General features: G+C 39.3%; 1 pseudogene; it reads left to right on the plus strand.

Annotated features, from left to right (window-relative positions):
* The first annotated feature begins 9,904 nt into the window (after positions 1 to 9,904).
* LOC117705158 (metallothionein-1G pseudogene) lies at positions 9,905 to 28,261 on the plus strand (annotated as a pseudogene).
* Positions 28,262 to 72,089: the final 43,828 nt, after the last annotated feature.

Raw genomic sequence — 72,089 nt, forward strand, 5'->3', positions numbered from 1 at the left:
CTAATCCTTCTTCTTTGTTCCTGAGTTTCTTCATACAAGTGAAAAACCATATGGAAAAACCTACTACTATAGAAGCTTCTGAATATATGGAGAAGTTAAAATTTACCCTTCAACAAGTAAAAGTTGCCCTATAACAAGGTCACAACACCTCTCCCAGACATTGCAGGCTAACAAATACAAAGCCTACTGCTAGGAGCAGGTTACCTCTTTTGCAGTCGTTGGCCAGGAAGGTCATATAGACCCCCCAAACATTACAAACTATTGAAAATGATAATGATTACAATCCAACACTTGACAATAATACCTTATTGCTGAAGTTGTCGCATAATTGAGTTATAGGACATGAAGAAACCAAGCTGATGCTCACCTGTGAGCTTCATCCCATGATACAGAACATGCTACATACACTAAGGGAGGAGAAAAATAATGAGTATCACCAAGCTGTGATTCCTACAAGATACCATGAATGTCCTGGCAAGACACTACAACAAAATAAACACAAACATTGTGAGAGTGGTCAATAACGTTCTGATTGAATTTAAGACCAGCTCCTCAAGATGAAAGCCATAACTGGCATTATTATCAGGACAAGAAATCTGTAGCTAGATAAGTCCTATGTGAGACCTTACTATTATTATTTTGCTAATAAAAATGGTATTAAACTGACTCTTCCCAAGTTATTGTTATACCCATAGATTAATGCACCCCTTGAACTTCATCAGAGAACCTTCAATTTTCAAGAGACAGTGATTAACACAGAGACACACAACTGATCAAGGTATAAAGAATTAGAGACTATAAGTTCTCAGTCCTGAATGGAACATCTGTACCACACCCCCTCTTCCCAAAACTCATGGATGATTGTGGAAGAAGGAACAATGGATGACTAAGGAAGCAGCATCTTCTGAACACAGCATGGCAGCTGCACATATGAACTCAGAGTTTATAACGTTATCCCCAAGACTGCTCAATCCAGGCAAAACCCAGGTATGGAGAGGAAAGGTGGGCATAAAGTCCCACACCTAGCTCGAAACCTGGTGGCCACTACTGGGAGAAAGAGAGTCGGTTTTCCTTAATCATGAAGCCACTAGTGAAAGAAGCACATTCCAGTGAACACCCACACATACAAGAATATAAGAGCTGGACTAATAGGAACTGATCCGTTTAAATGAAAGAAAAAGAACATTTGGTGGATAGCAAGTGGGGCATTAATCTTGGAGGAGTTGAGGGAGGTGGATATAATCAAAATACAGTGTATGAAATTCTGAAAGAACTAATAAAAATGAGAACAAAACAATTGAAAGAGACAACAAATCAAGACAAAGACAAAGGGGAAATCAGCCTTCTAAGCACTGTCTTTACTTTCATACTCTGATGCTTCTTCTTCTTCAAAAAAAATTTACTACCTCTACCAAAAAACAACAAAACAAAAACAAAGAAGATCCTGAATTAGAACTGTAAATAAGTAGAACTTCAAAGGCCCTAAAACATCAGATTTAAGAACTGTCATTAAATTTTAACCCCTTTCATTTCTTTATGTTTTTCTTTTTTGAGATTTTATTTATTTCAAGTGATCTCAGAATCCCAGAAAAAATGTCTACCAGACAACACACACTCATCACACTCTCCTAAGAACCAGAGGAGGCAACAATAACCAAGGAGGAAAACAAAACAAAACAAAACAAAAAACATTCACCTAACAAAGAAAAGAGCAGATATCAGTACCTGGAATTACAATCTCCCCACATGCTGAGGCACTTAGATGGCAGCATTAAAACACAATCAATAACAGCCAGGAAAATATGTCTCCATTAGAGCCCAGCAAGCCTAGCACAACAGGTCTGAGGACTGGAACAAAACTGGGCTCAGAACAATGGTTTTAGCCTTGGATATGATAGAGGCACTTAGAGGGGAGATTAATTCATCCTTTAAACAAATCTATGAAAACACAACTAAATAGAGAAATGAACAAATAAAACAATCAAAGACTTGTAGGTAGTAACAGCATCAGTAAAGGAAGCCCAAACTGAGGGGAAATGTAGGAAGTAGAACAGGAACATCAAAGGCAATACTCACTAAAAATACAAGAGATGGAAGAGAAATTCTTAAATGTTGAAGTCACTATAGAAGAAAGAGATACATCAGTCAAAGAAAATGTAAAATCTAAAATACTCCTCCCCCCCCCCAAAAAAAAGCTGGGAAATTTGGAATACTATAAATAAACCAAATCTAAGAATAATAAGAATAGGGAAAGAGAAAAAACTTGGTCCAAAGGCAAAGAAAATATTTTTAACAAAATCATAGAAGAAATTTCCTCTGATCTAAAGAAGATATCTATCATGGTGCAAGAAGCATACAGAACAGCACATAGACTGGACCAGAAAAGAAAAAGAAAAAAGAAAAAAAATAGCCCTGTCTAAACATAATAATAAAAGTGCCAAATGAACAAAAACACAGAAAGAATATTAAAGACTGCAAGGGAAAAAGACCAAGTAACACATAGAGGCAGACCTATTAAAATAACACCCAACTTCTCAAGCGAGGTTTTTAAAAGCCAGAAGAGCATACACAGATGTTCTACAGACATAAGAGACCATAGATATCAACCAATACTACTATACCAAGCAAAACCTTCAATCACAATAAATGTGGAAAATAAGGCACTTGTTGAGAAAACCAAATTAAAAAAATATCCCTCTGTAAATCTAGGCATACAGCGTGCACAGTGTAGACGACTACAATGTCAAGAGGTTAACCACGCCCAAGGAAACACAGGGAATGTACAATCCCAGACCAGAAAATGAAAGAGGATACACACACACACACACACACACACACACACACACACACACGTGCAAACAAAAACAGTCATTAAAAACACTATTTAATGACATTCTTCAATAACAGTGGTCTCAGTTCCCCAATAAAAAGACAGACTAACAGAATAGATGTGAAAAGAGGATTTGTCCTTCTGCCAGACTGGAAAAACACACTTTCATAAATGATAGTCCTCACCTTGGGGTAAAGGATGGAAAAAGAAACTCCAAGAAAACAGACCTAAGAATCAAGCTAGGGTAGTCATTTTATTATCTGACAAAAAAAAAAGAAAAAAGAAAAAAGAAAAAAGGAAAAAAGAAGAAAAAGACTTCATGCCAAAAGTAATCAGGAGAGAGGACACTACATACTCAACAAAGGAAAATTCTAGCAAGATGGCATTGTATTCTTAACATTTATGATATCAACACAAGAGCACTCACATTTGTAAAAGAAACACCACTACAGCTTAAATCTGACCCTCACACACTGGCAGTAGGAGATGTCAACACCACACTCTCATCAACAGACAGGTCATCCAGACAAAACCTAAATAGAGAAAGGCGGAAGACAATTGACACTGTCAACTAATGGGCCTAATGGATATTCTCACGATATTTTACTCAAACACCAAATAATATACCTTCTTCTCTGCACTTGATATAATTTTATTCCAAATTGACCACACTCTTGGACACAAAGGAAGTCTCAATGGACAGGAGAAAATTGAAATAACAGCTTGCAATCTATTTGAACAACATTTATAAAAGATTGATATCATCAACAACAGAAAGCTTGCAAACTCATGGAAACTGAACAACTGAATGAAAAATGAATCAAGAAAGAATCCACCTCCAGTAGATAGACAGAGCCTCAAGCAGAAAGGCAGGGTTACTAACCCACAGACAGAATTGTCCCTGTCTTAAAGAAATGCAGGGGCAACAATGGAGAAGAGACTGAGGGAAAGGAGGTTCAAAGAACAGCCCAATTTGAGATCCATCTCATACGGGAGCTCCAAGGCTTGACACTATTACTGATGCTGTCTATGCTGTGCTTACAGACAGAAGCAGATTACAGTGTCAGGGATTAGCGCTTGCCCATGAGATGGGTCTCTAGTTGGACACCTGATTTTTGATAAAGAAGCCAGAAATGCCCACTGGGGAAAAAAAGACATCTTCCATAAATGATGCAGGGAAACTGGATGATTGCATGTAGACCCATACTTAGCACCCTCCACAAAACTCAACTCCAAAATGGATCAAAGACCTCAACATAAAACAAGATCCGCTGACCCTGATAGAAGAGAAAGTAGGAAATAGCCTGGAACTCACCATCACATAAAAAGACTTTCTAAATAGAATGCCAGTAGCACAGGCACAAAAAAAATCAACAATTTATAAATGGAACCTCATGAAACTGAAAAGCATGGCTAAAACCACCATCACTTGGCCTACAAAATGGAAAAAGATTTTTGCCAACTCCATATCTGATAGAAGGCTTATATCCAAAATATAGAAAGAGCTAAAAACAAAGAAACGAAAAAAACGAGACATCAAGAAAACAAATAGACTAATTTTAAAATGGGGTAGTAATCTAAACAGTGATTTCTCAAAAGAGGAAACTCAAACACACATAGAGAAAATTCAAAAACACTTAGAGAAATGCTAAACATCCTTAGTTATTAGAGAAATATAAATTAAAACTACTTTGGGATTTCATCTTACACCCGTCAGAAATAGCCAAGGTCAAAAAACAAATGACAATTCACGCTGACAAGGCTGTGGAGTGAGTAGGACCATTATCCATTGCTGCTGAGAGGACAGACGTGTACAGCCACTATGCAAATAGGTGTGGTGATTTCTCAGGCAGATGGGAATTGATCTACCTCAAGATCAAGTTATCCCATTCCTGGGCATATACACAAAGGAGCTTTAAGCAATGGACAAGATTTGAATTAATTAAATTCATTAAAATGGATGATAAATGGATAGATTGATAGATAGATATGTTAGAGATGACAAATAAATGTCAAATATATATTGATAAGTAGTAGATGATAGCTTGATTAAGTAGAAAGAGACAGGTTGTAGGGATAGTAGATGATTGATAGATATAAAAGATTTAGATATATAGATTAAAGTGACAGATGATAAATAAATAGATAACAGCTATATGTAAACGGGGGATGATAGCTATGTGATAGATGCTGGATTCAATCATAAATAATGTATTGATATATGGTAAATGAATTAAATGGCAGACAAATAAATTTATTGAATGTTTTACTTATAGGTTGTATAAAGATAATAGATAAATGTGTTTATAGGAAAATAGAATGTATCTCATTGTAGCTCTGGGATGGCGGGTAGAATAAAGAGAGCAAGAAATGCAAAACCCTAGTAATACTCTCATGGTACCCCAGGCAAGAGATGCTCATGGCTTTGATGAGGTAAAGAGCGAGAAAATGTTATTTTGGAATAACATCTGTTTCTTAGCAATATGGACTGGGTACTTATATTGCACCCATGACTTGAGAAACATTCAAAGAGAAATGAAAAGAGAGGTCTAGTCCATCTTTACCATGATGGTTCGACCCGGAAGACTTCACTTAACCTTTCTAACCCTTAAGCATAGAACTAAACTGAAAGATTAATAATCTTCTGGTGCTATTCATATAATAAAATCCCTGTGTCATAACTCACTGTAATACCTCAAGGCGGGGGGAGGACTAATACCTATTGTATTTTTAATTGAAAAGTTCAAGAAGGCAGAGACATGAAACTGTATTGTTAGCAGCTGTGATTAATCATGGCAAGTCTGTCTGTTATACCACCTTGTAAAGATGCCATTGTCAGATACATCTTGTTCCTGTCTCTTTCATGAACTGTCACCACTGTTTCTATTAGTGACCCTCCATTTCACCTCCTCCGAGGAAATTACCTCCTGCCTATAAGGACATTTACAACCTCAAGAACTGCTACATCACTATGTGACCCCTAGAAAGCCAGTCCACTTTGTTCAGAGGATTGAACTTTAAACTAGTTCAATTAGTTAGTTTTTTTTTTTTAAATTTACAATAAAATGTCTTGTCTCTAGTTATTCTCCAAATAAACCTCGATGTGTAATAAAATTAATACTCTGAGTTATATACAAACATGCTATTGAAACAGAAAGTCGTCTACATAAAAATGATATAGACTGGAAAATTAACTTTAAACATAAGTTGATATTGTTTAATCATGTTTAAACTATAATGAAAAAAAACAATGGTGACATATTAGGTTCTAAAACACTATTCTACAGGTTTACTGAACCTCGAGAGATGGAGTCTGCTCTTTAATTGAAGAGTTAACCAGTTTTTTAATGTCCTAAAATTCTACCTTATATTATTTCATAAAATATATTCCAGGTAAATAGAAAAATATAAAAATGTAACAGAAAAAGTACAGAATAAAAGTAATAACTTGAGATCTGATAAGACTGTATAATTAAAATATCAATAAAAATTTACAAAAAAAAATGGTAAAATTTGCCACATTATAATCTTTTTATGTATCAAGACAACATAAAAGGTTACTTTAGAAAAAGAAAGAATAAATGGAGAAAATCGAGTCCATAACTTCCAGGTTCTTATAATTCAGTGAGATATAATTAACCTGCCTCAGTAGCAAAACATGTGGGCTAGAAAACGTGATGTAGAGGAAATACAAATGCCAATAAACCCTCAAAGAATATTAACTAGGAGTGAAAGACACAGAAATAAAATACATCTTTTTTATGCATTTGACTAAAAGTTCTTTTTAAATGGAAATAACTTTTCAATGAAAATATATATTCAGGCCATAAGATGGTAGACATTTTAGCACACACTGTCAGCACTCACACTTGGACCAGAGGAAGCCTTTGCCATGCCTCTGAGCCTCCTCAAGGGAAGGCTTTGTCACTCCCGTGGGTCTGAGGCACCGGGGTCCTTGACACAACTCTGCCCATTTTAACCACTACACAATTACTCAGGACTCCACTCACTCTCTACATGCATTTCAAATTAAACAAACATATATACTCAAAATCAAATGTAAATTATTAAAATATCACAATTTATAGAATTGGTCAAACTTCAAACCTTAGCCTCAGAAAAGAACCATCTATGAAAGGTTTTGATCTTTATTTTTATTGGTATTTTTAACTCTGGTAACATCAAATTATATTCATTATAAAATGTATGCCAAAATATTCATGTCATGGAATCTAGTATTCCCCATGGAAGAGACAATGATTAGTTATTTTAGTGTTGGGAATGGTACCTGACATGGTCACAAGTGCTATGGCAGCTTGCAAAGGAGTCACCCTGCTGTGGAGGATAATAATTCTTTCATTTGATTCAGGAGCAAACAGGGACTCTTCTGAGTTGAATGTGGGGGTGTATCATTTAGGGTGTCTTCCAAATGACAAACTGAGGATTCAGAGTTTAATAGTAAACTAAAGTTTCCATCACATGCAAAAAGCTAAAACCTTAGAGATACCAACGAAGACAAAGAGTTAAAGCAGTGAAAAGACCACGTGCATTTTTAAGAGCTCACTTATTTACACACACATCCTACAAGTATCCCATGAGACTAAAAGAAAAGGAATTTTCCAAGAATGCACTATTACCAGGAGATGTTTTGTTCCTAGTAAATAGTAGGAGAAAAACACCTGAGTATGTCTAGTCATCCAAAATATTAATATTATAATAAATAATTTATTAGAGCTGCTGCTTTATTGAGCTAAGTGCTATGTACAGACTTGAAAGAGCCTGGGAAGTGAGCCACATACATTATGAAGTATTATCCAAGCAAGGCACAGGGCATACACAAACTAACGAAGAAAAGATTACCTCGGACATACTTGTTAGGAGCTTAGATGTTTAAAAGAAGGTAAGCTTAAAGCAGCTACTGCAAGAATAATTGATCAGTGGACTATCTTGTACTGAGAGAACGGGTAGCCACACTTATTCGAAGCTGTAGAACGTGAAAATGAAGTCAGCAAGGGACCCCAAATAAAACTATATATCCCTAGTCTCCTTCCTCTCCGCTCCTGACATCCTCACCCACTTCCCCAGAAATTCTCACTTGTACCTTTATGGCACACACTTTCACACACACACACACACACACACACACACACACACACACACACACAATTTTTATCTATATAAAAATGTAAAATTCACAAGTGAAATCGTGACATTTGTTTTGAAGGAATTATTAAATCTGCTTATTAAGTTGTCGGTTCTCATATAGAATTTTTCTGCATATTTCATTTTGGTTGATTCCTGCCTGCTGGTCTCCCTTGTCTTGCTCCCCCCTCTGCCTGTAGGAAACTTCCCTTTTACCGCCACCCCGCCCCCCATCCTTTCTATTTTCTCTATTGTGTTCCCACTTATTGGTTAAAATTCTTTTTTCCTTCTTGTCTCCTGGCTTTTAGTCATGTTTACTCCCACCTGGACACAAATATTTGGCAATTGAAGGCTAGCATCTACATATGAAAGCAATTCTGAGCATTTGTATTTGTGGACCTAAGCTGCCTCAGTTAAAGTGATGTTTCCCAGCAAAATTCTTTTTTTCCTCTGTGTTTTGAGCACTCCACACATATACACATGTATTGTGATTACATTAGATCCCTACCGTCCTCTGCAATCTCCCTGCCTTTCAGTCTAAAAATGTTCTTCTTATCTAGTCTCCCAGTGGCTACACATACCATTAGAGAGGTGACTTCCCCTCCCCCAGCAACCATTGTCACCATTTGCTCCTCAGGTAGGGATGATGTTTCATTGGCACCTCCTCTCATCTTGCTGGAAAGTTAGAAGACACAATCTTGTGTGGTCCTAAAGGTACTGTGTAGTTACAGTCACCACAGTAATATATCCAGATGGCAGTGTTTCGTGACACTCTCCTTCATCTTCCAGCACTTTTATCCTCCCTCTCCTTTCTTATGCCATGTTTCCTGGGCCATATGGGGCAAGGAGGTGAAATTGTTGTCCTACAAACTGAGCACTTGTCAGTAATTTGTCATCGGCACTTTGACGAGACACGAGTCTCTGCGTTAACCATAACCAGGGCCAAAAAGAAGCTTCTCCACCCTGGGTGAGAGCGCGGTGTTAGTCTATAGTATCAGCAGAAATCTGTAGAAGGCAGGTGGACAGCACATTCATTTAGGAAAACAAAAGTAGTGTGCCTCCTCTTAGACTCAGGTCCTCCATAAACACAGGCTTTTAATAGGTTGGCATTCAGTCTGGCTTATTTTGCTATGATTCTCTCCATTTGCACCAAGCTTTCTGCAAATGCCATCAATTCATTCATCTTTACAGCTGAATAAAACTCCATCGTGATCATTCATATACCGCAGGGAATACTCCTTAAAGGAGGAAAAACATTTGTGGAGGTCCTAAGATAGATGGGACCAAATATTTGAAGATGAACTTATGATATAGCTTAAAGGTGCTATACAATATGAGATTATCGAGGTAGACAGGTCCAGGCCTATATAGCACCTTATAAGCCACATCGATTATTTGTTTTAATTTATACTTTTTATTTGTCAGGGGTGGGATTATGCCACAGTGCATGCATAATGTGGGTGTTGAGAATAATTAACAGTTGACTCCTTCCATCAGGCACTGGGGATGAAACTCAGGTCATCAGGCTTGGCAACAGGAGTCTTTATCCACTGAGACATCTCACAGGCTCAAGATTCTGTACTTGCAAAAATCAATCAGGAATCACTGAACAGGTTTATAATGCACCAGTGCTCTTACGTGAAGAGAGGTGCCCCATTAGTAGTGGGTAGGAAGAAAGCAGACAAATGGTTTTCCCCAACACCCACATTAGAGAAGCTAGGCCAGTAGTGCTCAGAATGATGGAAAAATTCACGTGCTTATCAAGAAAGTATAGCAAAAAATTTTGTATGTGGACATACGGGGGAGCAAATATCTTGTCCAGAGACTAGGAAGAGAGCGCCTGTCCGCTATGCATCTCCATGACTTCCAGCAGCCTGAGCGCCTTCTCTTCTCGGCCCTTACTCTGCAGCTCCAGCTTCACCAGACCGCAGAATGGCCCCCAACTGCTCCTGCTCCTGCTCCACCGGTGGCTCCTGCACCTGCTCCAGCTCCTGCGGCTGCAAGAACTGCAAGTGCACCTCCTACATGAAGAGCTACTGCTCCTGCTGCTCCGCGGTCTGCTGCTCCAAGAGTGCCCAGGACTGCAGCTGCAAAGGTGCCTCGGACAAGTGCACGGCCCCATGTAAATAGTAGTAATGAACCAACCCAGAGTCTTCCCATACAGTTCCACCCTGTTTACTAAAAGCCTGTTTGATTCTAATATTCTAATATTAGAATATAGATATAGATATAGATATATATTCCAGAATGTCTCACAGATATGGGGCAGGAACAGACGTCTCTAAGAATTCTTCCCAAGTTTCAAACACACCTAGGTCTGAATACTTCCAGTTTTGATGGCTATAAAGACATCAGAGGAGATATAAGAATTTAATAGAAGTGTACTTCATTAATATAATGATTATTTCTAAAACATACCCTAAAGGATTGTTTGGATTACTCTATAGTTGCCAGAGAAATGTATCCTGTAGGTAGTCTCTAAGAATTATGAGAAACTTTACAACAGAATTCATCCTTGAAGGGATCTTGTGATCTTTCCTCAAAGCCGTGGACATGAACATTAGCTCCCTGCGAGAATGCCAAAACACATCATCAAACCTGAGAGTACAGGTGCTTACCTGCAATCTCAGCTCTTAGTACACTGAGGGTAGGGAATCCAGAATTAGATGACAGACAACTAGGGACCCCTGCCAGGGCAGTAAGTATGTCAAAACCCACCAACAAAGAAGCAGCCATAAGCCAAAGGTAGATGGGAAATCACTGTCTGAGAAGACCACAGATATGACTAGAAACTCAGGCAGAGAACATTGGCTTCACAACACTTTTCTAATTATTTATAGGGAAGACCACAGATATGACTAGAAACTCAGGCGGAGAACAGCTACACTTTTCTAATTATTTATAGGGAATACATTTTCTATAAAAGATCCAAAAGGGGACAGTCAAATACCTACCTATAGATTTAAAATTCTAGAAATCTGAATATGAATACAAAGTTTGGAGCAGTCACAATTTAACTGAGCTTCCTAACTGTTAGTGACAGAAACACCCTACATAAAAAGTAAAAGTGGAATATGGCACATGAATCTACCTGATTTGGTCAGTGTGGAAACACTATCACTAATTGTTACCACTAACTCAGGGATGTAGCTCAGTAGTAAGAGTGCCTGCCTAGCACAGGTGAAGCCATGGGCTCCCTCACAAACAACAGCCTCAGCCCTACAAAAAACATATTAAATTGCAAATGTCAAATGAACGTGTGAATGTGTGTGTGTGTGTGTGTGTGTGTGTGTGTGTGTGTGTGTAATATGAGAAAAAAATGTATGTGTCACTGAAACAGAGAAACAGAAACAGAGATACAGAGAAAGAAATGTTTACTTTTGTGTACATCTGTATAGCACATTGGGCTCCTTTACCACCTTATATCCTTTCTCTGTGCTACGCCCCACCCCCCAGACAGCCCAAATATCTTGTTAGTTGGATGATACTGCCTCCCCCCCCAACACTCCTTAGGGATACATTTTAAAAGAGAGTTCTTATGCCTCTAGGAGTTATCCTTTGTCCTGCAGTTAATCTCTTAATAAGACCAATTTAGCTGTAATATAAATGGTAATTCATAGTGTTCTATTTATTTATTACACAGTTCTCAACTTGCTCAGAGATTGCCTCCGAACAGCCTGGCCTTACCCATGGGCAAAGTCAGTTAAAAGATACGTGGTTGGCTTTTGGAACCACAAGGAAGTCTCTAATGTTTCACCCTGCTAAATATTCTGGGGAAAGGTATTCTAAGACTTTATATGTCCTTAAAGTGTCTAATATACATATAAGAGCTGCACTAGACAGAGTCTACTCCTAAAATCTCAGTGTCACAGGACTTAAGTATGTGTAAAACACAAAGCAGGAACGGGGCTGCATTTTCAAACAAGCAAGTCAACATGGAAAAAGACAGTTTGATAATAATTAGTCACATATGAGTGAGATGTGTCGTAGGAGTGTACACATAATTATGATATTTCATTGTACCTTTGGGGCTGTATGGCTATTACATTAATATTACTGGAACAATTTCATTTGTAACTGCTGAGGGCCCTGCCCTTTGGAATGGTCTTCCCTCTTTCTGCCACAGATGCAGAATTCCCAGTGCCATTCTTCTACATTCTCTTAGAAACTTAGTGTGTCAGTAGTTTTTAACTTACTCTAGTCAAGGGTTATTTGCCACGATCCTACCCGATGCCAACTTTTGTTCACTCTCCATGAATGTTTATTAATACAATGGTGCACAAAACTCCTGTATGGATTGAATATGCCACAGGAGATATTTGTTTTTGAGCTTCTCTGTGCCCATATTTAAACATACTATGTAAATATGTCCACACCTAAATCTGCCCCATCTTGTTGATCCATTTTTAAAATTCACACCCTGTCTTGTATAAACGCAACCCAACCGTGACTATAACTTGTTCATGAGTCATAACCTTACAAACATTGAAGTAATCATAAAAAGCATTTCTTGTTAGTTTACAATTAGAGTATTAAGTTCAATATCGTGCTGTATTATAGTTTTGGGAGGAAAGTCATAAAGGGTTTTATTTCTTAATGCTCAATAACATTTCATTGTTAACATTCACAAATATAAAGCTGAGTCTATATCCATGTTAACACCTACGAAAATAATTAATTTTCCTAGGTATATCTTGGCAGATATTTCTGTTCTGTTTTGTTTTCATTTTAAAGGATACTTATAGTATATGCAACCTGGACAGGCACTTTTTAGATATTTTTTTAGATATTTTTTAGAATATACGGTAAAAATCATCTGCTTGCTTAAAATAATGGTTTTAAATGAAGTCCTCATGTCCCATAAAGAAAAAAATTATCTGATGATTATGATTTTTATTCCAGTGGGCTTTGGAGTACATCAGTACTATATAAGTACTATATATCTATTTTAAAGAAGTAGAACACTGAAAAGAATTCATTATACATATATATATATATATATATATATATATATGACTACATGTTAAAGCCTATTGATCTATGCTGTAATTGAACTGAGAATATTTTTGCTGAGCTTTAGCTTGGAAGGCCTATCAAAGGATAAAAGTGGGATATTAACATTTTCCACTACTATTGTAGCTCACCTTTTATCACTTTTGGTGTTTATGTTATGAAATGAATTAGGGACATAACTTAGTGCAGAATATTTGCAATTATGTCTTGTTGGTGAATTGTTCCCTTATTAAAATGCTGCAACCTTGCTGTAGCCGGGAAAGCAGGCAAGCTAACTGCAGATCTTCTCTTCTCCTTCCTCTCCTCCAAACCCAGGCCCACAGTTTCATCCCCAGCTCGGTACCAGACTACCAGACTAGCCTTTCCTCACTCTCTGTCACCATATTAAGGGGACTACACAGATCCCATAGGACACCCTGCTTTCTTCTTTTCTGTGGACCTAAGCCTTCCTTTCCAAGCTCATCTCATTCCTACACATCAGCTCCTAACACCTAGGAACCTGTGCACCCAGAACCCTCAGGGGCCACACCTGTCAAGATGGACACTTAAGAAAATGGTAAATCCTTTTAAAAAAAAAATCCTGAAAACAGGAAACCTGGGATACTATGAAAAGATCAATTCTAAGAATAATAGAAATATAGAAATGAGAAGTCAAAAGTACATAAAATATTTTCAAAAAATCATAGGAAATAAAACTAAAGAAGAAAATGCTATAGTTGAACTCTGAATATTTTGCTGAGTTTTAGCATGGCCTATCAAAGGATGAACATACAAGAACAGGAAGCATACAGCACAGAAAGACTGGACCAAAAAAGAAGTGACCCTCTACATATAATATAATCAAAACACTAAATGTATAGAACGAAGGAATACTATTAGAACCTGCAAGGGAAAAAGATAAAGCAACATGCAAAGACAGATCTTTTATGATAGGACCTGCATCTTGATGGGTACTCTAAAAGCACAAAGGGAGCAACAGATATTCTACTGAGTCCTTAAGAGACTCCAGATACCACACAAAATTACTATATCCAGTGTGCGGAATAGTTTTATGTCAACTTGACACAAGTTAAAGTGATCTGAGAGAACGGTACCTCAGTTAAGAAAAATCTTCCATAACACCAACCTGTAGGTAACCCTATAGGGCATTTTCTTAATTAGTGACTGATGGACCAGAGCCCAGGCCAGTGTGGCTTCTATAAGAAAGCAGACTGAGCAAGCCACAAGGATCAGTCCAGTAAGCAGCAGCCCTTGATGGCCTCTGCATCACTTCCTACCTCCAGGTGCTGGCCCTGTTTAAGTTTCTGTTCTGAATTTCTTCAATAGCAGGCTAAGATGTGGAAATGCATGCCAAATAAACCCTTTCCTTCCCAAGATGCTTTGGCCATGGTGAGTCATCACAACAATGGTAACACTAACTTAAGACACCCAGTAAAACTTCCAGTGACAATAAATGGAGAGAAATAAGACATTTAAGACATTTCGTGATAAAATTAAATTTAAGCAACATCTATCTGCAAATCCAGGCATACAGAATGAGCTATTTTGAAAACTCCAATCTAAAGAAACAATTTAAAAATTAAAAAAATATATATACACACAAGGAGTAAATAATCTCAGACCAGTAAATAAAAAGCAAAGAAACACACATACACACGTGCATGCACACATGCACATATACACACATACACATCAACGACAACAGCAACAAACTCTTCTTTTCTGTTGTTTTTGGTTATCATCTTTTGAAACAGGGTCTCACTACTTAGCCCTGACAGGCCCAGATTTGCTATATAAACCAGGCAGACTAGCCTCAAGCTCACAAAGATCAGCTGGCCTCACAACTCCAAAGAATGGCCTGAAGGCATGCATCATAGTATCTGGGTGTTATGACCTTCTTTATCTCTTGACAAAAGCATGGTCAGGGAAGAACGGTTTATTCAGGCTCACAGTTCTGAAAGACAAACGGCAGCAGGAGTATGAGGCAGCTGGTCATATTGCATCTGCCGTGAGGAAGCAGAGAGGTGGAATTCATGCTTGTACTCAGCTTTCTTTCTGCCTCACTTTTGCACATGACAGGATCTCAGCCCATGGGATGATGCTCCCAACATTCAGAGAGGCCTTTCCTGCTCTGCTACATCTTTCTGAAAACACCTTCAGTAGCAACTGTACACCCAACCAAACTGACAAGGAAGATTAACTATTGCATCTTTCCTGACTGGTTTTGGTTTAAGTTTTGATAACGTCTATTTTATCAGCTATGAAAATGCCTATGCCCGCTTATTTGGGGTGTCTACTTGCTTGGTAGGTTGAATGATGTCATTTGTACTCTCAAGCAGAGAGTATCTTTGCTAGTGAGATGCTTTCCTTCATGTCTAGAAAGATTAGCAATGTCACAAAGACTGTAATCCAGATGAAAGATTACAGAGGGAAATACATCATTATTTAATAAGCACTGAAGATAACTAACACCTAGAAATTTCTAGAACTCTGTATACTAGTTTAGGACTTTCCAAGGTCCACATTATCTTTCAAGACTGTCCTAATCTCGCTAGACTACACATGACAATTAGAGACTTTCTTTGATACATGTGTATGCATGTTAATATGTGTGTGCACATGTGCGTGAGTGTGTGGGCAAATGAACATCAAATTTTACCTCAGGTATTTTCCTTTATTTCTCCCCACCCGACATTTTGAGACAGGGTTTCCCCTATATCTATAACGCGCCAATTCTGCTAGACTGGCTGGCCAGTGAGCTTTCTGTATGTGCATGTCTCTGCCCTTGACCCCCTCCCACCACCAGGGATAGGGTCACTTTGCTAGGGTATTGCACTCAGCTGTTTACAAGGCCTTGCATTTACCCAGCAGTGACGCTAGTGACTGGGCCATCTCCCCAGGCCCCACCTAGAGAATCTCTTAATGAGGAAACTCCACCTTCTGTGTTTATCAGCTCATTTAATGCTTGCCATCTCTTATTTCTCCTTCCCTGAGCATTCAGAATATATATCATCTCCTATGTCAGGATCACATCCTTAATTGAACTTAACAGTGTGATCATTTATTAAAAGATTTCCTAGCTTGCTAGTAGCCTCGAGTTTATTTCCAATTCATTTGCCACACGTTCAAACACAAATCTAATCATGCCAGTATTACTTAAAAGTCTTCATTACCTCCTCAATAATTCCGTGACTCTTTTTTTTAGCAAAGGAACTTCAAATTTCACTGCTGTCAAAGCTCGCTTTTTCTTACGATATTTTGTGCCTACACTGAGATGCATGCTCTTCCAATGTCTCAGTATTCTCATTTTTAGTTTCCTCTGGAGGTTTCTCATAAGGCATGAACTAAAGGAATCTGGGATGTGTTAAAATGCTTGTTCTGGAAAGCAGCTGGTATTTGTAAGCTCTGGAAACTATTTTCAGTTCTTTTGCTAATTGTTTGTTCCAGCAAAGGGTGGTTGATCCCTATGCATTTACAGTCCACCATACCTGTTGTTCCTAAACTGATCCCAAGGCAAAGAAGCAGAAGCCCTGATCTATGCACATGAGACTCCTAATACTTAGGTCATGAGACTCTACAAGCCCACTAACTGACAGCGACTTTTATGTCAACTTGACACAAGTTAGTGGAAACTCTGTGGCACCTCCTCTTAATTAGTGGTTAATGTGGGAAAGCCCAGCCCATTGTGAATGGTGCCAGCCCTGGGCTGGTGGTACTGGCTGGCACTATTTGCAGATGAAATGAGTCTGCATTAAAAATGAACACAATTTCTTTCTTGACAGTTCATAAGTAATATAGTGTAATTGCTAACTATAATCTATAGCTTCTTATGTATGATACATATTTTAAAATGTATGACATTTTAAAATATGTATGATATATATTTTAAAATGGTCTAAAGTACGTAAGAGGCTATCTATAGGTAATATGCTCATAATACCTATTTGTTTTTAATACTGAATCTGTACACTTTAACCCCAATAAGAACCCTATGACAAAGACACCTATGGATGCAGATGAACCAGTACATAGCTATAGACATACTTTTGTTATAAAAACACCCTGTATATCCACAGCAGTGCTTTGTCTACACTAATTTGATGAGACTGTATTGTTCTACCTTTTCCTGAACTGCTTTTGTGTTCTGCTCCTTCACCTTAGAACAAATCACCTACTCCTTCTGAGCTCCATACATACAACACTTACTCACCTCTTATGGTATACATAGTGTATACCAGGAGGGATACAAGGCATGTAGTCTACAGTGCTGGTTTGTTTTTTACATAATTCCAGGAGGAGCTGCCGCTGAAGCACTTTAAAGCTCAGGATGTGTCAGCAGAAAAGTCAAGTTCTTGGCACATCAACACTCCTAAGCACAATATTGTTGTGTGCTCATGTATAACAAGACAAAGTCAGAAGAAAAGACAGGAAAACAAAAATGTATGTGTGCTTGAATCTTTGGGAGAGGGTTAAACAGGGAAGACAGATAACAAACTGGGGAGCAAGATTCAGAGAGCTTTAGAGACCAGTCACCGTACAGTGGGCATACGATATGACCTTTCATGACATGAGAGAGACTCCACCCTCCCAGCCATAACTTCCCACCATATCTTGAGACTATGACCTCAAGTTTGAAAGGCCTACTAGGTTCTCACAGCAGCCTTTCCTTTGTCCAAACAATCAGAACTATATGTTGCATCAAGGGGAGGCCAGGACTCTCAGTCCTCCATGACAGAGAACAAAGATGTCAGAGTCTTGGGAAGACAGAGGATAGTATCAACACCTGGTGACAGGTGTTAGCTGCTTTACTCAAAGAGTTACAGAACAACATATATTTTAGGGAAGAAAATTTTAAAGACCTTCTATATTAATGTAAACAGTACTCTGAAAAAAGAATCTAAAAAATAATAATAAAACTGTTAAGAAGCTGGAGAGATGGCTCAGTGGGTAAAGGCTCTTGCTGTGCAAATGTGAAGACCCAAGTTCTAATTCCAACACTTACACAGAAGTCTGGGAGTGGCTATATATACCTGTAACTCTATGCCATGTCAGGTAGGACACTGGGACTTGCTGGCCACCACCTTAGCACCAGGTCCAGTGAGAGACCTCATCTCAAGGGAATGAGGGTGGGCCAAAAATGGTAGAACAAGGCATTCTACAATATTCTACTCTGGCATTTGTGGGGTGGGCAATGAGCAGAGAGAGAGAAAGAAGGAGAGAGGGGGAGGGGGACTTGGAGAAGCTGAGAGAGGAGTGAATTGCATACAGGGAAGCCCTATCAAATATTGGGAAGGAACAGGTGGAGGAATAAAATTAAGGTCTGCTTTAAGGTTAGAGCCTTGAGCTCCATTTTTCTTTCAAGCAATCTCAAAGAATTCTACGTTACAGAGAAACTGTTTTTCTCTTCAAGCTTACCCACTTGTCTTTATAGCTTTACAGAAACACTTGTGTAAACCAATCTATTCAAGGAATTCTAGCCCAAGCAAGTCAATTACTGCCTGCCCAAACCAGCCTGACGACATGGGCGAAGGTACTCCAGAAAATGGAGGAATGTGTCTTACTGCTAACAAGCCCATGCCATCCTGTCACCTTCTTCCAGGACACAAATGGCTTTGAAATCTTATTCCTGAGAGTCTCTTAACAATATTTCTATGACATTAGAAGATGACATTGTGAAACTACCTACACCATAGTTTTCTGCAGCATTTGTAATTCTCTATTTTGCTATGGCCTTCCTCTAAATCTTTACTTTCATTCTGTAAAATGCAACTCGGGAAGTTTCTTAGTTTGATGATGGATGAAATACATCATAACACTTAAGAGCCAAAGAATATGTGACTACTGTATGGAACTAAATTGGGTCTGCTGGAGTTCAAATACAAGAAAGAAAGAAAGAAAGAAAGAAAGAAAGAAAGAAAGAAGGGAGGGAGGGAGGGAGGGGGAAGGGAGGGAGGGAGGGGGAGGAAGATGGAATGAGAAAGAAAAAAGAAAGAAAGAAAGAAAGAAAGAAAGAAAGAAAGAAAGAAAGAAAAAGAAAGAAGGAAGGAAGGAAGGAAGGAAGGAAGGAAGGAAGGAAGGAGAAAAGAAATGAAATGAAATGAAATGAAATGAAATGAAATGGAAAGAAGAAAAGACTGCTCTGCGAGTAGAGGGAAGCTTTCAGATTTTCTTCGGCTCAGATGATTATAAGGGTGAACAAACACTTTGGGAAAGAGTAAGTTTCCATCAAGCAGGAAGGATGATTTCAAGTTGCTGAAGTGTCTACATGCTGCTAACATCAAGCTGTGGTCATCAATCGACTTAAAAGATGCTTGTAGGTCATGCACATTCCTTGTCTGCTTTGGGGAAACTTCCAAGTCAAACAGGCCTGGCTGAGTGTATGTAGCCATGATCGCTAAACTCAGGTAAATATCATATGGAAAATTATATTTAAAATGGAAAGGCCATAAATAAAAATGTTAATACCTCACTAAATATGAGGTTGGCAGTTACAGCTATAAATTTATATAATGGTAAATTAAGGCTTAAAACATTGTACACCATCCTTTCATGAAAAAAATCTTCAATACAAATGAACCAAATTTGAACCGGAGAATTGGACCTGAATACCCACCTCTGGACCTGACTCTGTCGTTTGTGATAGGATCCTTGGGTTTATTTATATATATAAAACTTAAAAATAAGCATTAATTTATACTTAAGCTGCATGCCATGATGGTTGTATAAAAATTATAGAAAGAACTGAAGTAAAAAAAAATGATAATACTAGCAAAATACTAAGTATTGGCAGGTGAATCAGAAAAAAAAAAATGAAGGCACTGTGCAATAGGCATAAAGAGGAAACAGACCCAGGAAACTAGAAAGGAACCATTGCAAGGGAAGGGGAAGAAAGACCTTAAGAGAGGGGACAAGTAAGGTAACAGAGAAGAATGTTGGGAGAAAAATAAGTAACACTTGGGATGTTTTTTAAAGCCGCATGGAAACCCACTTTTTAAACAAGCTTTGTATGTGTGTTTTATATATATTATATATGTGTGTTTATATATGTGTGTATGTGCATTGTGTGCTTTATATACGTATATATTACTTTTATTATTTTTAACCAAAGTTATCCTACATGGAGGATTGTGTTCATCCTTTACCACATGTTGCCAGTAAAAAGTGCAGTGGCAAGTGTGGATTACCTCCCCTCTAGCTGTTGGTCAGAAGTGCCCCTAGACACCAAGACAGCACATGCTAGGACCATTGCTCTTGGTTTCCCAATAGAACTTGATTGTCAGATCTTATTACTGAAGACAGCATACACATTGCTCACGGGTCAAGAAGAAATTTTATACTGACCAGGAAGCTTCCTCCTTGATGACGAATTTTCATGGTATCAGAAGGTGCTGTGCAGGCGGCTGGGAGGGAAAACAGTCATCATCAGTGCTACCTAGGTATGAACCTTATGAACTACAATAACGACCAGCATAGAAAGTCATATTCAATGGCACAATAGTTGTACAAATATTATGGTAGTAACCAATGACTTTCTGCTTGGATCTAAGGCCTATTTACTTCACAGGAAAAAAAAATGCATAGACAGTACTGTACTGTCCAAGAACCCTTGGGCTTTGGGTGGGTAGCTCATAGGCCCAGAAGGGAACTGCTGCTATTATTTTGCCAAACGGACATAGTATCACACTCCTTTTTTTTTTTTTTTTTTTTTTTTTTTTTTTGGTTTTTTGAGACAGGGTTTCTCTGTATAGCCCTGGCTGTCCTGGAACTCACTCTGTAGACCAGGCTGGCCTTGAACTCAGAAATCTGCCTGCCTCTGCCTCCCAAGTGCTGGGATTAAAGGAGTGCGCCACCACCGCCGCCGCCCGGCCACACTCCCTTTTAACTTCATATTTCTGTACCTATAAATTGGTGTCACTATTAACCCTCACCAGAGAAGTTTCTTACTGAAGTAAATGTTGACTAATGCACAAATTCACAATTGGTCAAAGTGTAGAGAATATGCAACTGTAGAGTGTTCAACAACAAATGGAACATATATATCAGATCCCCTTCCCAAGGCTCAGAAACAGCGACAGAGGGGGCACATATAGATTTTAAGAGACAGAGCTCTGGAAGGACTGAGGTAAAACAGTGTCTTCTGCATATAACCAAACTTGTTCTCATGGACTCACAGCAGCTATGGATGCCTGTAAGAGATTCACTAAGGGTCAAGCCAATCAGCACTCTAGTATGGATTTGGAAAGGGTTTCTGAATCACTCCTAATTAAATTATGGTTGATGGCTTTTGGAGGAGGAGAAGTCAACCTTCTTGAAGAATCTGGCTCCTGATGAGTTGACCATTCTCCAGTGGATGGCCCCATACCCATAAGTTCATGAACACCACAAACTGGTGTTGGATTAAATTAGAAAAAAAGAAAAAGAAAAGAAAGCAAGGTGCTTGAGTTTGAGTGAAGAAGGGGCATTGAGTGTAAAATGAGAGAAATAAAAAAAAAAGAATTTGTGTTGAACATGATCAAAATATGTTGGATGATAGTCTCAAAGAATCAATAAAAATATTTTAAGAAGAAAAATAGAGCAAAAAGAAAACAGGAATAAAATATGCAAAATCAGGATGTATGGATCTGAAACTAGTAGAAAATCTGGAACCAAAAAAATCAATGCTTAGAGAGGAGGAAAGTATAATAATAAAACAGATGAAGAGTGGAAGCTTCCTTCAACCGCTAACTGGTACCTATTAACTTTCCAAGAGACCCTAAATAGAAAGAAAAGTATCCTCACAGAGTCAAAAATGACAGTACTCTATACTTGAGCATGTTGATGGAGATTCACTCATTTCCCACATTTGATATGATGAAATGGAACACAAAAGCCTTAAAAAATGTAGAGTTACAAACAGGAAGAGATATAAAAAAGTGAGTGATTGCTCATATAGGAGTTATGAAATTTTGACCAAATACACATGGAAAGATTTCCAAGACACATTTTTGCAGTGCTTCAAATGTCAGGGTCATATGATGTAAGCTTTGGAAACAGTACACTGATTTATTTGGGGAAAAGAATCAGAAATGCAAGCTGTAATTTATAATACCATTCTTAATGGAAGCCAAAAATAAATACTGTTTACATATTATATTGGGAATAAAGCATCTGCTGCAGACAACAGCTTTTTGTGTTCAAAAAATACTGCAGTGTTAGAAGCCACTAAATAACCTAATGAACTCATCTGAAGTTAGCACAAAACAACACCCAAAACTCAGGGAAAACTGAATCATAGGGTGGCTAAAATAAGCCAGCAGTGCAGATACATTCTTGATCCTTTGACCACATAAATCTCTCAAGAAAACCGAGTCAGGGAGAGGAAGAGCAGTTTGCAAGACAGTGGAATAAACAGCTGCTCCACTGAGTCCTTTTCCAGGTGGCTCTCTTTGTTGTGTAGATTTATGTCCTCAAAATCAAAAGACATGATAGGGACTTGGAAGTAAGAGATTCTTTTGGGATATATGGTAGTTTCTAGCAGCACTGTAATCTTTACATTAGTCAGAAATTATTTAAGGCTTCCACAGTATTGGGGGAAAGAATAATAATTGCAAAATACTCTAGTGAGAGTTTGATGGTCATATTACAAAATGGGAAGTAGTATCACACTTGAGAGCTGTAATTTTGATAAAGATACTGCAAATGGCGAAGGAAAAAAAAAAACGTAGCAATGATTCATTTTAAATGTTCTAATATCCCCGTATGTTAGTGACACAAAAATCAGGAGAAGCCATATGGAAAACTTAGAAGAAAGAACGAGTGGTCCAAAAGCAGATGAATTACCTCAAGTTTTTACTGTCTCAAAGAATGCATACAATGCTATGTTGACCATTAACAAAATTCCTCAAGGACTGTCTTAGTTAGGGTTTTACTGCTGTGAATAGATACCATGACAAAGGCAACTCTGGTAAGGAAAAACATTTAATTGGGGCTGGCTTCCAGGTTCAGAGGTTCAGTCCATTGTCATCAAGGTGGGAAGATGACAGTACCTAGGCAGGCATGGTGCATGGAGAACTGAGAGTTCTACATCTTGTTCAGAAGACAAACAGAAGACCGTCTTCTAGGAAGCTAGGAAGACAGTCTCAAAGCCCACTCCCACAATGGCAAACTTTCTCCAACGAGGCCACACCTACTCCAACAAGGCTGTTCCTCCTAAAAGTAGTACTCCCTGGGCCAGGCATATTCAAACTACCGCAAGGACACTTTAGGTGAAAGTTGAATATGAAACTCAGCTGGACAATCTTTGAGCTTTATGATAGCTTAAAGATACCCATTGGATGCTCTAAGCTTCAATTCCCACATTAGGAAATGGGGATAACACAATCTTGTAGTGATTCAAGGATTAAATGTCATATTTTTTTTTCCTGTGACAGTATGACTGTTTGTGTGGGTCTCTTGTTTCTATCAACAGCTGTGTCTTTAGATCTTCTCACAAGCTAATATAGTTCTACTTTTGTCACTTACCTGTCACATAGCCTTGAGCATGCTATTTACAGGCACTGTCAATTTCATCACTTATAAATGTGGCATTTAAATAAGACACATCTCAAAGGGAAAAGTGTTAAAAGGATTCAGGCATCAATATGAATAACACATTGAAGGAGAGGAATATTTGATAGGAATTTAAAAAACAGTAAATGTCAACTCAATTGTTAGCTATTTTTCTCCTATGTTCTTCCATCTCCTTTACCTTCTTCATCTTCTTGTCACTATGATAATGACCATATGTCAGGCACTCTGTTAGGGAATACCTTGTTAGGGCATGGAAACCTTTTGGTAATTGTATGGCAATATCAAGTATACACACATTTGGGCTGGAGAGATGGCTCAGTGGTTAAGAGCACTGACTGTTCTTCCTGGGGTCCTCAATTCAATTCCTAGCAACCACATGGTGGCTCACAACCATCTGTAATGGGATCTGATGCCCTCTTCTGGTGTGTCTGAAGACAGCTACAGTGTACTCATATAAGTGAAATAAATAAATCTTTTTTTTTTTTTAAGTATACACACATTTATCAACTGCTAGTTCCCATTAATGGAATCCTTGGTTTGTAAAGGAAAAGAACTCAACCTCTGATAGTTTATATATGCTCAACCCAGGGAACAGTACTATTAGAAGGTGTGGCCTTGTTGGAGTAGGTGTATCACTATGGGTGTGAGCTTTAAGACCACCATCCTAGCTGCCTGGAAGACAGTATCTGCTAGCAGCCTTCAGATGAAGACGTAGAATTCTCAGGTTCTCTTGCACTATGTCTGTCTGGAAGCTGCCATGCTCCTGCCTTGGTGATACTGAACCAAAACTCTGAGCCTGTAAGTCAGCCCCAATTAAATATTGTCCTTTTTAAGACTTGACTTGGTCATGGTGTCTGTTCACAGCAGTAAAACCCAAACTATCTTTAGTCAAGAGGAGATTCTTTTGGCAAGGCAAGTGATCAGGCTGGTTTCAAATCTGTGTGGGCACACCTCAAGTTGACCAGGACATTTGTCTTCCCAAGTTCCTACCCATGCTTCATCGAGAGCACAGGCGTCATCCCCTCCTTTAGCAAACAGCTTCCTCTGTGAGGCACTGATCCTCTACTTGGAAATTTTTTACTTGTTTTTTCACTTGTTTGGCCTTTTGTGTTTCTTTTGTCTTCCACTGTCCTTGCTGCAAGAGGATGCTGGTGGGTAAGAGATGTATGGCAGCCTAGTGACTCTCACTCCACATGAGAGCTGGTGATGTAAACGAGCCAAGAATAAGAAAATGAACCGCTCAGTCGAGCCAAGACTAAAGCATTGAACTATAGTCTTATAAGCTAAATAAATATTATTTTATGCTATTTTATTACAATCATAAAATTTTAATAGTTTCATTTAGGCATTACTTAAGTCATACCTGTATCAATGTTATGTCCTCATGGTTGATCACCCTATACTCTGCCAAGCTTGTATCATTGTTTTTCATAGATAACTCACAATGCTGCTTAAAATACCTGCCAAGTTGCTTGTGTTCTCCATCTGGTCCTTCTGGTCCATTTGAGAATATGATGCTAAATATTGAAACAAACACTCTGCCATAAGCAGTCTTGTATGCTTAGTGACTTGGCAGGCTGCTACAAGCAATAAGCCTGGAATGTCGAAGAATTCTTAGAAACTTGTCAGCTTGACCAAACATGGGCAAAATCGAACTTACAACAACCAGGGACTAACAAAATAAGACTGTGAATAATTCTTTAATAGTTGCATAAACCGTCACAGACCTTGAATAAAAGATGTATTTTCTAATTATAATAATTGAAATTCTTATTCTTTAACATCTTATTGGCCATTTTGTTTCCAGATAGCATTGATGTTGCAAAAATAGACATCCCAAACATCTTTGTGCCTATGCATGCAAGCTTGTATACAAGTGTAGGGTGTGTGTGTGGGGGGGGTATATATATACATATGAGAAGGGCATGTATTCACACAGTTCAGAGGAGGATGCTGAGGGTCTGACTCCATTACTCTCTTATTCCCCTGAGAGCTAGGCTGGAGCAGCAAGCAAGCCCAGATAATCCTCCTGTCTCCATCCTTCACAGAGCTAGGGTCACAAGCACATAGCTGTGACTTTTCAGATGGATTCTGAGATCCAACCTCAGGTCCTCGTGTTTACCCAGAAGGCACTCTTACCCATTAAGCCATGTCTACAACTCCCAAAATACCTTTAATCAGGAAGTTTTAGAAATTAGCATCATGCTTTTCCTGACTGGACATTTTACATCCAAGGAAACCACATTTGAAACAAATTCACAGGTTCTTGTTTTGTTTTGTTTTGTTTTGTTTTTTCAGTAAAAATCAAAATAAAATTTCAGGGTTTGAGGCTAAAGTTAGCATGGATAACAAAGACCTCAAGAGACTTTACCAGGAAAGCACCTTTCAAACTCAGACTAGGAGGAATATGCTGCAGCCTTCCCCACATAAAGGTAACTTAAATAAAAAATAAAAATCTGGCAATCCAGTGACAACACATCTTTGTCTTTCTGGCAGTTCTTCAAGATCTCCATTTTGAGGAGCCTGAACTGATTAGTATAGCATTGGAATTATTTAGCTGCTTATTTTGGGCTGGCTTTACTAAAGCTAAAGCTGTCAGCCAAGGAAGTTTGAAGAAAGCATAATACTTGGCTGGCTCCAGAAAGGGATGTACTTGGTCCTGTAGAGGTAGAAACATTGTCTTTCATACTGTATTCCACAACATTAACATTCCTTCTCATCCCTGTCCTCCTTTGAATCAGAAGATTGACCCAGCACTAATAAACTATAGATAAGCCTTCTTTCTGACTTCTGCCTTTTCCATATCATCTAATCGTAAGCTTTGGTGTGGGGGGGCAGGGCTTAGAAAAGTCCTCACACTAAGGTATAAATGGCAGAAATAGCTGAAATGAACACCCTTAATGCATGCATTTGTATTACTGTTCTAAGTGAGAAGAACTGATTTTGGCATTTCAGATATCCATGAATCATAAGCATAGTTCATATTTTATGAATTACCAATTCATACATTATGTTTTCTTCTGCATATAACTGGCACACTAGTTGTGATTAAGGTCTATTAATTCATGAATTAATTCACATCATCTGTTATGAAGCTGGCAAATTGTTATCTTTATGATCTAATCTTTTTGGTGTTCTTTCATGTTTTCCATTTCTTCCAAACCTGATCCTTCCATTCAAGATTTCGTTCTCATAATTTAATCTGAAAATTCAGTCTTTCGACTCTGGCCATAACAACTCCCCAACTCCCTAATCTTGTTGTGAGCTAATTTAGCTGACTCTTTTGATGACACCCCTGTCAAACTGGTTTATCTGTTGCCTGAGTCTTAGTTACCACCAGAACATTTTTCTAATGTTTACCTAGAATATTACATAAATATATGTCTTTAGATGGGAATCATTTTTATCTTTCCAAATAGCTTGTTTTACCCCTTATCTTTCAAAATAGCTCATATTTTACCCCCTCTTAATCTCTACTAGCTGAAATTAGAGTGCTGTGATGTCTAACTGCTCATTTTATATTTACAGTTAACATTTGTAATTTTAAAAACCTTTATTTCTAAACTACACATATTTTTAGACAACCTGTTTTAAAATTCAGTCTATAAGCAGTTACCCATTTTAAATTTTTAGCCCCAAAAAGCAGAGAGGCAGATTCTAAAGTGTGGTGGTTTGTGTAAGAATGGCCCAATTGGCTCACACTGTTAGAATACTTAGTATCTAGTTGGTGAGTGGAACTGTTTGGGAAGGATTAGACATATGACTTTGTTGAAAAAGGTGTGTTACTAGATTTTCAGATTTCAAAAGCCCACACCATTCCCAGTTAGTGTCTCTCTGTCTCTGTCTCTCTCTCTGTCTCTCTCTGTGTCTCTTTCTCTCTCTCTCTCTCTGTCTCCTTCCAACTTGTGGATTAGATGTAAGCTCTCGACTATTTCTCCAATACAGTGCCTGTTTGCTGCCCACCTGCCTGCCTGCCTGCCTGCATGCATGCTGTCATGCCCCTTGCCATGGTAGTCATGAATTCTAACTCTCTGAAACCATAAGCTCCCAAATTAAAAGCTTTCCTTTGTAAGTTGTATTGGTCATGGATTTTACCGCAGTAATAGAAAAAGTAACTAAGATACAATCCAAAGCTTATGTTTCCCAGAAAAAAATTAATGTGATTCCAAGCCAAGCCTCTCTACTAATGGTTTTCAACCTGTGGGTCATGACCCCTTTGGGGGTTGAGTTACCTTTTTACGAGAGTCACCTAAGACCATTGAGAAACACAAATACTTACATCATTATTCATAACAGTGGCAAAATTATAGTTATAAGGTAGCAAGAAAAAGAACGTTATGGTTGAAGGTTACCGTAACTTGAGGAAGTGTGTTAAAGGGTCACAGCATTAGGAAGGTTAAAAACCACTGCTCTAAACAGTAATCTTCCCTGTCCCTAAGTTCCTGTTGCCAATTATGATATAAAGATTTAACTGGACTCACAGGGACACAAACTTTTGATGTTTTTCTGCTCTTCTCAAACTATCAAAAACTATTTCGCTTGTGTCTTTACACCTCATTTACTCATGAAGTTCCTGATATACGATCATTCTACCACAAAAATGACATCATCTTTGTGTCCGTTTTCAATAACTTCGATCGAATCCTTCACAACAAGCAACTCATGGGAAGAAGACTTAGTTTGGCTCACATGGAGGTCACCATTCATTATGGTGGAAAGGGAGCATGAGGTTACTTGCTCATGTCTGTGCTGTCTGTGCAGATCCGGAAGTAGAGACAGGAAAAGTGGGACAGGCTACAAAACCAGAAGACCCACCGCCAAGTAACCACTCTGTCCGGGAGGCTTCACCTCACAAAGGTTCTGTAACTTCCCCAATAGCACCAGCAGCTGGGACTCAACTGTTACACAAGTGAGGCCACGAGAGACACCTCCCACTCATACCATGACAACGCAATGGGTGACAAGGTGATTCATAAATATTGACTTGTCTCATTATGCTCTCTCCTTACATAACGAGTACAACCCTGAGAAGCGTAAGAGCCTCAGCGGTAAAAAAGCAAATACTGCTTTTGCAGAAAACCTGAACTTAGTTCCCAACACCCACTTCAGGGGTCTCACAACCACCTGTAATGTTACTTCCAAGAGATTTAATGCCCTCTTTTGGCTTCCATTGGCACCTGTATCATATGCACATACAACTTTTTAAAATTTATTACTTTTGTCTTTTTAAACTGATTTTTGATAAGCCCCTAGTTAAAAAAAAAAAAAAAAAAACCTTATATTTGCTATATACCCAAGGCTGACCTTGAACTCCTAACCTTCCTGCTTCCATTACCTGAGTGCATGTGTTAGTTACTACACTGGAGCCTAACTATTTTTATTTTAATGTCACTTCTATGGTAATATTTATTTTTAGTTTGTGTGAAATGATTATTTCTGAAATTTAATCTCTTTGAGCTCAGCGGTTAACTAAGTGCAAGAGTGAATAAGAAAACGGGATTCAATGATTCCCACCACTAAATAGCTTACAGCGTCTACACAACTTGGAATGGAAGAAATAGTACTTCCTTAAAAATTGGAAGAAATATGTTATTTCAAACCTTATCAGTAATCAGAGACAGTCCCTGCCTTAGTTAGGGTTTCCATTGCTGTGAAGAGACACCATGACCAAAGCAACTCTTATAAAGGACAATATTTAATTGGGCTGGCTTACAGGTTCAGAGGTTCAGTCCATTATCATCAAGGAGGGAAGCATGGCAGCACCCAGGCAGACATAGTGGTAGAAAAGGAGCTGAGAGTTCTATCTCTTTATCCAAAGGCAGCCAGAAGACTCTTCCAGGCAGCTAGGAGGAGGGTCTCAAAGCCCATCCCTACAGTGACAGACTTCCTCCAACAAGGCCACACCTCCTAACAGTGCCACTCCCTGGGCCAAGCAAATTCAAACCAACACAGTCCCTTTGAATGTATGTGGGTGGGGTTTTTTTTTTTTTCACTTTTTAATTTTAACTGTAAAAGCTAAGGAAAAAGACTATCATTAACAACATGACTTTATATTCAATAAAAATATCAAATTAATCGAAATAAAAATAATTTACATATAAAGAAATAAAAATGTAGCCATTTGAGTTCAAGCCCATATAAAACAATTTACAACCTGGGAAGTGGTGGCACACACTTTTAGTCCCAGTACTCAGTGGGCAGAGGCAAGCTGTGAGTTCTAGGTCAGCCTGATCTACAGAGAGCTAGTTCTAGGATGGCCGGAGCTACACAAAGAAACTTTGTCTAGAAAAAAATAAAAATTTCCCAGTGACTAATAGATATCATAATGTATTATCTCCTAACTTAGATCACTTCTACTTTCTGATTAGTATCCTATTGTTATTAGCATTTTCAATACTGTGGTGACTTTGAATTGCTTATAGAAAATAAGAAACAGGCTAGTGAAATGGCTCCAAAGAGATACCGGCCACCAGTTCTGACTACCTGAGCTCTCTCCCCAGGACTCACATGACAGAGTAAGAGAACTGACTTTCAAAATTTGTCATGGACCACCACATGACACTCATGAGGAAGTCAGAGGACAGCTTGTTAGAATGGGTCCTCTTATTCCACCACATCAGTCTTAGGGCATGAACTCAGCTCACCAGGCTTGGTGGAAGATGCCTTTTCTGACTATGCCATTTTAATTGTCCAGATACAATACATCTTTTAGTAATCAAAATGAATTCTATTTTTTTTTTAATCTGTTGAAGTTGTGAGGAAAGGGGAGTTAAGTGTGGATAGGCCTAGCTCCATATAAGAATCTTTAAAGAATGATCATTTTCCTCTAGTTTCTTACATCATAATCTAAGCTATGGAATAAATTTCAATTTCACCACTAACATGTTATTTTATATAAAATAGAAGGTAAAATATAATAAACAAAAGCATGTCTGTAATCGGTTACCAGGATATAGCTGCTATTTATGGTTTAATTCCTCTCTTGTTCTTTGACATCAGTCAATTCTGTCCAAAAGTTTTAAACTGATAGGAAAGCTCGTTCTTTTTTCTTCTTACTCTTTTGATGTGCTCAGTATGAAACCCAAAGCCTTTCACATGATGAGTAAACTATTCTATCATTAAGCTACACCCCCACCTCTTGGGTTTTGGGTTGGCCTGAAAGTCATACCTCTGCCTCCCATGAACGACAATGCCTACCTTTCAAGTTCTATTAAATAGGAAGTTTTAATCCTCTGTGACTCTCACAGCATCCAAGCATCATGCACTGGAAATACTATGCCTGGGGGTCCATGATTGTGCAATCAGCACAGAGCCTACACTCCCCTGGGCAACTGCAGCCCTGTGTCTTTGTGACTCAGTGTACACGGTCCTAGCCAAGATGATTAGCTCCTTTGTTCGTCCGTGTGTTTTATAGTATGGAGAACTCAAAACGGAAAGGGGTTAATTCCAACAGCAGAGCTACTGCCAGCGTCCTTCGTATCCTACTGAAGCATTCCTCCTTTGGCACTAAACTGTTTAAACCAACAAATTGAAAGATCAAGGGATTCAAAGTAGGCAATTAAATCCAAATGTTAAGAGCACTGGCTCTACTTATGATCCCTGGTTTCCGGGTCTCTATTTTATTTTTTAACATCACAAAGAAACATCACTACATAGAAAATATTTCAGAGGAACCTAGTTGATCATGCAAGTGTTCCGGCCCTTAGAAGTAGTACAGCAAACTACTTCTAAAAGATGGAACACATAATCACACAGGAAATGCTTTGATAGTTGGCCTATTGCTTTCACTCAATATAAAAGTCTTTAGTCAGAAGAAATGTGCTTGAGATAATAGTGCAGAAAACATTCAGCAAGGCCACCAAAATGGTCCTGGAAGTACAAAGCCTGAAGACAGCAAATGTCCACCCCAAAAGTTTGTCCATCTATTATGGAAATGCCTCAGAATCAGTTTCCAAAGATATTTTAGCCTTTCCAGGAAATAGGATAACAGGAGTCACAGTTTCATTTCTTCCTGACTTTTAACAAATGAGGTTTCAGCTTTAGTATGGGAAACTTGATACTGGTAAGGCCAGAGTGATCGCGTTAACTGTTGGGACATCTTTATTCATAACTCTGCTAAACAAGAACTGGATTAGGTAAGGAATTGCATGGCTGATATCCACAGAGATAATTTCTTCTGAACTGTCTCTGTGTAAACACTCTCCTGTAGAACGGTCCTCCAAGCAAGTCCTCTCTCAGAGCATGACACTGTCATACTCCGCACTGGCTTCAAGAGACCGAGCCACCCTTCTCCCTACATTAAAACTGTTATTCGCATATGTGTTGGTCAGGAGCCTGTATGTATGCAGGATGTATGCAACCAAATGTTGGACTGAGTGCGGAGACCCCAATGGAAAAGTTAGGGCAAGAACTGGAGGAGCTGAAGGGATTTGCAAGCCTATAGGAAGAATAACAACATCAACCAACCCCCAAAGCTCCTAAACCACCAACCAAAAGATTACACATGAGGAAACCCATGGCCCTAGCTGGATATGTAGCAGAGGATTACCTTAGCAGCCATCACTGGGAGGAGAGCCCCTTGGTCCTGTAAAGGCTCGATGACCCAGGGTAGGGGAATGCTAGGGCACTGAGGCAGAAGTGGGTGAGTGGGTGGGGAAGTACTCTCATAGAGGCAGGGGGAAGGGGATGGAATAGAGGGTTTGTGAAGTGGAAACTGGGAAGTGAGATAACATTTGAAATGTAAATAAATAAAATAACCAATAAAAATGGGGGAAAACCTGTGATTCGTCTTGCTGACTTATTCTGTGTATCTAATACAGTTATCTGCATTGCCTGTGAATGATTACAAATTAGTATGTCCTCTTAAGAAGAGAACTTTTCATCCCTCCAATACATCTCTCAGATTCATTTTTAGTAAAATGGTCCTCGGTCATCTGCTTTATTCTGAAAATAAAGCAAAATACCCCGACACACTCCGAGTCATCTCTTTACATGAATGTTCTCTTAAGGTCATTCTATAGGTGACGATGCATACCTTAGGAGTAGGTGAATTGAGTCTACTGCCTCTTCATAATTCCCTTGTGCTTTTGGAATCTAATAAGTTTGCATTCTCATTGGCCAATTTAATTTGCTGATGCTGAACTGCTCAACATAGCTGACTATCTGCTAGAAAACAGCCATGCATGCTCCGGTTACAGTCACCTGCTTGTGTTTTACTCATGACAAGTAATAAACTGAAGATGACATGAGCTTGCAGTAACATCTGGTGTCCACTATTGCTCTCTTAGCTTGACTTCACTCTGCTCTGTACAACTTGCCAGTCTGCCAAAGATATCAAACTCCACTGGCTCTGTGGATTCACAAGGACCAAATTAAGGACTGTGGTTGTATAGCTGGAATGATTTTCTTCTTTGAGTTTCATTATTGTAAAAAGTTACATAAGTGCTTCACCTTATAAGCATGATAGATCACATGCATTCTATTAAGAGAAACCTATTAGAAGGATTTCATTGTGAAGCACAAGCTCGTGAGCATTACGTGGAGAAATTTTAGAGAAATGCTGTATTTCTGCGTTTATGTTTTCTGAGTAGTATGTTTTCCATTCTCTAACACATTAGGTATTAATGGGTATTTATTTTACTATTACTGTTGTGTTGACTTATATGACCCTAGAAGCATGATTGAGGTAAATCTTGTAACACAGGGGAGACTAAGACAGTTGTAATCTTTCGCAGATGAATTACAGCGAAAAATGTCAGGCATTAACGATATTTTTTTTGTTAAAGTACTGATTCCTTTAACTTTAATTTTTTTTAAATTTTTTTTAACTTGACACAAACCTAACAATGATCTGAGAAGAGAGAATGTCATTTGAAAAAAATTGTGTGCTGTCAGACTGCCCTTCAGGAAAGACTCTGGGACGTTTTCTTGATTGATGATTAATGTGGGAGAGCCCAACCCTTTGATGGCAGCACCATCCCTGGGAGGTGGACCTGGGATCTGTAAGAAAGGTAGCTGAGCCAGGTGGTGGTGTTGCATACCTTTAATCCTGGCACTCGGGAGGCAGAGGCAGAGGCAGAGGCAGAGGCAGAGGCAGGTGGGTCTCTGCAAGATCAAGGCCAACCTGGTCTATAGAATGAGTTCCAGCACAGTCAAGGCTACACTGTGAAATTTTGTCTGGAAAGAAGAAAGGAAGGAAGGAAGGGAGGGAGGGAGGGAGGGAGGGAGGAAGGAAGGAAGGAAGGAAGGAAGGAAGGAAGGAAGGAAGGAAGGAAGGAGAATGTGAACTTAGAGAACAAGTCAGTGAGCAGCATTCCTCCTGACCTCTGCTTCAGTTCCATCCTCCAGGTCTCTGCTCTGCTTGAGTTCCAGTGTTGGCTTCCCTCGATGACGTACTATGATAGGAACATGCTAGCCGACTAAACCCTTTCCTGCCCAAGTTCTTTTGCTCAATGTTTTATCATATCAATAGAAAGCAACATAAGATACCCATTCTATACTGATTGCCATGCAGCAAATCAATTTCAAGGTATAAACGAGATTTGTCCCATTCCAGAGATGTTCGTGAAACAGCAGCTTGTCCCAGAGTCATGAAGCTCGTATAACGACTACCATCCAATGAGCCCTACCTATCTGCCTTCTGAACAGATGAAGAGGGTAATTTAAATGAGACTCTCCTAGGAATCATCACTGTTGCACCTGCTACCTTCTTGCTGGCAGCTGTAATTTCTGAAAGCATCCCGTTTGCTGTGGTTTAATCTTTGACTTCCCATTTTGTTAGCAGGGTTGTGCTCCAGAGGCTTCCAAATCCCCCTTTTGCTTTTCCTTAGTCGTAACTGCATGTGTCAGTCAAAGATCTGAAAATCTCTCATTTTCTGAATATATTATCTGTATGAATATATGAATCCAATTATCTACAGCACAACTGTGCTGTCTAGATGTATGTCAGCTTGACACAAAATATAGTCATCTAAGAGGAGAAAACCTCAGCTGAAAAATGCCTCCATATGACGGGGCTGGAGGCAAGCCCGTAGAGCACTGGTTCTCAGCCTTCCTGATGCTGCCACGCTTCAGTACATGTTGTAGTGAGAGCTACGTATAAAATTATTTTTGTTGCTACTTCATAACTGTAATTTTGCCGCTGTTATAAAACGTAGTGTAAATATTTTCAGAGACAGAGGTTTGCCAAAGAGATTGCAACCTACAGGTTGAAAACCGCAGCTGTGGAACGTTTTCTTAATTACTGATCGATTGGAGCAGGGGAGGGGGGAGAGCAAAGCCCTCTGTGAGTAGTTCCAACCCTAGCCTGGTAGTCTTAGGTTCTGTAAGAAAGAAGGCTGAGGAATCCATGAGGAGCAAGCCAGTAAGCAGCACCCTTCCATGGCTTCTGCATCAGCTCCTGCCCTTGGGATCCCTGCCCTGTTTGAGTTCCTGTCCTGACTTCCTTTGATAATGGCAGTGACGTGGACATATAAGCCAAACAAACCCTTTTCTCACCAAGTTACTTAGGTCATGGCATCTCATTGTAACAATAGAAAACCTAAGACAGCAACTAAGGGGGAAATTGTAATAGAGGTCTAGGGACAAATTAAATTGAACTTGAAATAGTCTTGAAACAAAATTTATTAAATCCTCTTCTGGCATCTACCTGACCAGTGGATCAGAATGGCTTCTAGTTCCTAAGGACTAATCACAGGCTCAATTTTATATCCAGTAATTCTCATCCAGATATTTACCTTTGTTTCTTGGTAAGCAATATCCATCAACCTTTTTATGAACAGCTAGAGGAAAGATTTAAGCAAGTGTGAGGCAACACTCACAAGCTTTGCACTGTTTCAAGCCAGATGGGGTAACAGCACTGTGAAGGAGGAAGTGGGCATGGGGTCCCATCCCTAACCAAGAAGCTATTTGGAACTGATGCACACTAGAAAAGGGAAAGTACGTTTTTGCTATTCACCTGTTATTGGTTGTTTCCCCCATACTCCAGAGAAGGCTTTGTGCCCAGGAGTAGTTGGCCAACACAAAATAAACTGAATGGGAGTGTGTGTGTGTGTGTGTGTGTGTGTGTGTGTATTTACTATTTGTTTCATATAGGCATTTTGGTTTTGTCTAATTGGTCTTTCTCTTGTTCTGAATTTGGTTTTTATGGGGTTTTATATTTGGTTTTGTTTTTGCAAGAAAAAGAAAGAATGGACATAAAGTTGGTTAAGTAGGGAGGTGTGGAGGGGAGGGATTGGAAGAAGTTGGGGAAAGGAAGGAAAATGATAAAATATATAGTATAAAATTTTAAGATTTATTTTATTTATATGACTACACTGTAGCTGTTTTCAGACACACCAGAAGAGGGCATCAGATCCCATTACAGATGGTTGTGAGCCACCAGATGGTTTCTGGGAATTGAAATTAAGACCTCTGAAAGAGCAGTAAGTGCTCTTAACTGCTGAACCATCTCTCCAGTCCTGGTATGAAAACTTTAATTAAAAATAGAAATTAGGATCCATTCCCTAATGTTTTCATGAAATAGAAACACTTTACATAATTGCTGTTAAAATAATAGAATAAATAAGCATGATATTTACACAAGCTATATTTTGCAAGAGTGTCCATCTTAGGCAAGCATGATGACGCACAGCTTTAATTCCAGCACCCGAGGGATAGAGGCAGGTGAATCTGCATCTGAGGCCAGCCTGGTTCACAAAGCAAGTTCCAGGACAGCCAGGACTACACAGAGAAACTGTTTATCAGGGGGACAAAGGCGTGCCCATCTTATTCAGGGAGGTCTGGCTCTGTGAGATGACTCAAGGTTGAATGTCAAGCTTCTCTCCAGCAAACCTAGAATGTACATGGTTCCAACAGACATTAAAGGGATTTCAGGAACCCTGTTAGGTAGTTTTAATCTCAAGACCTCATGACCACCAAGTTGTCATCGAAGGTAATAGTGGGCCTGGCTACTTCATAGCGTAACTAAGTACATTCACGATGACTGGCTTATGTGTGATGCTGGTAGCTTTGCCCCTACAGTGTCTCAACATCTCTACTAAAATCAGGTAGTCTGTCCAATGATTGGATCAGAATGCACCTCCCCAGATAATATCATGCTTTTCAGAGATTCCTGTGCTTGTATAGCATTCTGTGTCTAAAAACTGAATGAAAACCGTGTTGTCTGGTCTTCAGATAACTGAGCAGTTACTTATAAAATATTCTGACATTCTTATCTTCCTTTAATTTTTATTTTCATTTCATATCAAAGAGTTTCTGACATCTCTATATTTTTAGTATAGATTAGCTCTAAATTCACTTCCTAACAGGAAACCATTTGCAATGTAAAATTCTTTATCCTACAAAAATTCCACCTATCTTAGGATTAAACACAAAACCTAGCAGATGCACAAGTATCAACAAAGTTAGATCTATGAACTTGTGTTCAGAAAATTGCTGTAAAATAACTATCATGAAAATAAAACTAAAATGTATGTTTTGCCAAAAAATAAAAGATCAACATATATTTTAAAGAATATATGTATTCTATATATGTACAGCTAGATATGAGGCACAGAGGGTCACTCACCCCAATTACAGTAGGTCAGAATGCTTTAAAAGAATTCTGGGAGCTGGAGAGATGGCTTACTGGTTAAGAGCACTGACTGCTCTTCCAGAGGTCCTGAGTTCAATTCCCAGCAACCACATGGTGGCTCACAACCATTTGTAATGGGATCTGATGCCCTCTTCTGATGTGTCTAGAGAGTGGACAGTGTACTCACATACATAAAATAAATAAACAAATTTTTTAAAAGAATATTTTTGCAAGAATATAATGTGAAAATGCCTTTGGATATATGATAGTCATCTGGGTTTCCTATTAGTAATAAGTATATAGAAAATTATGTCAAAATGAGTAACTGAGATCGTTGATAACTCCAAAGAAAGTAACAATTCACTATTGGAAAGAAAAGGCATTATAGAATATTTTGAGTCTCACCTCTGTGGTTTGTGTTTACACAGTTGGAGTAATGTAAATCCTAAATATTTATCTAACAAAGACTACCCTGTAGCTTTGAGAATCGAGCAGGAGAGGAGAGATTGTGGGTAACAAGACAAGCTTTATTCTCATCTTCCATATCAACTTAAAGCCGTGATATTGACCAACTGTAAAAGAAGGGTTGGTTGTTTTTTGGTTTGGTTTGGTTTGGTTTTGGTGATGGAAGATTTCTTAATACTTGAAAAGTTCAAAGTGGTCACCCACAGCGGGAGGGTTAGCAAAAATGATATATATAAAAAAAATGTGAGCCACCAGCAAAACTCACATGCATAAAATGTGGATACTTTAACCACGGACAGGAAGGATCTTGATATGAATCAGTTTCCTTTTGCTTAAGGGAAAAAATGATTATAAACAGGCAGAATATGGCTATCTAAAATGTGGATACTGGACAAATTTAACCTCTTCTAATCTGCCAAGAACTGTGAAATGGACATAATTTCATGTGGCACATGTGAAGGTGGGCATTCAGCAAGTTTAGTAATTGCCCAGTGACCCTCATCTCGTTTGGAGTGGATCCACAAATGAATCATCTAGTTCGAAAATACTTGTTCTATCTATTTCACTTCTATGACCCACGGTAAAGTGTCTTTATGATTATTAAAGAAGTTCTGGGTTGGCATACAATAAATGGCCTTGAAATGTTTGCAAAAACAAAGCATAAAATGCGGCAGGATGTGCAGCAAAAGGAAGAAGGCAGCTGTGCACAGTGGTGCTGATGGGAGCTGGCCTGTCTGCTGTGAGACTGAGCCATGGAACAGGAACAATTGATGTTTGCCTTTGATGTTGAACTGGATAATGGATTTTCCCATTCATATCAGGATGTAGAAGGGAATAAGGAACATTTTGGCTACTATAATACTTCTTTTATGAATTAGATTATTTTCACAAACAAGAAACATGCATCTATCTGGAAAATCCTTGTGTTTTAAAAACAGCTGTCTGAATGATACACACACAGACAGACACACATAGACACACACACACACACACACACACACACACTTCTAAAACAGAAGCATTGCTTTCTGCTGCCATAACCAGGAACAGTTTGCTTCATGGGCATACCCACCGACACAAACCTCAGATAGCAAAGACTGCTCAGCTCCATGCATTAAACATGACTTTGACGGAACAGAAGAGAAAAACAGAAACGCAAATGAAAACAAACACGCTTATCAAATCCTCCCGAAGTTCTAACAGCAATGTAAGCAACTGAGTTTTTAACAAAGCATCCTTATAAAATTTATTTTCGGGTTTGTGAAAAAATAAAACTTGGGTTCTTTACAATAGACATTGATAGTCTAAGAATTATTTAAAATACTACTTTTCCCAAGTCTTATTGGCCTCTTTTGGACTCTTTGATGTCATCATATTTGTTACTGTGAACATAACCTATATTGTTTGAGATAATACTCCTTGTAAGTACACTTTATAAAAGCCATATTTCTTTTTCATATTTCAGATAATTGTAATTTTAAAAGTATAATGATGCATTTTTGTGAAAATGTCATGATTAAACTCATTGCTAAAAACCATATTTAAATTTCTTCAGATAACTATACTATAAAGGGTAATGATTCATTTGTACAAAAATCTCATAATGAAGCTCATTAATTCGTATGCTAAGTTAAAACTTAATAAATAAAAAATACTAAAAATGTACTGTTGCTGACAGAGCACTGTCAAAGCAAATTGCATTGAAAAGAAAAAAAGTAAATGGGCCATTAATTATTCTAAGGATTGTTATAATAAATATCTAATTTCTTAGGTAGTTAGGTTACTAATATACTGAAAGAACACATATGGTTTTTATGTTTTTATAAATTGCTAGTTTAAATTCTTGTAGTGTGGTGACAGTTTGCATGCCAAATCAGGATATATTATTCAAAAATTTTGCCTGTGGCTAAGTTTTAGAGAGAGTGGTTATGATTCCATGCATTTGAGCAGGTGAGAAGTCCAAGTGTTTACACATGAGATGCTCTAAGTAAGGTGTCACCTAGAAGCTCAAATTGAATGGAAATTATCTATGTTAGCTAAAACCAAATTATAATTCTATAGCAATGTATATGACATCATAACTCAGCCTAAATAACTATCCAGGAAAGGTATATTTGTACATTTTGTTTCTAGTAGAAGCAGCTTAAGTGTGAACTTGTGTCTCCCTGGCAGTTCCACAACTGCTCAAATGTGCTCTGAAGAACTGAACACAATGCCAGAGTCACCCAAGAACCAAAGGTTAAAGTACCCTAGGAGAACTTTTGCAGCCTTGTGGCAGAACTGGGCCAGGAACTCTTCCTTCTTACCATTCCAGGCATCATACACAAACATTAGAAGATGATGGGCAGGGTCACATTCCAGTCTTGCAAAGTAGTCTCTGACTCACAAGGAGGTTCGAGGCTAAGTTTTAATTCTCCACACCCATACATGCACAACTCATTGGCTTCTCCTGACCTTATGTTAATCAGGCTCTTGGAGATGACAAGAAACAGAGATATGACAGGTGTTCCCAGAGTTGTGGGAGTTTGTAAAAGAAGACGAGCAAAAGTAGGTCAAAACAACAACAAAAACTTCCGAGCAATCAGTTGGAATTCTACTGCTACTAATCTCCTCGGGTTTCTAAGAAATCCACTATGTGATTAACATAGCACATAATTCTTTTAAAGAAAATGCCAGATTTGGTCAGTTAGGCAGAACTCATTGATGTACATTCAATACATGAAACTATCGGGATCTAGGCCACCTTCCAAGTCACCAACTCTTCAGGTACTCTGTGGTAACCAATAAGAAAAGAATTACCTAGAATATTGAGGGTCATGATCCCCAAATACTGTGAAATAAAGCCTAAGTCACTTTAAAGGTGGGCCCTATTTTCAGGTGGTCTGAGTTAAATCATGAATTTACTACATCTAGGGTCAAAGTTATTTGATCTCCCTGAGGCTCTAACAGAGAGGTGCAGTGTATTATGTATGTCTATCTGGTGGTATAGATTAAATTATATAACCTACCAGAGCACATAGCCCTGAGAGGAGATGGTATCACTGCTTTAAACAAGTCATGAGATCGTACATGACTATTAGTCATCTGAATAACTATTTGCATACTATTAAAAATCTCAGTAGTACACAAAACTAAACAGGTATTTACTGTATGATCTAGCAGTGAACTCCTTAATGCTTAGTCAAGTGGGTTAAAAATTTATATGCACGCAAAAACCTAACATAGATATTCATAGCAGCTTCGTTCATAATTGCAAAAATTAGAAGTATATAAGATATATGGAAAATTGAACTGTGGTATAGCTCACCAACAGAATATTATTCAGAAGTAAAAAGAAATAAGCTAAGAAACCGTAAAAAGATGTAGAGAAAAAGTTAAATTACTGTTTCTACAAAGGACTGGAAAGCTACAGCATGACTTTAATTATATAACGTACTGGGTGAGAAAGAACATTATCAATTAAATAATTATAAGTTGGAGAGAAACAAAAGGGTGAACAGTGTACTTGTTATGGATCAGGAGAGGAAGGGTGAGTAAGCAGAGGACCGAGGATGTGGTGGAATGGTGGTGACAAATCTTTGGAGAATTCGATAACAGTCTTGGCATGTCATTATACATATGTGCAAACCATTGAATTTGTTCATCAAGAATAAACATTAATGTAAACTTTACATTCATGATGGGTCATGCATGGTCACCGTAGTTATAAACACACCACTCTGATGGAAGACAACAAGGAGGTTATACATGAGTGACATGGCAGAACATAGAGCCACTCTCTGTACCGGAGCCAGGAAAAAGTCTCTATAAATAAAATAAAATGAAATAAAATAAACAGCTGACTTTAAAGAATTGGGTTTTAAAAATGAACTTTAACAGAATATCCATATGAAATGGTTAATGCTACTCCCAGAAGTCATGGATTTTAAAAAACAAAATACTACTGCCAGCTTCAGGATTCTTCCTTATGAATTGCTATCCAGATAGACCTGAGAGGTTTCCAAAACAAGTCATTGCCACTGCCATTAGTGACCTCTTCATTAGGGTTTCTAATGTTGTGATGAAGCACCATGACCCAAAGCAACTTAATGAAGAAAGGGTTTATTTGGCTTACAGTTTCATATCCCTATTCATCTGCAAAGGAAGTTAGGACAGGAACTCAAGTAGGGCTGGAACCTAGAGGCAGGAACTGATGCAGAGGTCATGAAGGAATGCTGCTTACTAGATTGCCACCCATGCTTTCTTACAGAACCCAGGACCAGCCCAGTTGTAATTTTTGGTAATTATTTTCCCCAACAGACTGTTCAACAACTTTCAGCAGGAGGGAAGCTTCCAGTGTAGTTTCAGTTAGGGGTGTGTGTGTATGTGTGTGTGTGTTCAGCCCAGAGGTGGCACCACGCACATTGGACAGAGTCCTCCCACATCACTCAGTAAGAAAATGTTCTACAGGCTTGCCTACAGCTGGATCTTATGGAGAGATTTTTCTCAATTGAGAGGTCCTCCCCAATGACTCTAGCTTGTGTCTAGTTAACATAAATGAGCCATCACAATTGCCAACAAGAACTAGATACAAAGACCCTATTATCAAAGACACAAAACCACAGGGGGCACACACACACCTAACTGAAACTACACTGGAAGCTTCCCTCCTGCCGAAAGTTGTTGAACAGACTGTTGGGGAAAATAATTACCAAAAATTACAACTGGTTCTGACTGTTCCAATATTAAATTACCTGGGAAGATCTGCCCAATGTTGCCATGTTAACATGAGTATTCTGTGGTTAACTAACTGCTTCCTGATTGGATTTTGAGGTTTGCTGCAAGCAGATGCATGTCAGTCAGCATGGAACTGGTCAAAAGACTCTAGTTATGGAAGTCACAGGCCCTCACAGGAGAAACTCACTGTGGATGCTTTCCTAAGTAGACATATAGTTAAACTTCCTTCTAAATACTTACTTTTACACTTGTAGAATAGCTCAGGTTTCAGCCTTGATTAGAGAACTTTTTTTAGTAATGAGTGATGGCCAAAAGTGGGTCCTTGAACTAGTCAGAGTGCTGAAAAAAAATAATTTCTAAGTGCTTTGTTCAAAATGGGACTTTACAGGAGACATGGGGACATGGTGAAAAACTGTGAGAGATGGAGTATAAAAAGGAATCCAGTTGGGTTGGGTTTACTGGGTGGAACATAGTCTTTAAAGGAACGACACAGAGCAACCGCGACTGCTCTCATGGGGATGCAGGGAGGAACAAACGAAGGAAGGGGAAGGAGGGAGGGATGAGCAAAAGGAAGGAAAGAAGGAAGGGAGGGAGAGAGGGAGGGAGGAAGGAAGAATAGAAGGGAGCCTATTAGAAGGGAGTTTGTAGGGGTTAGAAGGGAGTTAGAAAAGGATGAGACAGAGTAATGGCAGGATAATATAATCATAGTACACTGTATATATCATCCAAAATTAAAACCAAAAACACCACGGGCCACTAGTTATCCCCTTGTCTTTTCACTATCTCAGTAAAAAATACTACAAATAATGACCTTGAAACCCCTATGAACCCTTTTGCTAAATGAAAACATTGCTTCACTTGAGGTTGAAGTTTTTTTTTTTTTGGGGGGGGGGGGTTGTTTGTTTTTTGTTTGTTTGTTTGTTTGTTTTTCAAGACAGGGTTTCTCTGTGTAGCCCTGGCTGTTCTGGAACTCACTCTGTAGACCAGGCTGGCCTTAAACTCAGAAATGGGCCTGCCTCTGCCTCCCAAGTGCTGGGATTAAAGGCGTGCACCACCACTGCCCAGCAAGGTTGAGGGCTTTTTTAAAAAGTAATATGAAACACACATGGTCGTTCACACCTGTTCATCATATATGACGTCCCATCTACCAGTGTTGTTTGTTGTGCTCAGAGACTCTTGTCTCTGTGGCATCACAACAGGAGTCGCTTTATGTGAGTCTACGAGTCTAAGGGAGAAGCTACTTAGTCCCTGCTCCAATGCAGCAGAAGGGATCCATAGGCAAAATGGACCAGCATGGGCCTTGCTGTCACCCTGAATGAGTTTCCATCCCTACCTGTGATTATGTAGCATTAAAGAAATTAGTCAATGTTTAAAAGTCTCAAGAAGTGGGAAAGGGAAATAAATGAGGCCAGGGGCATCACTAAGGAGGGAAGGAAATTAAATAATGCTAAGGGTGTTTCTGGAAGCCATAGGGAAGCTTATTCATTTATAAGCTTGGGGTGTGTGTGTGTGTGTGTGTGTGTGTGTGTGTGTGTGTGTGTGTATTTTAATGGATTGAAGTTATCTCACATGGGGTGATAATGTACCCCCAGGAACCATGAACTATTCAACAAAACTAAAAATAAAAGCCAACACCAGGCAAGGGTTAGTCCCTTTCAAGTTATTAATCAGGACTTAAAAGAGCTGGATAGGATACTGCCCTTGGTTGACTCACAGGGTTTGCAGATGGTCCCTATTATTGAAGACACCATATACTTGGGACCTGAGACTTGGAGAGGAGTTGAATTGGAACTGGCCTAGAAGCCTCCTCCTCTCTGAGGACTGGCCTGTCACGGCATCAGAAGGTACCAAGGGAGCTGCCAAGGGAGAAAGTTATCATAGTCCTACCTGGCTGAAAAGGTTGCAAGCCCCAGCAGTGACCAACTTGGCAAAAAAAAAAAAAAAAAAAAAAAAAAAAAAAAAAAAGTCCTTGTGTACAATAGTAGTAGCGCTTATAACTTGGAGGTAACTAAGAGCTGAATAATTGGACTTCTGGCCCACTCAGTGAGGTGATGTAATGCCAACTTGGCTAACTAGCCACGAACCCATGGTTAGAAAGGTGAGAGACCCTAAAGGAAAACCTATTTCCTACCATTTTGCTAAATCAAAGCAGTTTCCAACTGTCTTCTTTTTTCTTTTTTTTTTTTCTTTTTTTTTTTTTTTCTTTTTTGTTCCAACTGTCTTCTAAATGTCTATCCATATACCTATAAATAAGTGAAGCTCTCAATTTTGGGGGGGTGGGGAAGGGGGAACAGTTTTGCAGCACAGACTATTACAGGGATCGACAACCAGTCAAAATGCAGAGAATAAGCCACCATGGGGTGACCAGACCCAACTGGGACATCTGAAATACAACCCTTACACCTAAGAGTTACAGAACATTGTAGAGGAAGGGGCAGTAAGAATCAGAGAACTGGGAAGACATCCACCTAGGAACTCTTGATCATGCAGATGCTTCACAAGACCACACAAATTTTATGGGAGAAAACATTACAGGTCCCTACTTCTAGGTAAAGAGCTACTGGTAAGTGATAGCTGCCGAAGAAAGAGAAAAATGTTTTCTATAAAAGTAACTTTTATTCACCTGACATAATTGTCATGTCAGAGACTTTCTATTGAATAAGCTCACCCTTTCTAGCTCTTTCTGAACCCTGGCTAGCTGGTTCAACTCAGCTGTTTTTGCTCAAACTCCTCTTCAAGCTAACTGATTCAATCTGGCTTCCTCAAAGGAACTCTGACAATTTGTTCTAATCTTCTGGCTCCTTTTTATTCTCTGGTTTCAAATGCCTCTGCTGCACTAACTAAATGGAACTTAGCTCAACTCCACTGCACTGCCTCCTGCACTGACTAACTGAAGGGAACTCAACTGACTGAGCAGAACTGACTGCCTGCACTCCCTCTCTCTGCACTCTCTCTTTAACCACCTCTCCTTACTGTCTCTTCTTGTCAGAGTTGGGCATGTCCTATCTCTGACTCATTCTGCCAAATCTTTCTCTGATTCATCACTGTGTCTGCCCCTCAATTAGATGTCAGTTCAAACATGGCTGCTTCCTTCGATAAATTAACCTTACCTACATTGTTTGGGATTAAAGGTGTGTGCTAAGGGTGTGTCTGTATTCCAGCCAGAGTACCCATGGATGAAAATTCCTCTTCGGTTTTCTCTATGAGCTCCTGCTTCACAGCCTGCAGAATTAGATTTTCCAATCCTAAGGAAGGAGGGAAGGGAGATATAGAAATGATGTCAGCGTATGATGATACAAATGATGGCAATGGTATGCTGTACTCATGTGAAATTCTATCAAAAGTAAAATTCAAAGCAAACAAATAAAAGCATCTGAACTTCTGCTGACTTATTAACACATGTCTTCTTGGATGGAACCCAAATAAGACATTTTACACTCCCAAGTGAGTCCAATGTGAAGACAAGCTTTGAAGCTCGAGCTTCCCAGTCTTCAGAATGTGTCAGAGTTGTTTACTTGGAGACTCTGGTAAACCCAGCCTCTGCACCAACCTGAGCTCCAGATCCAGGGTGTCTACAGTGAGCTGCAGGCTTAGCATTCTGATATCTAGTTCTATGTGGTTCCCAGGAACTGCACTTAGAGAATTGTAGCTGTGGTTTCATAAATGGCTTGCCCTCTGATGTGACATCTGTGCATCTATGAGCACACTCTGCCTCAATTTGTCACCAAAAATCCATGCTCTCTTCACCTTCCACCTCAGTCTCAATCACCGTCAAAGTTTACTGCATTAACATTCCCTATCATCATCAGATCCTATCAGAGTACTTATTTCCATTACACCACCCAAGCCCGTGCCACGTAGTATTTATTTATAACTCCTGTAACATCCAGCCTCTAAATTCCCCAAAGTCAAAAATTACATTTTATTCTTGTTTTGTCTCCCTAAGCTTTGAGCATTAAACCTGGTATGTAAGGAGAGAACAAGTGTTTTATTAAATGAAATAGTTTTCAGACCAAAAGGAAGTATGATACCATGGCAGGGTCATTTTTCTGAAAAAGACCAGCTTGAAACACCGATGGCACCCTGTTATCACTCTCTTGCCACCATACACCAAGACCTTCCTGTTCGTTAAAGAAATGTATACAGTGTTTTGCTTTGTTCCAAGAGACATTTGTTTTTAGCCTTAATCTTGTGAACTTTTTTATGCCTCTATACCTCTGTCTGACCACAGTCCTCTTCCACCCGCCTACACACACTAGCCCTGATAACCACAAACTTCTAACTCCTATTGCATGGCAACTAAAAATATTTAATTTTCCACCTGAAGGTTTCTCGCTTTTTACACAGTGCAAAAATAGAAAACAGGAAAGTAAAAAGGTTCACCCTATACAGCATGGCAATCTGAGAAGCACACGGACTGGAAAGCACCCGGAGAAGGTCTGAGCAAACCTCAGAGGTGTTACTGATGTCACTGGCCCATATCTCTAGAGCGTTCTCAGTGCAGTGGGGGCCAGTGGCACTGTTTGCTGCCTTTGAGTCTCAGGTTCTGCTTGTAATTTCTTTCCCATTAATCTATGAACTCTTTACTGGAAGTGATATTACCTCTACTGTAGCATGGTTTTCAAAGCTCTTATCTGCTATGTTGCCCTTCCTTTGAGCAGACATCGTGACCAAGGAATTAAAGGAATAAAAGCATGATAAAAAGAATTCAATAAACTGGACAGTAGGAAAATAAATAATCCAATTTTAAAATGGGCTACAGACTTGAACAGAGAATTCTCAAACGAGGAAATGCTTGTGAAGCACTTAAAGAACTGTTCAAAATTCTTAGTCACTAGAGAAATGCAAATCAAATGCAAACCAAATGGCTAAGATCACTAAGACAGTGACAATTCATGCTGGCGAGGACACGAAATAAGGGGAAATACTCATCTGTTACTGATGAGAGGGAAACTTGTACTGAAGCCCTGGAAATCAGTGTGATGGTTCCTCGGGAAGATGGGAATCAGTCTACACCATGATCCAGCCACCCCACTCTTGGATGTATACCCAAAGGATTCTTCATCCTGCCACAGTGACACTTGCTCAGTCATGTTCATTGCTGTTGCATTGATAATAGCCAGAAATTGGAAACAACATAGATGTCCCTCAACAGAAGAATGGATAAAGAAAATATGTTATGTTTATACAATGGAATATTACTCAGCTATTTAAAAAAAAATCATGACTTTCACAGGTAAATGGATGAAACTGGGGGTGGGGGGGTGGGAAATCACCCTGGATGAAGTAACCCAGACTCAGAAAGACAAATAGGGTATGTATTTACTTATGTACGCATGTTACCTATTAAGTCAATGCTAACCAAGCTACAATACATATAACCACAAAGGTTAGATACAGAGTAAGGAATCAGTGGGGAAGTGATGCATCTCTCTAGAAAGGCTAAAGAGCATAGATAGTTATGGGTGGATGAGATTGGGGAATAGAAAGGATGGACCAAAAAAAAAAAGTTCTTTGTTCCTCAAACAAGAAATTTTAAATAATTCTTGATAGATTTTTCTTTTGTGAGAATTTTATTATCTGGATATATTGTACTTTTAAACGATTTCTATTAAAATATGTCTTTATTGCAAAAAAAAAAAAAAAAGAAAGAAAGAAAAAAGAAAGGATGGACCAAATGTGGGGGGGGGGTAGAAGGAGATAAGAGAAGGAATAAGGGGAGGGACAGCAGAAACTAAGGTCCATTTGAGGGGTCATATGGAAGAATAATACAGGGAACCTTCTTGAAATGTATACATATATGAAAGAAAAAAATTGGGGTGACCAAACAACAGGGGAGAAAAACCCCCAACTAGACATCTCTCACCACCAAATGAAACCTCCAGTTCCAGGAATAGGTCACATCTAATTGAGTTGTTGACCAAAAGGGGCCTCATGGAAACCCCCAAATAATACAGGCCACTGCCAAAGCTATTGGTTGTTCTCTTCGAATTGACAGTAATGCCCTACCGCTGAAGACAACACCTGTACAACTCAATGGACATGGAGACATCAAGCTGGTTTCAACATAAATCTTCACCCTTAGGGCCTAATATCCATGGTACTAGAAAGAACTCTGCAAACAACCAAAGAAGAAAAGTAAATGCCCACCCAACTACAAACTCTGATCTACAAAGGTGGCCTGCCCGAATCAACTAACTTGGGCCCGGGGACTCACAGAGTCTGAACCACCAACCAAAAGGCATGCAGGGGCTGAACCTAGGCACCTTACACATTTTTAGCAAACATGCAGCTTGGTCTTCATGTGGGACTCCCTAAGAAGTGGAGTGGGGGCTTTTCTGACTCTGTTTCCTGTCACTGGATCCCCTTCCCCTACCTGGACTACCTGCTTGGACCTCAGCAGGAGAGGATGTGCCTAGTTCTGCTAGGATGTCCCAGAGTGGAGTGGTACCCAAGGGGTCTCCCCTTCTCTGAGGAAAAAGAGTAGATAATAGGGGAGGGATTTGTAAGGGCTGGACTGGGAGGAGAGGAGGGAGGGGCTGTGATTGGAATATAAAGTGAACAATAAATAAATTATTGAAAAAAATATGCTGGTGCAATATAATACCACAAACTTTGCAGTATAGTCAACCAGTATCTGGTTGGATTTAAGACCTGTACCGTGAGATGGACCCCATAGTTAGCACTTCTCAGATAGTCACAAACCTAAGACTAGGTAGGTAAGGGGCCTAGGGGGAAACCTAGGTCTGTGCTGCTAAAGGAATGTAGCTATAAAATGACTGCCCTGCACATCATCATCATAGAAGCTTCCTCCTGCAGTACATGGAAACAAACACAGAGACCCAAACTAGACAATGTGCAAGAGATTGAAAGACCTCAGAATATACTCAGTCCTAAGTGAGAGGTCTTCATCAAATTCCCCCCGGCAGGACCAGGGAGCCATGCAGAAAAGGAGGCAGAAAGATTGTAACAACCAAAGGGGATGGAGGTCACCAAGGAAACAAGGCCTTCTAAATACAGCAGGACATACACACGTGAACTCACAGACTGCCAGCACGCAGAGTCTCTGCATGGATCAGATGATGTCCCACACTGAGAGAAGTAGACACAAGTTCCCATCTCGAAGCCAGAAGCTAGCTCCAATTGATAACTACACAAAGGAAAAGTTAGTTTCCAACAAAGCCTCACTGGGGACACAAACTACTCTTAAGGAGAGACATCATGCCCATAAGTAGGTGACTAACATAAAACTAGCTCCCTCTCCCACCTCCCACCTCCCACCTCCCACCTCCCACCTCCCACCTCCCACCTCCCACCTCCCACCTCCCACCTCCCACCTCTCTCTCTCTCTCTCTCTCTCTCTCTCTCTCTCTCTCTCTCTCTCTCTCTCTCTCTCACACACACACACACACACACACACACACACACACACACACACACACACTGGGAGAATAGTGGAGACCCAGAAAGATGGGTACTGTCAATAGGTGCCATTTCTCAAAGGTGCATCAAGGATGTGTCATCACTCCATGTCATCTCCTTCAAAGGAGATTTCCAGAAGCACCAGTAGAGCTAGTAAGAACAGGAATTCAAATTACTATGTTAGAGTCACTTGAGGTGAAATTTTTCAGGAAATCTTTCTACAGGTGTTCTTTATTTTCTTTTTAATTTAATTTTTAACTTTTTTGTGTGTGAGAATTTTGGCTGCATGTGCACCACCTGTATGTCTGTTGCCAAAGGAGGCCAGAGGAGGCATTGGATTCTCTAGAAATGGAGTTGCTCGTGAGCTCACCACTGGTATTGATTCCAGGTCTATGGAGAAGCAACCAGTGCCCTTAACCACTGAACCATCTCTCCAGACTTGCTCTTTATTGTCTTGATACAAGTCAGGATAAAATATTAGAGAATTAATTGCTGGGTATTTTTGCAGAATATACTACTTATATTTTGTTGCTGTGCAGGAAACAGAAATAAATTTTTCTCCCCTCTCTGGAAGCAGAGACGAGCCTTTTTAAAGAGTAAGTTTCTTAACCACAAATTGCAGTGACGCCAACGTGTTTAAATCACATCGTACACACAAGTGCTGCTGGAAATACGACACTCTGCTCCCTGAAGACCACCTGAAGGCTCACTCATCTTCCTCAACTCAACATGTGCTTGGATACTCCTGTTTTTAGTGTTAGAGCATGTGTGCTTAGCCCTGATTCTTGTGTCCTACATGTTTAGACTAGCAATTTTTTAGGTGTAACCAAAACTTAATCTACTGTACTCCAACACTCTGCATATCGAAATACATCATCCTATGCATAGCAAGTAGTCAAGGGTGCTTTTTATCAAACACAGCAAAATATGTCTAAATGTTATTTTGGGGTATCTCAAAAACATGCCTCTAAGCTCTAGCGTGGGGATTGATTAATGTGTGATTTCCTCCTTAAAATTGGAAGCAGGATCAAGAGTACAGCTCAGTATTTTTCATTGGCTCTTCTTTTATAAGCATCAAAATTAAATCTTGCTCCTAGGACTTAAGTAACTCCTACATCTGACAGCAGTTTGCAGTTGTTCCTGCAAGGCAGGGACTTCAGCTTGTTTTGCCTGAATGGGAGCAATCTGGAAGCAACAGGAAGGTGAAGTGTGTGAAAGAGTTCCTTGGTTTGGGTCTTGTCCTGTGCCATGAAGAATGCAATAGCGCTAATTAAAAACAAATGTCAAAAGTACTTACTGGGCCAAGGTTTTAAAGTTATTGATGAGTCACAGGACCAGGTCAGGAAGCTCCTGGTTACTATTGGGTTTAGTCTGGTTGGTTTATCTTGTTGTTTGTCTTCGAATTCCTCAGCAGCATAGCATAAATATAGTACATACTTTAGCTAGAGCAGAAGATTGCAATAGTTTAACGGCCAACCTAAGCTATGCACTATCAGGCCAGGTAGGCCTCCACAGCAAGGGTCCTGTCTTCAACTCCTCCACATACAGCTGAAATAAAATGGCAAGAAAAGAGCACATGAGGTTTCTTACCAAATATATTTAATCTCAGACTTATCCTTACCATAAAATCAATCCGGAGTGGTGTGTGTGTGTGTGTGTGTGTGTGTGTGTGTGTATGTGTGTGTGACAGCAGTGTGTCACATACACACACACACACACACACACGCACACTGACACACACACATACATTATTTTTATGGAGATTAAAACCAGAGCTCTGCAGGTGCTAAAACACATGTTACGATGTAGCTGCATGTTCTACACTGAAGTGGATTTGGATGCATTTTAAAGATAATAATTGTCAACTATACACATTTTCAAATTTGTTTTCAATTTAAAAATAATATCTATGAATTATTTGCAGATATTAAAGTTATCTGGCTATTTAAAAAAAAATAGGCAACATCCGAATGCCACCTTGTAATGTAGGAATGAAAAGCAATCCTCCAGTTATGAAAATCATATAAGGGAAAAATGGTTTCTTGATAGCTGTAGGAATGCCTCCCTCCCCCATTTTTAAAATATATTTTCCACTATTGAGGGAGTGCCAGGATGGAGGCTGTTATACATTTAACTGAATGTGGAGAAAACTAACACATAGGAAACTAGTTGTTTTTTCTCCTGATAGGTTAACATAGCATTTCTCTTCTCTGCATTACAACTGTATTAAACAGCTTACTTAAATAGAGTTATTGTGAAGGTGTCCAAGTCATACAGGGCCCATAGACCATTGCTTCGTGTTCAGTGAGACTGTCCCTCCTCTCTGCACTTCAGATGCATGAAGGAGTCATCTTGTTCTTCCTTCAGTGTCATGTGGTTAACATTAGGCCTCTTTTTAAAAACTCTGCTATCTCCAGACCAGTCACCAGTGACACCAAAAGCTCCCCTCCGTTCCTAGTCACCAGTGACACCGGAAGCTGCCCTCCGTTCCTGTCACTGAGCCTTTCTGGAGAGACATTGCTCATTGTTCTCTTGTTTATCCCCATCCTAGGAAGGGTTTTAGTCACTGGTGGATTCTGTTAAATCTCTAACTCCAATTCAGTAAAGCTGGAGGGGGGCCTGGAGTTCTGAGGTGATGTCATCCCTTGTAAATGAACAATATGCAGAGAAATAAAAACCTAGGTACCTATTCACATTTGTAAGATGGAAATTCTGCTCTCAACAAGAGACCATGCAGAGGGCTGCTTATTCATTAATAAATGAAATACAACACAACTGAAACTTTTTTCTTTTAATCTTCCAAAGTGTTTAGATGCTATATGAAACTAAAACCCTAGCCCAAGCAGCATAGACAAACTTTGAATACTGCACCTCTGTCCTCTGGTGCTGTGCAACACATGTTTATTTGCTTTCTCTCAGTCACCGCTCTCCTGCCTGCAATGATCCCTGTGCTGGCTTCTCTCCATCTGCCCTACTACCTGCAGGCTGCCATGTGGGAGTGAATAGTCATTCTGGCTTGCATTAGTCTTTGACTATTTGGAAAGCTGAAATACTGCACTTAACAAATCCCGGGAGTTCTGGTTTCATGCATGTGTTTCCTGAGACAATCAGTGCGTCTTAAGAAGGTCTTGATTTATGATACCTCTTTTGTGCTGATGAAGATCTGAAAGAAGGGCAACCCTAATGTCAAATGCCACACGTGGCTAATTGCACATTAGTCCCTTACTAGTTTCATATTTAAGTTTAAAATTTGTATCCCCTAAACTCTGAGAAACCAAAAAAAGGCCCTTAATCCTGTGAAACATAGACTTAACACCTCTCTAAGACTTTACAAATATAAACCAGATTTTTAAAAATTAAAATTACATGAATGTGAGAAAACTGAATAAATATTGTTAAATACTCATTTAACCTTAGCACTCATTTTTTTCAGTGTGCACTACGACATCGTTTTATAAAACACAGATTGATCTATTGCTTCTATAACAGACCTTCAGCCTTAGACTAACTTGAACTCCATGGAACTTAATTCCAGGGGTGGATACGTCAGTGAAACAAACTAACCAAAGGGTTATCTGGGATTGCTACATAAACTGAGGGAGAGAAATTCTCTTTCCACTTTCCCTTGCAATTTAGAAAAAGCATATGTAGAGAAAGGAAAAGACAATCTGAAAGGGCAGAGAAGGGGGGCTGAAAAGGGAAAGTGAGAAAAGTCCCTGGTGTTAGGTCTTTCCATGGAGGAGAGAGAGAGAGAGAGAGAGAGAGAGAGAGAGAGAGAGAGAGAGAGGAAGAAGAAGAAGAAGAAGAAGAAGAAGAAGAAGAAGAAGAAGAAAAAGGAGGAGGAGGAAGAGGAGGAAGAGGAAGAAGAAGAAGAGGAGGAGGAAGAGAAGAGGAGGAGGAGGAGGAGGAGAAGAAGAAGAAGAAGAAGAAGAAGAAGAAGAAGAAGAAGAAGAAGAAGAAGAAGAAGAAAAGAGACAGAGACAGAAACAGAGAGAGAGACTCAGATCCTGGCCCTGAGTAAGAGCTTTTGAAACTTCAGAGTCCTCTCCCAGTGACACATCTCCTCCAAGAAGGCCCCTCCCCTTCCTAATCCTTCCCAAACATTTCCACTCACTGGTGACTAAGCATCAAATACATGAGCCTGCGGGGTCAGGGGCATTCCCACCTAAGCCATCACACATACTATTTCTCTGCTTTCATTTATGACTCTGCTTTTCTATTATGACTATAATGGTGTAGACAGGATCTCATGTATCCCAGGCTGGCCCTAAACTTTTTATGTAAGTAAGAGTGACCTTGAATTTCTGGTCCCCCACTGCCTCTGCAGTGTGAGAACTACAAATGTGCACCAGCAGTCCTGGTTTATGTGGTGACTGGGATTAAACCCGTTTTGTGTGTTTGTGTGTGTGTGTGTGTGCATGTCAGCCGAGCACTCTTCCAGCTGACCCCCATCTCTCTCCCTGTCTTTATGAATTTTGAGGCAGCCTTCCAGTGTTGTTCAGGATGGCCTTACACTCAGACAGAATCCCCCTGCCTCAGCCTTTCAGGCACAATCATCAGGCCCTGCTTTTTGTGTTTTGTTTGTATTTATTTTAATTTTAGGTTTTTGAGGTGATATCTGTGTTTCTTGGTCTGATCTCAAATTCCTGTGTTCAAATGAATCTTCCTGGGTCTACAGGAACCAATACAAAGACTGTCTTTCTTTAATTTTTCTAAATTAATATTAGAGATAAGAAACTAACATTAATTTCTCCAAGAAATTAAATTAGAAATTAAACTAGAAATTAGACATTTCTACCTCATCATCTTTCTCTACAGACTTAGAAATATTTGATATCCTGAACTCATTTTATTCTGGTTTGGGAAAAGAAAACAGAAGTTTTTTAATGCACGTGATTTTAAATAATAATATCTCATTAAATTCCATCTTTTCATATAGTAGTTGAAGCCAAGAGAAGGAAATAATATCTTTATTCCCCCCACTCCAGATATTTCAAATGCTAGGATGGATTTGCCAATAAGGAATCCCAAATAGCTGGCAAACCAATTTGTGAGCGTGTCCCCCAAATCAGAAAGTTTAAGCCATTATCAATGTCTTATCGCATTGAACAATTTTATGTTGAAGGCAGCTAGTGGAATACACTTGGAAGTTCCTCTGAGCCTTCTTGGTGAAAATTATAAACTCCAAATGAATAAGGAATTCCATAATTACCACTTTTGTTGACCTGATGTGAAATAAGTTGCCCACATCAGAGCCCCTGCGTATACCACACTGTAGGACAAGTGGGCTGTGCCACCAGATAGACCAAAGAACTGGCAAAGTTGAGTGAGCTGAGACCCTAGGAATCTCAGAGATCTGAGACCAGCATGAACAGAACCTGATCTCTACCTGTCTCTGTACCTGGAACAGTATAACCAAGACACCCCTCTGAGAGGTCCACAGGCTGCCAGTCACATTAAATAGTACCCGGAGTCCTTTCCCATGAAAACAGAGCATCATTAACATCTCAGACTCAGCCAATGGAAACAACTACCACCTAAATCCCATCCCACTCCTCAGTGTTTATAGAGTCCCTGTCCACGTGGAATAAAGCACACACGTTATTGACGGAGAATCATCTGAGAGTGGCTGTCTCTACTGAGCTGTAATACTTGGGGAAGAGCTCTCTCCTGAAGCATTCATTGCTGGATCTTAGGCCCACCTGGCTGGCCAGGATCCTGCCCTAGCTGCCTCCACTGCCTCTGCAGGTGCCAGTACCTGACAAAAGACCAGAACCCTGGCTGCCTGCCTGACCACGGCTACTCAGCCGGCCCCGGTGGAAGGTGTGAAACCTATTTGTCCCAGTCTCTGCTTTACCTTCCTCAGTCTGGTTTGGTGCAGAGGTGTTGGGTGCCGCAGAGGGCAGAGGGCAGAGGGCAGAGGGCAGAGGGCAGAGGGCAGAGGGCAGAGGGCAGAGGGCAGAGGGCAGAGGGCAGAGGGCAGAGGGCAGAGGGCAGAGGGCAGAGGGCAGAGGGCAGAGGCACAGGAGAACAGCTAGCAACACCATACATAGGAGAAAAGCAACAGAGAGTGATGAAATGTTAAATTCAAGAAAGGAACTACATTATGAATTACATTTAAGCACAGAAACCTTTACTAGGAAAAGAAGGTTTGTTATATTGAGAGGTTTCACTTGTTTGTTTTAATTTGGACAAAACTGCATAGTTGACTCTAAAACATATCTCAAAAACATGGATCCATTTACTCCTCTCTTCCCTTCCCTGGGGCTGTAAATCATCTCCCCAATGGCATTTCTCTTAGAGCAGCTCCACAGACTTAGACAATTCTCTAAGGATGAGTCCACTTCTATCTCTATTCTCTCTAGGAGAAAGCACATCTTCATCAATTCAACACAGACACAGTAGTCCTGCCTGTTCCAGGCAGAGTCCACCATCAGTGGATCCCAGGGCAGGCATCTTATTCCCCAGACACCCTGAGTCCTCTCTTGGGCCATCACTATAGAGCTGTATTCTGCTGCCTATAGCCATTTTAGATGGACCATGCTCCTCATTTCTGGAATTCTCTCTTTCTTTACTACAATGATTTGTTCTCTCTCTCTCTCTCTCTCTCTCTCTCTCTCTCTCTCTCTCTCTCTCTGTCTTCAAAAATAATAGTAGGGACTGAGAGATGTGTGAGTTAAGAGTACTTGCTCTTATTGAAGAGGACCCAGATTCTATCCCTGGGACCCACACAGTGGCTCACAACCATCTGTAAGTGCAGTTCCAGGGGTCCAGTACCCTCTTCTGACCTCTGTGGGCACCAAAGGTGCAAGTGGTGCACAAACATACAGGCAAAACACTCACACATTTTTTTAAAAAAAAAATCTAATAGAAAAATAAAATACAACTGGGCCCTTTGTATTAGTCTAACAACATTTAAAAAACAAAAAAAGAAAGGAAAAAAAAAAAAAAAAACAGTGACCCTAGCTTGCTTCTGGCTCTACGGTGGAGTATAGTTGTTTTTTAGTTGAGACAAAAGAACATTTGATCCTCATGGGGTAAAGTTTAACCTTTACCTCTGGGTAAAGCTAGTAGTTGTTCAGAATTAGGAAGAAAACATATGGAAGTTGTTTCAAATTTTGTACAGTGTGGCTGAAGAGATGGCTCAGCAGCTAAGAGCACTGACTGCTCTTCCACAGGTCCTGAGTTCAATTCCCAGCAACCACATGGTGGCTCACAACCATTTGTAATGGGATCCGGTGCCCTCTTCTGGTGTGTCTGAGACAACAGCAGTGTGCTCACATACATTAAATAAATAAATAAATGCTTTTTAAAAAAATTGTACTGTCAATGTAATTTTAAAGGTAGCTCTGTCTTTAAGAAAAGAAAGAGAGGGAGGGATGAAGGAAGGAAAAAAGGAAGGAAGAAAGAAAGGAAGAAAGAAATGAAGGAAAGAAGAAGCAGAGAGTCTGCAGATGCAGCTAAGCCAGTCAAGCTCTTCCTAGCATGCACAAAGCACGGAGCTCTATCCACCACATAAAGTAGGTTGATCCACATCCAGAATCTCAGCACTTGGGAGATACAGGGAAGGAAGACCAGAAATTCAAAGTCACTCATGGCTACAAGGTGTAGCCTGAGCTACATGAAACTTTATTTGAATCAATCAATCAATCAATCAATCAATCAATTAATGGGAAGAAACAAATTAAATAACTTTCAGGAAATTCAAGACATTACATCAAAATTCACTATCCTACTACGTGGGAAGTAACATTTGTCACAGTGAGGAAAAACAGATGGTGAGAAAAGAGAGAAAACAAAACCTTTAGAACTAAAGCGGAGACTGAAATGCCAATGACATCTTGCGTCCCTCTAATGCGCTCCTGTATGAGGTTGTAGCCTCCAAGACATCTCCTTTCTTTCTTACACACATGGCTTCTACCCAAAAGTCATTCCATAGAGCTTCTAAAGTAAGATGTGTGTGGAGTTTGGGGGGTGGGGGATGTTTGTGAGGATGAGTGTGTGCTTGTGAGTGGGGTGAGAATAGGAACAGTGAGGGTCATTCAAACCATGAGACAGGCAGCGCTGACCCAGGACACTTTGCCAGGAGTGGTGATTCATCTTCCGCTCAGGCACAAGGACGCCAAGACCTCTCTGTTTCGCTCTCAGTTCACATTTGTGCTCCTTAAACCAGTGACTCATACATTGGAAATATGTATGAAATAAGCAAGAATATGTCACCAAGTTATTTCTGGTGGTTCAATACACACATCCAAGGACATCACGTGTTTGAAAGGCAAATTTTTAAATGTGAAGGGTTTATACATAGCAGACACAGTTGTTTTCTTTCTGTAAAGGGAAAAAAAAATGTGGTTTAAGAAGAAATGCATCCTGGTAAAACGATTAAGTGCAGGGGGAAAGGGATAAAATATTTCTTCCTGCTCTCAAAAGGATAGTTTTCTTCAGAGGAAATTGCATACATTCTTAGTCACTGGAATGAGCATAAAACTATTCTTGCCGAAGTTTAGTGTTAAGAAACAAATGGTATTCGGTCTCTTGTCCAACTATCCTAGTTTTGTGGCAAATATGAGCTTTAATACTTAGGTGCAAACAAAATCCTTCCTTTCATTTTATTATTGTTTGGAGACAGGGTCTTGCTGTGTAGCACAGGCTGACTCAAATTCAGGGTTATCCTTCTGTCTTAGCCTCCCCAGAGCTGGAATTAACAAGTGTGAGCCACCACACTCTGAAAACTCTTTCTTTCATGACTTCTTTACACCCTTAGTGACCTAAAATATTAGAGGATGAAATAGTTGTGCGGTTTTAACCTGAGAAAGTTGAAACCTAAAACAAGCCACATAAGTTCTCAGTCTGATAATTACCATGGGGAGACCTGGTCACTCACAGTCACTTAATTCTTTGTCCAGCTTTTACCAGGTGGACATTTACTAAGGAAGTAGCTAACCCCATCCATGTCCTGAAGGGCACGGTACTCATTAACTGACTGAAGCATGACAGCATGTAGCAAATGATAAGTAATGTCTATGATAATGCAGGGCGTGGAGTCCAGGAGAGGCAGGAGTCATTCTTGTCTGAGGTGAGGGAAATGTGTGACAGGGAAGATTTGAAGTTTGGATGATACCAAGAAGTGACAGGACAAGAATGCAGTGGCAAATAAGTAAATAAATACATGATCATCCAAGTGAAGGGAACACTTGCAATGAGTAGGGCTGGGAGGAGAACAGGGTTTCTGGGAAGCTGGCCAAGAAGCGCAATTGGAGCATGAGAGAAAAGCACAGCAGATGTGGATCTGTAGAGAACCCATCCTGGATAATATAGGCCTTCTCCGATTGTTATTAAATTAAAACATTATTAAATCACTGTGAGCCAGAGCCAGGCATAATCAGATAAATGTATTTAACAATAACTAACTCTTCCGATGGTTGTGTAACAGTTTCTTCCCAGATTTAACCATTCCACCTGCAGGAAGCTCCTTAAGAGGAAGGTAAACAACTCAGAATAGCTTTAGAAAGTTCCTGAAACTGACCAGAATCACTAGGCCCCTCCCTGACAGAGTAATAAAAGCCCAGAGTCCTTCTCAGAAGCAAGGAAGCAAACTCTCTCTGAGAAAGGAGAAAGCAGGGGACCTGCCCAGAAGAAGTTCAGATTAGCTGAGGCACCTGAAAAGTACTCTCTGCAGTCTGTTTAGCTACCAGCAGGCTGTGTAGCTTTGTGAGATGGGTTTTGCTGGGATGAGCTTTGGCAAATCAGTTGCCTTTGAGGCATTTCTCCTCCTATAGGTCACCCCTCGCTCATATTCCTATAAGTAACCCCAATAAAACTCACCAAGCTGGACACTGATGGTGAGTTTCTTATAGTTTTGTCTGCTGTAGGCTCCTATCTGGGGTGAGTAGATGTGTGTGTCGTGTCTCCCCGGGAAAAGTATTGTCATACAAAGTACAAAAAGAATTTGATACAAAGAAATTGAGAAAAAAATGTCTTGACACTATTGATACTTTCTGCCATGTTGATCTAACTTGAGGGCTATGGGGAAAAGGAATGCCGATGGGATGAATTGTAAATGGCTTACCAGTAAGTCAGAAGCTGTTTCCAGATAAGTGTGCCGCAGATGGATGGAAGAACACAGAATGGGACTCCTATGGGTCAATAGTAATTAGAATGCAATTATATACACATTTTCAAAAACAAATGCTTATATTCTCAATATTAAAAAAACCTCTTGATTATATATATTATTCACATATATAATATTATTTCTATTATAAATGCATATACACACATGCATACATTAATCACTTCTACAGCTCAGAATTCCTACTCATTTGGTTCCTGTGGCTGTTCTTGGTTGTTAACTTGACTGTCCGGAAGTAACTAAAACTCAAGTGGCTGGGTATACTACTGTGAAGGATTTTTTTTCTTAATTAAATATTTGAAGTGGAAAGACCCACATTTAACCTGTATCGTTTGCAGTGGGAAGACACAGTTTTAATCTGGGCTGCATCTTCTGCCAGTAGCTTATACAAAAAACATGGAAGCTTTCTCTCTTTGACTTCATGCACCCACTCTTGCTGGCAAGTCCATTCTCTCACCAGCATTAGACATACTTAACTGGAATTCTGGCATATACTGAAGACCAGCTAAGACATCCAGCCCTTTGGACTGAACAACTACTAAATTCTTGGACTTTGCTTTAGTAGACAGCCATTTTTGAACTAGCTGGACCACAGCATGTAAGCCATTCTAATAAATCCCCTTTATAGATGATAGATAGATGATAGATGATTAGATAGATAGATAGATAGATAGATAACAGATAGATAGATGATAGACTCATTTTATGAGTTCTGTTGCTCTAGAAAACCCTGACTCATACAGTTCCTGTTCTTCTGTGTTTTCTCATTAAGTACAACAAAATAGAATCTATAATCAAAGATTAGGGTCATGGCAGAACAAAAGAAACTGATATTACTCAGAAAATATGACTAAGACAAAAACAGTAGTTAACAAGGTTAGGTTCTCTTCATTTTGCTAGAACAACAATGTGCCCTTCGTTTTTAGATGAAATAATCTTATTATGATACATAGAAGTAATTTTTTTTTAGAAGCACAAGAGTAGAAAAATTGTTGCTTTTGGGCACTAAAGGGGTAGAATATGCCTTGATTTTATTTACCTTTGAATGCCTGGTGTCTACCCTTCTGAACATTTATGTAGTGTCATAATAGTCTAATCTTGATAGGAAAAAAAGTCCTACATAAGCATGATGATGTCAAATTTTCACCACCTCCAGACTTTATAAGGCTAAATCAACCCAGCTTGTATTACAAATCAGCACTTAATGACATATATGTATATGTATGTAAAATTACATATACGGTATATATATGTGTGTGTGTACATATATATAGCCAAAATTGTGCTTCAGTGTTAACATGGCATCAGCATCTGCTTTGGGGATCATCAGAACTTGTAACAGCAGCAGCCAGGGGCGGAAGAGGAAAGGAAGGGTTGCTCTACATATATGGCAATTGTGTTTTCTCCAGACCAGGAATAGGATCTGTTTGGGGCTTTGATTCTTGCTGCATCAGGTCTCTCTGTTATGCCTTTTCCCGAATTTTAGACCATGCGATAACCTTTCAATTGATTTCTACATTCACATATAGCCTCTAAACTGAAAGTCTTTGATAATATCACTACATTTCAACAGCAAAGGATGAAGCAGTGGGGGAATGTTAGTGGTTGTGTGACCAAACAAGGTAAAGGTGGGAGGCAGCCAGGATATCTCTTACACAAAGTCAGCAAGATATGACACAATCAGGATCACGTGGTGGGGGCTGCAGTGTTTCAGCTTTCCCTTTGTCTCAAAACTATTCTTCTTGTGTATATGGAAGGAATTTTGTTCAAAACAGTTGACTTTGTATAATTTAGATAAGACGGAGCCTAAACAGTTACTAGAGCATATGCATCTCTAAGCTTATCAAGCCAGTAAACAATGCCAAGAATTTATCAAGTAAGGAAGTGTTAAATCACAAAGATGATTAATACTGTTGGAATGTCAAAACCAGGAAAGTCATCTAAATCTATGGCCTCTCTCTGTGAGGTACAGGCACTAAAGATGTCAAATTTCCAATTAGGATCTTGAAGATGTGAAGAATGACAGCCATTCCTTTTCTGGTAACCAATTTCTTAGGCTAAAAAGATCTTCAAGGGATGTTGTTCAAGCACACTGTTTCTGTTAGGAAAAACTTTTCAAATTATTTTGAAACTTGACAGCAGTTGGCGCCTTTCATAATGTAATTTCCACAACAGCGGGCCCATCTCAGTCACCCTGTAAGACTAAGTCATTACATTATGAGCAGTATCAAAATGTCACATAATCCAGTTCTCTGCCAATTTTTAGCTTTTTTTTAAATCTACCAAACAGAAGATTTTTATGTTTCAAGTACTGGGGTTTGAAAGTATAGCTTCTCATGCATGCTAGGCAAACACTCTACCCCTGAACTATCTACCCAACCCAAAGGGTTGTTTAGTAGGTCATATTGAAGTTATTAATCAATGTACACATTTCTGTCTGAAGTTTAACAACTACTTACACAAGTTGATGGATGTTCTTTGTAAAGATGGTACATATCATTGGGACGACATAGTCACATTTATATAATTAGCCCTCAAGTGTCTTCTCTTATATAAATCATTATTATACAACATATCTGCACAGTTACAAATCTCTATCATGTAATATTTAACATTTCTTCATTAAAGAATTTAAAGAACTGAAGAACAGTCTGAAGTATAGTTAGCTGATGTAGCAGTTTGCATTCTGTATTTTATGTAGTCAAGATGGTTGCCTTTCTAAGGAACCCATTATCTTCGTTTAGATATTTGATGTATCTCTTACTGAGTTTTATCGCTTTAAATTTACAAAGCCATGGCATTTTTTTTTTCGCCAAGATACACATGTGCTGTTGTTGTCGATCTTTGAGAAGAAGATGAGTATGTTGGACTCTAAAATCTAAAATTAGGGGATGCACTTTCCCAGAAACTCACACAGACGGGATTCACTGCAATAACATGAGGTTTAATGATAATATAATCCAGTGCACTGGGGTTCTGTTGCATACAGGCAAGAAGAACCCCGAGTTGAGGTTAAGGGCAGTTTTTATACAGCTTAAGGGGTGGACTAGAGAAACAGTGACTAGGCACAATATGATTAGCAGAACAGTGTGACTTTTAAACTGATTGGTCTTTGGGGAATGAGGTAGCAAGGACCTCCCTTGTCTGTAAGTGTCAAGGGTTGGTCCATCCTGCTAAGTGCTAAATGTCAAGGGCTGGTCCATGTGTCTAAGGGTGCTCTGGGTCTTCCCCACCTGCAGGTGGGTTCTCTTCCTTGTGGTCTGATGAATGTTAATCTCTTCTTCCTCTGAATGTTAATCCAGCAGGGTAATCCAGTAGGTGTCTTTGGACTAAGGAATGTGCTCCTCCCAGGATGTGTCCTGGGGCAGTTAATTTTTAAGTTTAACCGAATTCTTACAAGTAGAGACATAACTTCAAATGCCAATATTCTCTGTGATTCTTTGAGCTGGCATCTCCATGACATTCATGTCAATAAGCATGCTACCATTCATACAAGAGGACACAGAAACTGGCCCCTTTTATCACTTGGCAGAACAGAGAGGACACAACATCTGGAAGGATACACATCAAGGCCAACCCAAGAAAAATAATGTGGTTTGTGTATGTAATATTCCCTAAAGCATGTGTGTTAAAGGCTTAACTCTCAAGGTGACACTATTAGGAGGAGACTTAAGGGATGTCTTCAGATTTTGAAGGATGATCCTAAAGATGATTTTTGGACCCTATTATTTCCTTCCCTCCCTCATATCCTTTCAGCATCTTTTTTACTTTCTGGCCACAAGTAACTAGTTTGTTCTCCTTTGCATTTTCTACTATTGCTGCTGGTACCTCCTTCAGAGGCCCAAGGAATGGTTCTACTTGATCATGGAAACTGAATTTCTAAGCTGTAAGCCAGCATGAACCTTGTATCTACTTACCTCTGGTATTTTGTTAGAGTGATGGAAAGTTGGCTAACATCAATAATAAGGGAGAGAACCTAATATTACCACAACTCAAACTGTAGACGTAAAATTGCATGATTCCAAATGCCAACACCCATGTATTCCTCATGTGATAGGATTCCTCTTTTGATGTAATCCAAGCATCAACCTGTTGTGGTAAATCTCTGACCCAAACAAGTCCGGTAAAGGAAAACACAACTCAATATTTATAATTATAAACTGCAAGCCTAGATTGGGCAGATTTACCATTGTACTACTCTATTCCCCAGCTATGAGATCCCTTAAAACCTGCGGTTTTCTTTTTTCTTTTTTTTTTTTTTTTCTTTTTATTTATTTATTTATTTATTTATTTTTTAATTTTTTTGGTTTTTTGAGACAGGGTTTCTCTGTGTAGCTCTGGGCTGTCCTGGAACTCACTCTGTAGACCAGGCTAGCCTCGAACTCAGAAATCCGCCTGCCTCTGCCTCCCAAGTGCTGGGATTAAAACCTGCGGTTTTCTAAGCCACGTTCTTCTCCTCTTTCTTGTCCTTCCACCAACGGCTCCTCCAGCTCCTCCAGCTCCTCCGGCTCTCTGTTGCCTACGTAGCCTCTCTCCCGGTAACTTCCTCTTCTGACTCCTCCTCTTCCGACTCCTCCCCTAAGCCTTTTTCTCCACCTCCCCTTCTACTGCCCAATCACTGGCTCTAGCCTTTATTTTACAAATTCAATTGGACAGAAGGTTCACAAGATTCACTCCTCCTCTGCAGCCCCTCCCAGGAGTGGAAATAACATGAAAACAAAAGGCTGGGTCTATCCACAACACTTCCCCCTTTCTGTCCAATTAAAAGACTCTTTTCTCTCAGATATAAATTGAACACAAACTATATTACCATGTTGTAATTGTTAAAGTACAAGATAGGCCTAATACCCAGTCCATCATTTTTGTTAACTAAATAAAACCTCTGCCATCTCTCTCAACTAAAAGATTTAGTTCTGAACCTGGCTTATGTCCAGTCTTCAGAATGAATGTCAGCTGAAAACCATCCACTCAGATCTTTTCTCTCAAAGTAAATAGCCAGGATTGGCTACGAGACTATAGGTTTTCAATCCCGTCATAAATCCAGAATGACTGGGTTAACTGATATTATGGGAAGCACTAAGCATAGCTTCTAAAACTTAGCCAATTTATAGATTCCACTGAACACCTGGACAGTCTCTATACTACAGAACATTGGGGCATCAAATCTTCAGCCTTCTGGCCCAGAATCATCTGACAGACCTTAGTGATACAGAATTACTAAGGGCTGATTACTCTGTCTTGGAAGATATAATCAGTTGACTATTCTGCAAGTATGTCTTTTTTCTGCACAGTATTTCGTCTGTAGATGAAAAGAGGCAATTCTTGCCTAGTGGCTGTCTCACCACAACTGGAGTAACTCCAAAGATGCTCAATTTCTTCTTAGAATCCAAGACAGGGAAGTTGTCAGGAGCAGACAGGTCTCCAATAAAATGAATGTTTATACAGGAATGCTTGTAACATCAATTCTGTGGACTTCTGACATTTTTGAAAACCAACTATCTATGTAAAGCAATCTGAACTGTTGTCTGTTAATTCCTTTCCACTATTTCTAATTAAAATCTAGAAAACACCCTAACAGTAAGCTCTGAGCCATGCAATTGCTATAGGCCCCTGACTGACAAGCCAACCATCTCAAATCAGTTTTAAAAAAAAAATGTTTAAAAAGGACTGGGTCAAAATACAATTAGAGCATAATTATGCCAATTTGTACCAGTGAGGTACAAGATAGTCCTAATACCCAGTCCATTATTTTGTTGACTAACCAGAACCTCTGTCATCTATCCTAACTAAAACACTTAGTTCTGAACCTGGCTTTTTCTTGGCTTTAGGATGAATGTCAGCTGACGACCATCCACTCAAATCTTTTCTCTCAAGGTAAATAGCCAGGATTGGCTATGAGGCTATAAGATTTCAACCCTGTCAGAAATCCAGAATGACTGAGTTAACTATAATTGTGGGAAGCACAAAGCATAGCTTCTAAAACTTAGCCAATTTATAGAGACCCCTGAACACCTGGACACTCCCTCTACTACAAAACGTTAGAGCATCTTTTCTTCCGCCTTCTGGCCCAGGATCATCTGACAGAAGTTTCATTTTAACAGGAAGGGTTATATGTAGGAGGAACTAAGGTGGAAGGAGTACTGAGAGGAAGAGAAGGAGTAAGAAGAGGAAGAGAAGGAGGAGAGGAGAAGCTAGGTGATGAGAGAGAGAAAGAGGGGGGAGACAGGGAGGCAGATGTTCATGTATCTCCACCAGTCAAAGATAGTTGATATATCTAGGTTGGGCAGTGGGTTACACCTCTGATTGAGCAATACCAAGCTTATAAAGCCTTTGATTAACATTTTAAAAAATGTATAAGTGCAAAAAGGAGAAGGGGGCACGGGATAGGGGTTTTCCAGGGGGGGGGGGGGGAAAGGGGATGGCATCTGAAGTGTAAATAAAATATCCAATAAAAAAAATTCTTGAGAATTTTAAAAAAAAAAAAAAGGACTGGGTCTAAGCCTTGTATTTCTAAATGAGTTATACAGGCACAATGCCTATATGAGAGTAAAAATATTAATCCCACTTTTATATCAATAAGAAACTCACACCAGTGAAAACCCTAAATTTGTACAAAATAAATTCTATACCAATATAAGAGATTATAACTTCAACCTTGTAACAATCATAAAGAGTTCTACCAATGTAAGATATACCTATGTAATGTTTCACTTAAGAGTAAATTTGCTAACCTAACCCTATTTGTCTATTTCTATGATATTACTATGTCTCCCAGCCAGCATGAACCTTGTATCTACTTACCTCTGGTGTTTTGTTAGAGTGATGGAAAGTTGGCTAACATCAATAATAAGGGAGAGAACCTAATATTACCACAACTCAAACTGTAGACGTAAAATTGCATGATTCCAAACGCCAACACTCATGTATTCCTCATGTGATAGGATTCCTCTTTTGATGTAATCCAAACATCAACCAGTGAGTAAGATCGGCTCATCTACAAAATCAGAATCCTTTAAACACTGCCACAACAGTGTGATAGGCCAGGCTGCCTCCAGCATGACCTTGCTTTGCTGATTGTTTCATTCCCCTGCCCCCTCCCTTGTCAGCAGGACAGTCACTAAAATGACTTGGCAATACTCCATGGCAAAGTTTCTTTGAAAGGAGACTTCACTCTGTGCAGCCAAATCAATTTCATTTTCTCATGGACTAGAAAGTTTCTGATAGTTCATTAGTTTCTGCTTCTAACACCACTGGTGAGCTTCACAATGACTTAACAGCATTGTCACTGTCGATCACCTGGCATTGCTGGAGATCCTGGCAGGAATAACTGCTTTAAGTGAGGTCAGCCTGCTGCAGGATGCATGCACAGCAACAGGGCTGTGACATGTCCATCCATCTCTGAGTTCCACATAGTTCTCACACTCTCATTCTGGGTAAGTCTAGTTCCATGACTTTACAGAGCATCCAATCATAACCATAGCATGGATCTTCCTTCCACCTTTCTTCCTACTGAGATACACTGCCCCCTTTGCTCTGTCTTCTACATCCATGCTAATGTTCTACTTTCAGCCAGAACCAATAACCTTCTCTTCTATCATGAGCCCCAGAGATGGCTACATTAAATTCCTTCCTCATTGACTTATTTTCTACCCATCTGTGCTTTATTTTCTTGTTGCCATTTCCATACTTTTTTGTTTTTTTTCTATGCATATTTTCTGTTGATTCCAAGTAGACTATACTTCATTTAAATCACTTCTGTTTATTTGGTTATTGCTATGTCACTGTACTTTTGTTAAGATCATTCTCAGAGTGAAGAAAGACAGGAGGGAAGGGAGGAAGGAACCAGAAGAGAGATACATGTAGAAATCATAAAACTTGAGAAATTAGAAAAATAAAATTTAGAGAAGCTTGGAAAAGATCCTGAGTAGCCTCCAAAACTGAGGCGATTAAAACAATAAGTGTTAGCATCACAGAGCCCAAAGGAAGCAGCTATTGTAAGCCAAGTCGTTAACACTGCAAAATGCTACAGAGGAGAGGCAGCAAAGTGTGAGAGGAGAGAACACTGAAGAATCCTGGTCCAGTGAGCGAATATGCTGACCACATTGTCAGATGCTAGAGGAGTCCACCAAGAGCCAACGGCTGTTGAGTTTGTGAAACAGAGATTCCAAACAGTAGTTTCTGTGCAGCATGAGCAATGAGAACAGTTCTGCAGTAAACACAAGAAACTAGGAGGAAAAAAGGGAGATAGTGAGATCTTGCAATTCTTTGACGAAAACCTTCAATAGAAACAGAGAGTAAGAATTGGAAGTAGAATGTGGAGTTAGTTTGGTCATTTTAATTTAATATTGTCAATAGTGTGTAGGCACATGTCCTTCAGCATGCATGTGGACAATGTTCAGAAATTGTTTTCTCCATCCTCTATGGAGTCCAGGATTGAACTCGGGTAACCGGTCTCACCTGGCCAGCACTCTTCCCTACCAAGCCATGTCTGCAAGCTGCTGAGGGCATTTGTTTTTCCAACGCAAGAGATAACACCATCTTCGTGGGTGAGTAAGAGAAATTACAAGGAAAAGGAAATTTTATTATGCAAAAAATGTAATAGTAACATATGTAAGTACATATATAAATACACACACACAAACATATATACATACATACATCAGTACTGGATTCCATTCCTTTTTGCTAACTCAATGACATCAGCCTTGATTCTTGTTCCTACACCATTTTTGAAGATCACTGCTTTTTTAACTAAAATTTCAAAACTTTACATTCTACTTTTTATCGCCTTTTTCTTTACTACGTTTGTAAGTAATAAGTACTTTATACAATTAGATATGATCAACGATCCCATTGGTACCTGAGACATCTGCTAAGCTTGCTGCGGTTTACTACATATTACATAGCAAACAAAGGCTGCTTGTAGTAGCTTCATTGTTCAGTCCAGGGCATGACAACAAGTGGGTATACAGCACGAGAAAAAGATCATTGAAATTAGAAGGTCAGGAATTTGATGGGTCAGGAGAGTAGAAATACTTTCATAGAAGCAGACTGAAATTACTTACAATTTGACAGGATTAATGTTATGACAAGAGAACCAAGTGTTAGATCTTTACTAATTGATCTGACATGGTCTATTGTCTCTAGGTCCGAGGCTACCCCTAGAAGCATGAAAGGTGGAAAGCCTACTCTTCTGATGTCATTTTAACTGGGAATTCAGACTTTGCATACCCCCACATGCCAGATTCCAATACCTGTCAATTTAAAGACATCTAACCATCCCCACTAGTAACAAAAGAATATTTCTAGTGATGTGTCGTCCTTTAAACCCAGAGTCATATAGCCCCCTACTTATACATCTGCATGAAATGTTTATAAGAGTATAAATTATATATATATACAAATTTTAAATTTTTCTCTGGACAAGGAAGTATCAACATCAATTTCAATTTTGCTCTCTCCTTCCATGCTTCTATAAGTTGAATATATGTTGTCTTTACTTTCTATGTCAAATTGCATTTATATATATATATATGTATATAAATATATATACATATATTTATATATGTATATATATAAATGTATGTGTATATATGTGTATGTATTTATGTATTTATATATTTATGTATATGTATGCATGCATTTATGTAGGTATGTCTATATGTATTCATTTATTTATTCATTCATTCACTCTGTGTGTGTGTGTGTGTGTGTGTGTGTGTGTGTGTGTGTGTGTGAATAATTCCAGGTGCTTCTGAACTGTGACATGTCTGAAAATGGCCAGGTACAACTTTTAAGCACGGCTGTTACTTCTGTTGCCCAGCATGCTCCAGGTTAACTGGCCTGAGAGCTTCCTACCCTACTAGTTCTCTGGTCTCCACCTCCCACATCACCCTAGGTGCCTGGCACTAAATGTGCACATCACTGCACTGTTTTGTTTTAAATGTACCTAGCTTGTTTTTTAACCTGGGTCCAAGAGACTAAACTCGGGTCACCAGGCTTGAGGAGCAAACACCTTACCTGCTGAGCCATCTCCCCAACACACTTGTCACACTTGTTTCCATTTTCTAGCTCTTAGATGTGCCTATTCCATCACTCTTTTTATAAAAGTGTTCTTCAAATTGCTATGATTTTTGGCATGGATCCTACTGTCAGTTCTCTCTCTCTTTCTCTCTCTCTCTCTCTCTCTCTCTCTCTCTCTCTGGTTTAAGATTTATTTATTTATTTATTTTATATATGTGAGTACACAGTCTCTGACTTCAGACACACTAGAAAAGGACATTGGATTCCATTATAGATGGTTGTGAGCCACCATGTAGTTGTTGGGAATTGTTGGGAATTGTTGGGAATTGTTGGGAATTGCCTGCCTTTATCGACAGTTTTCTAACTAGTATTTTTTTTTTCTTTCTTCCCCTGGTTTCCTTGTTAAAGAGTGATTAAAGCAGAAATGACTGAATGACTAGAAGATGATACTATTAATTATTACTCAACTTTCAATATTTCCAGTTAAAAGAAATTGTGTTCATATGAAGTTTCAGGAAAGCAGACAGCATTATCTATCATGAGAACCCACAAAGAACAAGAATTTTTTTCCGCTATCTACTAATATCTATGATATTACCATATTGTTTTAAACTATCGGTTTAATACTTTCACTCAGGACTTTCGATCTTGAAGAAGTAGTATAGAAGGACTTCTAGTTACGCTGCTCAGCACCAACACAGCCCAGGGTACCTCTCAGGCTACAGCTGACTGTGACATGTAGTGGTGGCAAACTCTGCACATTGTCCTGATTGACTACATGCCGTTAGTTCCCACAGATTTTCTGATTCTGTTGCTACTTTCCTGCCTATAGAAACATTTCTAAATATGTGAAAGGTTATATTATCTCAGTTAATGTCATGTTGTACTAGTGACATTGCAAATGCTAAACAACACAGGTCAGTCAAGAGATCATCATCGTTTAGAGCAAAATAGTAGAGACTGTAACCAAAACAAAAATGTGACAGAAAGGAAAGGGTTATTTCATGGCGGGGGTTGGGGGGTGTTAAGTTCATAAAGATTTGTTGTTAATTTGGGTTTTAAAGTATCTAAGACGGATGTTTTATAGCCTGGTTTTAGCACATCCAAGCACAATAAACAATAAAGGAATGATATGAATAAAGTGTTAGGCAGAAGTCTGGGCTGGGTGAGATTTATGGTCATGAGAATAATTGCTATTTTATAGGAGTCGACTGAGGGTTTTAAGATAATGCTATGAGAGCCGGGGAGTAGACAGATGGATGACTCTGTATGAAATGTCAAGGATAAAGATAGAGAACTGAATCATCAGGAACTAAAATCAGGAGAGGAAATGAGGTCACTCTCAGAGAGTCCACAGCGTGAGAACAGCAGGTCGAGGATGGACATCTGGAGGATGCCATAATTTAAGAGATGAGTTAAGGAAGCAAGGTCTAGAAAATAAATCACATCGTTCTGGATCAGCTTCTTTGCTGATGAGATGGCTTGACTTTAATTATTCTGTGTTCCTGTGGACATGCTGTGCTGTTTGAAAATCATTTTCCTTTCTTCAGAAGCTCCTTCCCTTTGGGCATTGATTTTGAATGATTATTATCTACCTAAATAAGATTCAAACCCCACATTCTTTTCTGGATACCTCTATGAATAATAAATTTCTCTACAGTTTAGGCAATCCTGTCAGAGAGGAAATCTCCAAAGGAGGTAACACAGTGAAAAGACTTGCCTGATTCTAAGAGCCCCACGTGAGTCCTTGTGTTTCTAGATTCTCTGCTTTCTCTGGGGCCCTGAAAAACACACGAGTTATGAGAAGTGCAATCCTAATTCAAAACCCAGTAAGGATGGTTTGAGTCGCAAGGGACATTACCAGTAATTCCCTAAACATCTAGCATTAGATTTTAGTCTGTTGTTCTGTTGTCTTATATCAAACAAATGTTAGCTAAAAATGGATGTTGTGTAGAGGTGAAAATTTTTCAGCTGCTTTCTAGAATTGTTGCTTTAGAATATGCATCTCCAGTTGACAAATAAAAAATGTCTTTTTTTAAAAATTGGTTTTCTCTTTTTTATTTTCCTTTCTTTCTTTCTTTCTTTCTTTTTTTTTTCTTTTTTTTTCTTTTTTTTTTTTTTTTTTTTTTTTTTTTTTTTTTTTTTTTTTTTTTTGTCTTGGGGTTGGAGGAGGATCAAGGAGAGATTATATATTCCAGAGTCTCAAAAGAAAACAGACAATAACA

This window comes from Arvicanthis niloticus, chromosome 3, assembly GCF_011762505.2.
Source record: "Arvicanthis niloticus isolate mArvNil1 chromosome 3, mArvNil1.pat.X, whole genome shotgun sequence".
Taxonomy (NCBI): domain Eukaryota; kingdom Metazoa; phylum Chordata; class Mammalia; order Rodentia; family Muridae; genus Arvicanthis; species Arvicanthis niloticus.